The sequence below is a fragment of the Mytilus edulis genome, chromosome 11 (assembly GCF_963676685.1).
Source record: "Mytilus edulis chromosome 11, xbMytEdul2.2, whole genome shotgun sequence".
Lineage (NCBI taxonomy): Eukaryota > Metazoa > Mollusca > Bivalvia > Mytilida > Mytilidae > Mytilus > Mytilus edulis.
The window spans coordinates 38,184,957-38,257,045 of NC_092354.1; the positions used below are offsets into that span (position 1 = coordinate 38,184,957).

Consider the following 72,089-nt stretch of genomic DNA (forward strand, 5'->3'; position numbering starts at 1 on the left):
AGTTGTATTTCTCTATTAAATTATTGACGTTAGACTTTAATTTTAGATAATCTAATTTCGAAATGGTAAAATAATATTAGCAGTACCAATGTTTCTGCACCAGATTCTTATTTCGACTGTGAATGTATCTTCAGGGATGCTCGAGGCCAAACTATCTCGAAATCTAAAGTTTAAAAGGCAAAGATCGAAAATACTATTTACGCGATTTTAAAGTACTAATTTTCTTCCGATGTTTAGTTTCGATTAATATGTATTCATATATCATTTAAATTTGTAAATATAAGTAACTTTGATGATTCATATATTTAAGTTAAGCATCTGTATCGTTTTACCTCATAGGGTGGAGATACATTGTTACCGAGACAAGTCTTCTAATAGGCCAAGTGTCCTTTATTGTATGAGGGATGCAGACGCTTCTATCACAGAACTAAATATTATATTTATTGTTAATTTATTCTCGTCCTAAACTTGTGATATTTTCTAGCTTGTACACCTTTTCTTTCCAAACATCCAATCATCTCTAGTCCATAGATTTATTTTTCTATAACAAATACTCTAATTTTTATACGACCGCAAAAATTGAAAATAATTTGGTAGTATATTGGTATTACGTTGGCGTCGTCGTCGTCCGAAGACTTTTGGTTTTCGTACTATAACTTTAGTTTAAGTAAATATAAATATATGAAATTTAAACACAAAGTTAATGACCACTAAAGGAAGGTTATGATTGCTTTTGGAAGTTTTGGTCCCAACTGTTTAGGAATTAGGGGCCAAAAAGGGCCCAAATAAGCATTTTCTTGGTTTTCGCACTATGACTTTAGTTTAAGTGAATAAAAATCTATGACATTTTGACACAAGGTTTATGATCACAAAAGGAAGGTTGGGATTGATTTTGGGAGTTTTGGTTTCAACATTTAAGGAATAAGGGGCCAAAAAAGGGCCCAAGTAAGCATTTTCTTGGTTTTCGCACACTAATTTAGTACAAGTAATTAGAAATCAATGAAATTTAAACACAAGGTTTATGAACACAAAAGGAAAGTTGGGATTGATTTTGGGAGTTGAGATCCCAACAGTTTAGGTATTAGGGGCCACAAAGGGGCCCACATAAGCATTTTACTTGGTTTTCGCACCATAACTTTAGTATAAGTAAATAGAAATCTATGAAATTTAACCACAAGGTTTATGACCATAAAAGGAAGGTTTGGATTGATTTTGGGAGTTTTGGTCCCAACAGTATAGGAATAAGGGACCCAAAGGGCAAAAATTAAACTTTGTTTGATTTCATCAAAAATTTGAATAATTGGGGTTTTATGATATGCCGAATCTTACTGCGTATGTAGATTCTTAAATTTTGGTCCTGTTTTCAAATTGGTCTACATTAAGGTCCAAAGGGTCCAAAATTAAACTTAGTTTGATTTTAATGATTTTAACAATAATTGAATCCTTGGGGTTCTTTGATATGCTGAATCTAAAAATGTACTTAGGTTTTTGATTATTGGCCCAGTTTTCAAGTTGGTCCAAATCGGGGTCCAAACTTAAACTTTGTTTGATTTCATCAAAAATTAAATAATTGGGGTTCTTTGATACGCCAAATCTAACTGTGTATGTAGATTCTTTATCTTTGGTCCCGTTTTCAAATTGGTCTACATTCAAGTCCATAGGGTCCAAAATTAAACTAAGGTAGATTTTAACAAAAATTGAATTGTTGGGCTTCTTTGATATGCTGAATCTAAACATGTACTTAGATTTTTTATTATGGGCCCAGTTTTCAAGTTGGTCCAAATCAGGATCCAAAATTATTACATTAAGTATTGTGCAATAGCAAGAAATTTTCAATTGCACAGTATTGCGCAAAAGCGAGAAATCTTCAATTGCACAGTATTGTGCAATAGCAAGTATTTTCAATTGCACAGTATTGCGCAATAGCAAGAAATATCTAAGTGAACAATATTGTGCAATAGCAAGAAATTTTCAATTGGAGTTATCTTTCTTTTTCCAAAATAGTAGTTGAATCAACTTAAATCATTGTTTTATACAATATACAATCTTTATTCACTATTACTACCAACTGATAAATTAAAACAATCTTTACCCTTCAGTGATAACAAGCCCTTTTTTTACATTTTGATATTTTATGATGTATTTAAATGAGTAGTTATTGTTGCAAACTCCATTAGAAATTTGAGATCAGTTTTGGAATAAGGGAAAGGGGGATGTGAAAAAAATGGGGGGGAGGGCGGGGGGATTCAATTTTTCTCATTTTAGATTTCATAAATAAAAGGAAAATGTCTTCAAACATTTTTTTGAGAGGATTAATAGTCAACAGCATAGTGAATTGCTCAAAGGCAAAAACACATTTTAAGTTTATTAGACCACATTCATTCTGTGTCAGAAACCTATGCTGTGTCAAATATTTAATCACAATCCAAATTTAGACCTGAATCCAGCTTGAATGTTGTGTCCATACTTGCCCCAACCGTTCAGGGTTCAACCTTTGCGGTCGTATTAAGCTGCGCCCTGCGGAGCATCTGGTTTGAAAAGCCATCCTTGAAAATTGTACATACCATTGGTGAACTTTTGTAATACACATTTTAATGCATAAATGCCTCAGGTGCAGGATGTGTTGATTACCTATATGGACTTTTGCTGTTGTCTGCCTATTGGGTGGGTCATTTTTTTATGACATGATATCATTTATTTCTTTCAGAATTCCACACGGAACATGATGGCTTCAAAAATTACTTTCACACATTTTGCAATTGTTCTTGGTATTTGCCAGAATGTTGTCCTGGCAATCTCGTTACCATGTGATTTCAATGAAAAATGTCGCTGCACCAGTATAACACAAGATGCTAAAATCGGTAGAGGGAACATTCTAAATGTCGATTGTTCAAATAGAAAATTGAAGGATATACCAGATTTACCATCAAATGTGTTTACTTTGAGTTTAAAAAAGAACAATATTAAACGGATAAAAGATTACCAGTTTATTCTTTTAAGAGATCTCTCTGAATTGGATATATCGTATAATAAAATCACACGTCTAAATATATTCTCTTTCAACGGATTGTCGAATCTTCTAATCTTGAATCTGAACAATAATCCCTTAATGTACACTAAAAACGAAATTCCAAATGAAGTTTTTAAATCGTTGATTTCCCTGAAACATATATGTATTAGACATACCTCTCAAATTGGTAGTTCATTACCAGAAGTAGCGCTATCAAACTTGAAATTGCTCGAATCATTAGAAATAGATATTCCGTTATCAATAACGCCACACACAGTGATTTTCGGGAAACGTTTAGACTCTTTAGTCCATCTTGAAACCCTTAAAGTTGGCCAATGTCTATTTTTTGCGATAAAAAACGACACTTTCTTTCATCTGGTTCATCTGAAGAACATATACATTGACATATTGTGTATGTTTTCAATTCTGCCTGGAGCACACTATAGTTTAAAAAAACTGCACAAAATAGAAATGCATTTTTTCCAAAATAATAATAATTTTCCAATTCGTGATGCAATTAAGGAATTAATTCTGACACCTGTCCAGGCAATTGTTTTTAGGAAGACCTGTTCGCATGGAAGAGAAGATCCAGTATACATGTGGACCACACTGGCATTGGGTTTAAACAGTTCGTCAGTAAAATATTTAGAACTTACAGATAACAACCCAGTCTGTCTTTTTCCAGTATCAAAATGGTACCCAGCTCCGCCATCTTTACTAACATTGAAACTGCCAAGTAATAAACTTGACCGGTTCGCATTGGAATTGTCAAATATACAGAAACTAATATTACGAGACAACAACCTTGGGAATTTTCTCCGTTTTAAATCTGTTAACAAACGGACGGAACGCAATTCCAAACTAGAATATGTTGATATATCTCAGAATAATATTTACGCATTGATATCCTCTATATTCCAGGGACAGGCAGAACTAAGATATATCAATTTAAGTCACAATCATTTACAAGAAGTTTCATTTGACGTGTCACAGTCAAATAGTTTAAGTTTATTAGATTTAACCAACAATTCAATCTCAGCTTTTGATCAGAATTCAATGAGAATGTTTGATAATATTTCTCTAACTTCTAACCTTACGATTTATTTATTGAATAACTCATTACAATGCACATGCAAAACATTGATATTTTGGAAATGGATAGTCGGAACTCGTGTAAATGTATTCTTTGATCGTCGATGTTTGTCTGAAGATGGAACTGTCATACAATTCATTTCTACAAAAAAAAGAATTCAGGAGTTGGAAAAAGAGTGCATATCATATGTTATTTTCATCATCATATCATCAATCGTTCTGGTGGCTACTCTGATTTGTATCGCTGTTGCCGTTGTCCATAAATACAGATGGAAACTTCGATATATGTTTTATCTTGCTAAAAGCAAACATCGTAGACACGAGGCAAGCACTGATTCTAAAAATTATGCGTATGATGCTTTTATTTCTTACTGTGAACATGACCATTCGTTTGTCATAAATGATTGCATTCAGAATTTAGAAATGGAAAGAAACTTCAAACTTTGTTTACATCAACGCGACTTTTTACCAGGAGAAGAAATAACGACTAATATAACAAATGCAATACATGAAAGTAGAAAGACTATATGCATTGTATCAAAACAATTTTTCGGATCTTATTATTGTATGTTTGAGTTTAATATGGCCCGAATGGAAAGCATTTATTCAAGGGATAAAAGGAACATTATTTTTCTGATATTTCTAGAGCAAATTCTACCTCACAATATGCCTCTGATGTTGTTGGAACTTGTACAAAAAGACTCGTATATTGAATATCCAAATGACGAACAAGGGAATGTTGTATTCTGGGAGAAAATAGACGAAGCATTGCGTCAATGAACATTCATAGCAAAATACACATGAACAAAGACTTAGCAGTATTAGATACATTTTTTAATCGTTCAAAGTATATTTTTTTAAGCACCTGTCAATTGACTTTTTTGAAAAAGACGTGTCTGTTTAATTCATGTGTAATATGATGATTTATCTGTAATCCTTGAGCATCTGATTAATAGTTACTTTATGATTTCTTATGTCAAAAAAAAACCAGAAGATATTTTACAAAAGTTCAAAAAGATAAGTTTCACACTTACTGAGAGGAAAAGTTACATTACTTTTAATACTGTTTCATAAAGTTCTTTAATATATGTTGACTATTGCAAAGGCTCTGTCAAATTAATATTCTGTATAGCTTCACATTGCCTAAATATTTCTCCTTCATGTATATGATAAAGTGTATGTAAAATGGCTTTTTCAATATCACACATTGTGGCAACCCTCTACTGTCTCAGGTCAAGGAGGATAATTGTGACATTGAAAAGTCCTTAAGAAACTCATTTCACGAAGAACACTTATAATAACGTAACTTGTTTTGTAGAAGGATTTTGCTTATTTACCATTGTCATTTAAAATGATAAAGTTAACATTTAAAAAAAAAATTGTGAAACATATTAGACTATTCGATTTTGTTGTATTAATTCAACAATTCAATCTCAATATAATTCTAATAGTTTTTGTCATGTTATTTTATTGATAATTTGTATTTGTAAATACATATTTTCGCTTAAAACTCAAGTTGTAGTAAATTAAAGAAAAATGTGTCTATTTTTAGAAAAAAAAGTGTTCTTTTATACTACAAGTTTTCGTCGCCATATAACTAGTTTGTACTAATGCGGTGTATATCAATTACACATCAATTGGTGATGTTTTGAAAATGACAGCTTTACGAAAGACAAATAAATATTCCTGTACACTTTGAACATATGATTTCTTATTACTTATTATGTAACAATAGTTTTATTCTATAATTCAGTTTGGTTAGATTTTCTATAACAAAGCTCAGAGCAAGCATAACACTACATGTTTTGTCTTGCAGGTTGACACCTAAGTCCTGTAATATATATTATATCAAGACGTATATTTTGTAAGGAAGATTTTCGTTTATGACTAGACACATTTTACATTGTTTGCATCTATTTATAGATTTTGACATTGCCATCAACATAAACATGAGAAAGTGAACATGCCGATATTTTTAATTCATAATGTTGTTATTGAAATTAATATCATTAAAACTGTCTGTGCTTTAAAAAAGTGTCACCTGGCCATTATTGAATTTTTTTCGTATGATAAACACCAACGTAATGTAAACTAAATTTAAAGACGCTGTGTTATTTACACACGTGTCGAGGTGGGTGCTTCCTAACCTTCCAGACACAAGAAACATTTACGTGGATTTCGTGTTGCTAAGTAAATAACTTCATGATGAAAGATTGTTTTCACGATTATTATATATGTTTGTCAATTTCAAATAGTAAAGTAGTCGATTATACAAGAAAGTGTTGCTGCGAGTCGAGCACGGTGGAGCATGGTGTCCAAAAACCTTTATTCGTGTTTAATACTTTTTAATGAATTACTTGGTCATCTGTAAAATCTATAAAACTTTAATTATTCCTCACATATTGATTAACATGACAAACTGGTGATGCGACGTCATTGGTATGTTGTGGATGTTATGGACTTTAATGTGTTCACAACAACTCTTTGAGGGGTGTTAGTGGCCTGTTGTGAGACAAAATGTATGTCCCTATTTAATATACCCTCATTTGTCAGTGGAAGTTCAATTTGTCCCGACCTTCATCCCGGATGGACACTATTACAAGATCTTCTTTTTCTATTATATTTTAACTTGTTCTCGTCCTGAAAATGCATGCAATATTTGTCTTTTGACGTTAGGTAACCAACTATCAATCAAACAATCTATATAGTGTTTTTATTCGGTGTTGGTATAATTGTATTCTTTCGATTTTTCGGATCTGTTTTAGCAATAGGGTTGCAAAATTCTCTCGACTTATGAGTTTGAAATGTACGCTAGGTATCATATGAATTCTTTTAAAATGTGAATTTTGAAAATTAAATACTCATATAATTAAGATTACTGAAGTGTTACCAGGAAGAACAATATATATTTTCCCGCTTAAAGGAAGTAAATGTACTTTGAAATACTTTGGGAAAGTTAATAATAACGGATTGAATATCTAAAGTCCGTGCATTTAAAACGATAACTAATTGAAGTATTGATATTATTTAAAAAGGTGTTAACTCTGATAAAAAAAGCTGTACAATTCCTTTTGTATATCTTTCACTACAAACTTTTGTATCAGTTTCTGCAATTGTAATCAGGGATTACGTTTATAAGTCAAATAAGTTATTTATAGAACTTTTCTATACAGGCTTAGGTGAACCGATATTTAAATGTTTCGAACATGTAGATTAGGTAGCAACACACAGTGGGAAAAAAATCAGGCGAAATATACCAACAATATGACATAACAAAGACGACTACAGTTTGCAACGCCATGAACAAACAGAAAAATAAAAGCTTACATAATACAATATACAAAATAAAGATTAAGCAACATGAGTCTAACAAAAAACAGTCGGTGGTCTCGGGTATTCTGAAAGGGTAAGCAGATCCAGCTTCATAGGCTGTACCATCAAGTTGGTCATGTTAGTACACATTCATACATGCTACTCGGGGGTGATTCAGTATTTCAAAAATGATATCTAGACGTTTTCTTTATTTTTAAGAACTTCTGGTTACTTAAATGTAGCACTATTAGCTACGAGATATATTAAAACATTTTTTTTGGTTATGAAATAATTTTGGATGTACCACGTCTTCTTATTGACTAAGACACAATTGTGTCACGTAACCATGACGTCACCGACATCTTTTATGATTTAATTGCCTTTAAAAATGAAATAATGTTTCTATGGGTGCCGAGTCATGTTGGAATCCTTGGAAACACAGCTGTAGACCTTGAGGCAAAGAATGCCCTGGGTGATCGTTTATCTAACTGTGATATACAATATACCGATATAAATCTAATATTAGAGAATATGTTTTTAATATATTGAAAAATGAATGGAGTAAAAAATATGATAATTAATAACATGAATTTTAACCTAATTTAGGTAAACCTTTAATAATTTTATGTGCAGAAAAGATCAGTATGTTATTTCTAGATGTCATATTGGTCATACTAGAATAACACAAGAATATCTTTTAAAAAATGAAGTAGAACCACAATGTATACCTTAAAATTCCAAGTATACTATTAAACCTGTTTTAATTAATTGTATTGACTTTGCTGATATTCGTAGGAAGCATTTCAAAGTCAATAATATGTATGATTTATTTAATAATGTTCCATTTTCAAATATTGTTTCATTCTAAAAAGAAGTTGGAATATCGTATAAAATATAAACATGTTATTATAGTTAAAACTATTTTAATTTGTATCACGTTATCTTTCTGTTCATTTTTATTTTTTAATAATCAAATTGCTTTAATCTAGAATTTTAGTTTACTGAAGGACCTTTTGTCTGATTTGAAGAATATGCTTTACATTGTAATACAATATTAGAATTAGCTCTCGCCGCGATATAACCTTGTTGGACTAATGCGGCGTAAAGCAACCAACAATCAATCAATTAAAAAATGAAATAAAGAATCAAATGATAAGAAATGACTGTTCTATGTTTTCTGTCTATTCGAAATAGGATATAAAATGTAATGAACACTTTGAAATGAAACGCTACGTTGGTTATTCAGTGTGAATCACATTTGTAAAGTTATTTCTTCATAACCAGAAAACACTATTACGATTATTCATTAATGAAAGTGTGTAGCAAAATGATAATTTGATTTTAGCCAGTTTTATTCAATTATGTCAAAATAAGATATTTAGAAACATCGCTGATATTTTTTTTTTCATTTGCAAGTAAAAAATGCAACCTCAATGAAACAGTATTCATGTGATCTTCACTGTAACCCTTTAGCTTAATATGGGTCACGCATGAAATAGGCTATTTCAGTTATCAAAAGGAAATGAATGTCAATTTTGAAAGTGAAACAAGATTCTAAAACCGGTTAAAAATGATTTAACATATATTTATAACCTATAATATGAAAACAAGCAGACCTATACTAATTCAATTGCCCACTATCTCTTTATATATATTTATTCAATTCGGCATGATGTTTGGTGTGAGCAAAAGTTCCGTGTTTAAGGCCGTACCTATAAATGTTTACTTTTACAAATTGTCTCTTGAATGGAGAGTTTTTCCTTATGCACTCATACCACATCTTCTAATATCTTTTTATCGGATAAAATCACCGTCAGCAGTGTTCGGGGGTCTCTTTGATGAAAAGTAAGTTGGCGTCTAAACTAAACTAAAATACCAACGAAATAGTGATACGCATTATCGAACCTAAGCATTGTTCGTTGTTTATCTTATACTTTTTTCTAATTTGGATTAACGTTTCAGTATGTTATGAATCAAATGATATAAGTTTAGTGAAATAGTGATCATGAACTGGACAACTAATGCCTATTTAATGTCCTACATCTTCAGCATTGCAACGGTTATATACACAATCCTTGTGAGTTCAATCCAAGTAATGCAGTATTTTCTTTAAATACATTTGTATATATAAGAAGATGTAGTATGAGTGTAAATGAGACAACTCTCCATCCAAACAACAATTTATAAAAGTAAACCATTATAGGTCAATGTACGGCCTTCAAGACGGATCCTTGGCTCACATCGGAAAGCAAGCTATAAAGGGCCCCAAAAATTACTAGTGTAAAAGCTTTCAAACAGGAAAACCAACGGTCATATCTATATAAAAACGAGAAACGAGAAACACGTATGAACTACATAAACAGACGACAACTACTGTTCATCAGATTCTTTTAAAGTATATTGTTAAATCAGTTACGAAATGTGATGAACAACAATCAAAATATTGAAATATGCATCAAAACAATTAAGGTATACTAATAAGATTGTAACTTTACTATACATAGCGAGAGAGACGATGATGGGAAATCGCTTAATGGTTTTCAATATATGTTATATTTTGAAGGCACGTTAACGGCACTAACATTTTGAAAACTCAAGCCTCTTCCTTGATGTTTTATGAAACACTATCTAAACATCCAAACCTATTAAAAGTGTTATACAGACGAACGATGCGTTGCGACTAAATGCTTTAATGTCCTATAGACATGTCACGTTGCTTTCGGAGGTGATTTTTATACAGCAACGGAGATTGGTAAATTCTGAAAGAATATCCAAGGAAACAAACACACCATAAATAAACATGTTGACGTTATATGTTTGCACTATTATGTAATAGGATATATATAGCAAATATTCTCTTATTTTACTATCAATATATAAAAATGCCAGGAATGCAATATGTTACGTCAATCTAGATTAATCATATGTGGAATAATTGGCTTTTAATGTGAGATTTTTTCAGTTAATACTTAAACTGTAATGTATGCGAAATAAACATGCTCATTATCATAAATTTGTTAAATCTTGGATGATAGGATTTTCACATTCATTTTGTAATTATTGTTACATAACTTTTCGAAAAATCAACGAAAATCTATAAGCTGTAGACCATATAAAAGTAATTACGTTTACTAAATTCTAGAAGCAGAACAATATTTGAAGCTGATCATAATGATGTATATTTGGATATATATAACGACAGGTATATACTATCTTCAAGTAAGTTTTATTATTTACATTCAAAAGTCATACCCTTTTGTGTCAATGGTTTTTAGTCTGTTGAACAAGACATACGTATTTTTATGTTTCCGTATTATAGGTAAACTACCAACGAGTACTCGATTAATTCACCAAGGTGATATGCCTAATAAATACAAAGTATAGGTAGGTCACTAAATGTCGGTATAAACGTCATCATTCGGTACGGAAAATTTAATATAAGTTCTTTTAAGAAAAGCTTCCACCATATATTACACTGAACTTTTCGAAAACAGCGATTACCAATTAAAGAAAATTTCAAATGTTGTTCACGACATACTAAAAATATTATTTTGCATCAGCAAAGTGTATTAATATTGTGTTACTTTAAAATGTAATCTGAAATGGAACATTTTTATAAGAAACATACTACTGTGTAAAAAGAACTATTTTATACATTTGTTTCAAAGACATACAAAACCCTCGAATATATATTGGTCACAAGTGAACAAATATGCAGTTCTTAGTTTGTCATTGGTTCGTGTCCGTTGTATATGTTGTTTTTCTTGTTATTTTATACATACATACATGTAACAGGCTTTTTCTCTCGTTTGAATTGATTTACATTTTATCATGATGATAGCAAATATCAGACAAATCAGAAAGTACCTAACAAATTATGTGATTTGATCGTTGGTCATACGGATGAGGCATAATTGCAAAAATGTATTAACTTTTAACGTTGTTGGATTTTTTTTTTCATTTCCACATGTTCGTATTTTATGTATTCAACTATAGTATTATAATTTTTATTAGGATGCAACTGCCCAAGGCATGACCAATTGTAAGTAAAAGAATTAAAACAACATTCACATATACCATATCAAAATGTTTGAACCAAAGATCTAATATATAATAGCTAACGCGCTTTCATTTGTTGCATATTATCAAAAGTTGATACGATAACTGTGCATCTTTAATTTTAACAAATCTTGATCGTCGTTGACTACCGATTATTATTCAACTTGTAACCAAGAAACACTGATATATAACTCATGCGCTACACACATTCGTTCGGTCACTTCTTGGATATTTACTATGTTTTAATCCTTTGATAAGTTATTCTATAGATCTCTTTCCTAGTCCTTCCAAAGCCTGGTGCTTGTCAAGTTCTTCCCCCTGATACCGTCGGAACATGTGCTACAGAATGTGGTGTCGACAGCGATTGTCCAGGAGTAAAAAAGTGTTGTCATAATAATTGTGCACATGTTTGCACCTACCCAAGTAAGTCATACATACGATTACAGAATAATTAGATACACCATGTTTGAGTTATGTACAATTCGTTACTTTTTTAATCAATCGGGGATGAGACACTATAAAAGAGGGACGAAATATACCAGAGTGACAGTCAAACTTATGAATCGAAAATAAACTGACAACGCCATGACTAAAAATGAAAAGAACAAACAGACACACAATAGTACACATGCGACAACATATAAAACGAAAGAATAAGCAACACGAACCCCACTAAAAATAGGGGTGATATCAGGTGCTCCGAAAGGGTAAGCAGATCCTGCTCCACATGTGGCACCTAGATATTAAATAGGAAAATGATATAAAAATTCACAATTAAGAAAATTGATATATTCGAAAACATGTACATGTCAATGAAACAGAATTTACTAGTATCAGCAATATTACGCATTTAAACAGCAACATATTTGTAATGTTTCTATCTTAGATAAATTAATAAATGGTTCATGCCCACTTAGTTCTGGTTTCTCTTTTCTTGATCTGCATGAAATAATGTTGACCTACGCTAAAGAAAAGAAAACCACTAATTCCTATCCCCATTGCTTTCTACTGTGTATTCCTAATTATTTGTTGAACACCTCTTTATGATGAATTCGTAGATACAAGTAAACCAATAAATTAAAGGTTTAACGAAATATACAGATTTCACAACTGCAACGCTTGTGTTACGGTATATCTCCATTCGAGACAGTTACATTTAAATATTTAAAGCGTGAGGCTTGTCAAGCATTTCACACAATTTTAAAATAAACTGTCGAGAGTGAAGAAATATCGTAATACACAAATTATAGTGATGAAACCTGTGTCTCTAATTATATTTATCCCTCCTTTTCAAAGACTTGCAGAAAGCTGTGTACTTTTTATGTGACGTCATTATGCATGGTTGCCTTTTTTCATGACTTCACAGTATGAAATTTCAAAACCAACTAAGAAAATTTAACATCACAATTAAGTTTCGACCAATCATTTGCCGAGAACAGATTTTGCACTAGTGAGGAGCAATATTTTTTTTCACACCGATCAAGAAATGTAAAAAGCACAAAAAATAGAGAAATATTTTTTACAACCTCAGTTTCATCAATTATTTCATCTTGTAGAACCTGAATTATGTCTGACGTGCTGTGGGCCACCTCCTTGTTGTAATACCTGCATAAGTAAGTAGCATATTTAGAAAATTTCAAGGCTTAATTTGAACAGATTAGTTATTTAGTATTTTAATGTTTATTTTAAGTTAAATTTGATTTAAACATAGTAAGATAAAAGTGAGGATTGTTAATCTAACTGTTTTAGTATTTACATTTTGATGTTTCTGTAATGTTTTTAAGAATATTCATTAATTCAAGTTTTCTTCAGTACCTTTTGTGTTAAAGTTCTCATGACTTTAATTGATAAACAGTCGAAATCGACCATGCACAAATTTCGTTGTAGAAGGATCTACATACAGCACAAACAACATTTTCCTATATATATATACATAGATAACCTTTTTAGCTCACCTGACCTGAAAGGTCAAGTGATCTTTTCTCATCACTTGGCGTCCGTCGTCTGTAAACTTTTACAAAAATCTTCTCCTCTGAAACTACTGGAACAAATTTAACCAAACTTGGCCACAATCATCCTTGGGGTATCTAGTTTAAAAAATGTGTCCGATGACCTGGCCATCCAACCAAGATGGCCGCCATGGCTTAAAATAGAACACAGGGGTAAAATGTATATTTTGGCTTATATCTTTGAAACCAAAGCATTTAGAGCAAATCTGACATGGAGTTAATTGTTGATCATATCAAGATTTATCTGCCCTGAAATTTTCAGACGAATCAGACAACCTGTTGTTGGGTTGCTGCCCCTGAATTGGTTATTTTAAGGAAATTTTGCAGTTTTTGGTTATTAACTTGAATACTATTATAGATAAAGATAAACTGTAAACAGCAATAATGTTCAACAAAGTAAGACCTACAAATAAGTCAACATGACCAAAATTGTCAGTCAACCCCTTAAGGAGTTATTGCTCTCTATAATCAATTTTTAACAACTTTTCGTCATTTTTTGTAACTTGTACAAAAATCTTCTTCTCTGAAACTACTTGGCCAAATTTATCCAAACTTGGCCACAATTATCATTGTGGTATATAGTTTAAAAAATGTGTCGGATGACCCCGCCTACCAAACAAAATGACCGACATGGCTAAAATTAGAACATAGTGGTAAAATGCAGTTTTTGCTTTATATCTTTGAAACTAAGACATTTAGGGCAAATCTTTTAAGATTTAAATGTCCACTAGAATAAGATCTATCCCCTCACAAATTTTCAGATGAATCCGACAACCCGTTGTTGGGTTGCTGCCCTAAAATTGGTAATTTTAAGGAAATTTTGCAGTTTTTAGTTGTTATCTTGAATACTATTATAGATAGAGATAAACTGTAAACAGCAATAATGTTCAGCAAAGTAAGATCTACAAATAAGTCAAACATGATCAAAATTGTTAGAGGACCCCTTTATAGTCAATTTTGAATAACTTTTCGTCATTTTTGTAACTTGTACAAAAATCTTCTTTTCTTAAACTATGGGCCAAATTTAATCAAACTTGGCCGCAATCATTACTAGAGTATCTATTTCAAAAAAGTGTCTAATGACCCCGCCTACCAACCAAGATGGCCGACATCAGTAAATACAGTAACAGGTGAGCGACACAGGCTCTTGAGAGCCTCTAGTTGTTATTTTCACAGCTTGTGAATTCGGAGAACCTTTCCCAAATGTATACTGCCGTAGAAGTAGCCAATTAGTTTGTGCTAAGAGTTTTTACTGTAAGAAAGTCTCCCCTTCGGATGACAATGGAGTTTGTTGTAAAGGTAATGTGTATTCGTCCATTTGAACTAATTATGTAATCTATAAGTTAATTGTAGAACATTTTAATTGGCATTAATCATCTCTAACAAAATAATCTACGGATTGACATTCGATTTGAAAGTCACCGCTGATACTTGTGTGAACGAAACGCGTATCTGGTGTACACATATTTTATCATGGATTATGAAGAGTGTGTTGACTGTACCATGTTTTATTCAGATTTCAAAATATTTACTGCAAATTATGTATTGCGAGGTTTGTAATAATGATAATATTACGACTACTTGAGTATTGCAATAAAAAGAATCCATATTATGATATGAAATACTTATATCTTAATGTAGCTTTCCCTTCAATTTCAAATAATAAGTGGACGTACAAATTTCTGTTATTTCAATCCGACAATTGCCTGTCCTTGACCTTTCATCGTGATTTGACCGAAACTGCGCCATACGAATATTTGACGACCGGTAGAACAAATATAGCACAAACGATGTACTTTCGAGAGGTACATGATTTAGCCGTATGTTAGTTGAATGCATTAAAAATGAAATTATATGGTTGATGTCACTCGTTTAATGGCATGATCTGTATACAAACTGGTTGCAACATTGTAACTGAAAGAGCCTGCGTTAGTCCCACTAATCGAATCAATTTCAGCTTCTGGCAGCTTCTGTTTTCAATTGAATTTTGATTATACATTCGTTGTTTTAAGTCGTTCATCCGTTTCACGCTTATGAACTGTAAATAATAATTTGATCTGTTTTATCTTTATTGCCAGTTTATCGGATTCACATACTGTGTTAACCAGTGTATGTTTGTGAATTGTTTTCTAACCTTGAATTAATATATTTTCTTTTTCAGTTCCCCATTGTCCAGTTGATCCAAGTCCTAATTCCAACTGTTATGGACATTACCACAGATACTGTAGCGATGATTCGGCATGTCCTTTAAGGACAAAGTGTTGTAAACAGGGATGCTCATACAAATGTGTCGATGCGGTTTAATTGTTCATTTGTTTTATCTTTTTGAAATTTAGAACATGCATTTAAATGTAAGATTCGTTGACATTAATAATTATTTGTGCAAATTGGTGGAAAAGAAGCAGATGATTAATAATTACATTAAAACGCAGTCTACTTCTGATTACTATGACAGTTATCAAACCAAATAACCCTGGTATAAAAGGAGGTTAACGTACAGTTAAACATTTTCAAATCCCCCTTATGACGACACCAAAAGTGACTCTCTGTTTAATTGATCATTAGTTTACTTAATAATAAAACCATGTTTTGAATATCTGAGTTCAATAAACAAACTCTGATCTTTGTAGTTTTATATTATAAATGTAAACTCGATAAAAACTATAAAACTGCAAAAAGATATAACAATCAAACGGTTCAAAATACATCTTTTTACATGTATATTATACTGATGACAGTCCAAGTTTCTTGTTCTTTGATTTAATTTAATGAGTCGTATTCTGATCCCTTTTGGATATATTGATATTGATTGATTGTGTGTTAGCTTTACCTCTATAGGGTTGACAAAGAAGAAGGAGGGGATATGTATAATGTATTATATAGAAAAAGTTACATGTATTGGATGGAGTCAGAAACTGAACGGAGCACCCAAATAGTTGAATCAAGCTTTGATAGTTCATTTCTCGCATATAACATGTTATTGGCCTCAAAGTCCCTCTTATGACATGATCTTTATGTATATTATTACATTCCGCACTGTCGAACGAATGCCCACAAGAATTGTACTGTGGTCGAAAGATTGATGGCTGTATTTTTAATCTACAGATAATTCGTAGTAAAACATTTATTTTAAACTGGATTTCTTCTACTCAAAAACATTTAAAGAAAAGCTTCACATCAAACAATGAATTGTTTTTTTTTTTTATTTACACGCAGTGAACCAATATTTCATCTTATTGCATAGCTTTGCGTAGAATATATATTGCACTCGCAGGCTCGTGCAATATAACATTCTACTCGGGACAATATTCCTCAATATGTGTGCAATAACCCTATTGACGTAGAACTGATAGTATCAGAGAAATAACAATAACAAGAAACATTTTCTAGTGACGATAATATTAAGTTCCCGTATGACATGTTTATGTCGTAATGTTATATAACTGTTTGTGGTTATGGTGCAGGTTGGCGAATGTTAAACGTTTAGAGCCACTGCATTAGTCTGCACCTATCATAATTTAGGAACCTAATGTTCACGGAATATCGTTTGTTGATAAGTTTTTCTCTTTTTTTTTTTTATAGATTAGAGCAACCGTGTTCATGTTTGAATTGTGTACACTAGTCTTTTGGGGATTTGTTTTACTTGCTATTTGGTGTTAGCAAATTGTCCGTATGGAAGCCACTTACCTTGACCTATAAAGTTTTATTTTTTACACATTGTGACTTGGCTGGAGAGTTGTCTCATTGGTTCTACATTGTTAAACCACATCTTTCGAATTCCATATTTTATACTTCAAACAGTGCGTGGATTTGGTAAACTTCCAAATGACACCACTACACCATTCACCATACACCATTACACCATAGTTTTAAATGTTGTACACCATTCATTCACACCATTTTCAATTGTGAGATATACCATTACACCATTCCCTTTACACAATAGCACCATACGCAATACACCATTACACCATACACGTTTTTTGGGGGGAAGTTAACACCATCCAAGGGCTATATTATCTATTTTGAATCAAATAATTGTATTAAGATCTATTATCACAAACAAAGAGCTGTATATAAAGTGCTAACAACCATGTGAAAGACACTATTTGTTATTTCATGTCACATTTTTCTGACAATTGTGTTATGTAAGACACAATCAAAAAGAAATATCAAAGATTATTTGTTAACTTGAATCAAATTCAACTGATTGTCTGATATTCATACGAAACATAAATGGATAATGTGGAATTCATTGTTCATTTATAAACTAACGTTGAGTCTGCTTACCTTGTTTGGTTATTCTTGCAAAGTACAAACGTTACAGTGAGCTTTAGGTTTCTTTTTGTCTTTAATACATTGATAAAACGTCAGCTGAAGGATAAATCTTTTTTTTTAAATAAAGGTCAATTTTCATGTTTCTAACAAGAAAAACTAGATCCGAAATGTTTAACATGTTAAATTATGCACATAAAATGTAAAAGGGTAATGTTCAAAAGAGCAGAACACATCCGAAATCGGCCGACAGCGAGGAAATAGCGCACCAGGAGTCGTGATTTAGCTAGACCCTAAGTGAAAAGGTGTTTTAGTTCAGTGATAAAGAACATAATACAAAATTTCGAAATATATAAATGAAGTAAAATTAAAAATACAACAAGAATGATAAAGGCCAGCTGCTCCTGACTTGGTACAGTGACAAACAAAGCGGCGGGATTAAATATCTCTTCTCTTTATACATATAGCCAATAAAGATAAAATACACAGAGAGATACTCGTCAAAACTCAGTTCAAAACATGTCTGAGTCAGATGTCAGAAATGGTGACAAAAAGAACTAAACAAAATGACAATGACACATAAATTAACAAAGGAATGCTGGCAGTTACTGACATGCCAGCTCTAGACCATAATTAAAATGATTGAAAGGTAATGTCTTTATCAATGAATATCAAGCATATTCCCTTCCGTTAGGAGTTAAATATCTTACCATCATAAAATATAGCAGACGATCATACCAGATAATATGCCTACAACTTGCTATAAAATGAATATGTTAGTGTCCAATGCAAACACATTTTAAGTTGATTAATATTAAATCCATAATACACCATTTTTAATTACCTGACAACAGTATCGTGACTATGGCCCTTCTTAAAGTCTGTTTAAAGGTTTTTAAGACTTTCAGGTGAATACTGTCATTTTGGGTGCTTTGTAAAGAATATTACTATAAAAGATTGGATGGGGAATAAAATTGAAAAATGGAAATGGGGAATGGGTCAAAGAGACAACAACCCGACCATAGAAAAACCCACAGCAGAAGGTCATCAACATGTCTTCAATGTAGCGAGAAATTCCCGCACCCGGAGGCGTCCTTCAGCTGGCCCCTAAACAAATATATACTAGTTCAGGGATACTACCTGAACGTATAAGATGTCTACATATTGAAATATATTTACGATTGATGTTCTTGAACCGATGATAAAATTCAGTAAATTATTTTCTAACTTGTGATATCGAAAACCCTAGTGATATTTTTTTCAGTAATACATTTATTTCCTACTCTAAAATATAATACGTTGTTACATTCACACGCTAATCCTACAAGATATATAAATACCATAAGGGAACGTCACCATCTAAAAGTAGATAATAATACTAGTAAATCAAAAATATGTTATCATAGATGTTGGTATTAAGCATCCCATTAAGGATATAAATATCAAGATCAAGCAAATGGCAGTGTTCATTGTTTGTATTAGCTTTATTTTAAAAAAGATCCATCCGGATCAATTTCTTTAGTTTACCTACTGAATCGACATTATTGAGAACCAACTCATCCAACTATTCAAAAGTATTATTTAATGTTTGTATCAAATGTTGTTTCGATGGGTCTTTGCCTGTTCTATTCATAAGTTGTAACTCATAACAATACAGAGTCCGGTTAGCAGTAAGTGGTGCTCAGTAAATCCTCATTGGATTCCACTTGACGAAATACGTTTTTTCCAAAGCGAACAAAAAAAGTATCGAAGCAAGTCCGATTAACATAGGTATAATGATTGTTGTTATAAAAAATGACATATAAATTCGCAGTCTGATTTTTAAATGCTCATGTAACTATATGTGTCATTTTTATTCTTAATGAAAGTATGAGGGAAGGGGTATATAGGCTAGAAAAAAAATTTGGACAGATTCAATATCAACAGTATAGTCATACAATTTATCAGGTACTTCTAACGAATTATTGCCACTTCAAAAGTAATTAATTCCACTATCTTCAAAGACCTATTTGAAAAAGTGTAGAATAGATAGGCTTAAAAACGAAATCAATCAATATCTGTGAGGTGTTTTGTTCAGCTTCGAAAGACATTATATAGTAACATTTTAATTGTATTTGGTTATACTTGTAAAGCAGTAGCTTAAAGTTTATGTTTGTTTAAACATATGTCTTTTTTCGAAATGGAGTCAGATGGAATGATGGTGAATTTGTGAATTCCCTTTTCAGAACCACAATGTAAAACAAACCATCAGCATTAATGATAGTATAAGCAGCTTAACTAACCGGTACACAAATAAATTACTCGGCAAGTTCTTTTAGTTAATGTGTGATACGAGAAATAGGGTTATTATAGTTGTTGTTAGGATTAAAATGTACATTTAAAAAAATTGTTGTTTACGTAAATCAACTTTGTTCATTACTGAATTTAAAAAAGAGTTCAAAGATTTTTTGTCATTTTTTTCTTGATTTATCAATTTCAAGCTACAAGTACATAGTGAGAAATGGATAACGTCATATATGTCTTAATATTATATTCATCTATGTGATGTTTATCTGATTTAAAGGATGACGTTTCTCGATTTATTCAAGTCGTACTTTTTGAATTATTTGAGTTTGTTTGAAAAATACACAATCTGTTCATTTTTTTTTAAAGAAAATGCCAGAATTAGAGTAAAGGGAATATAGAATGAACTTCGAATAGATAAATCAAAGTTTATAATTTAAAAACGGAAAGTTATTTATTAAATAAAAAAATCAAACACTTCTAATGAATGTCGCATTTCTGCCTTGATACAAGCATGTTGTTATAATGAACTGGGAGGATTAAACCTGGATTAATATATTGACAATTACTATGCGAAATCACGTTTTTTTTTTACCGAATTCATTTTCAAATTTTGTTGGTTACTTCACTTAATTATTGTTCAGTGTTCATGAATATACCAAGGGTACGTCACTTAACAATTAAGAAACAATTTTACATGTTGTGCGTAGGAAGCACTTTATTTAAACTTCTGCAGATATTTGTAACAACCGGAAGTATAATTGAAGAAACTAGTTATTTCAATGAATAATTTTCGAGTTTTTTTATACCAGTAGCCACATTAAATTTCACGGTTTGCACTCTTGTTTGATATGACATATATATCTAGCATCGATATCCTTATCATTCTTTTCTAATATACATTAATGCTTTAACTGCAATATGTTACGTCAATTTGCTAAGTATCTAGAGTAATTATGTCTATAATAATAGGTTTTAAATGTACAATTGTTTATAAAACTGCATTTTTTTGCGGATTTAACTTGCTGACTATTATAAATATGTGTAATTTACCTTAAATAACTATTATGACGATATGATTTTTATTACATAAATATTCTTAACAATTCAACGATATCTATAGGCGGTAGACTGTAAAAGTAGCTACATATTCTTAGCTTTGAAACCAGAACAATTTTGGAAGCTGATCATGTTGTATATGTGGATATATGTAACGATAGCTATACAAATTATTCAAGTAAGTCTGATTATTTTTAAAAGTCATAAAGTTTGAATAAGAACAATTCATCGAAAGGAGTCTCATTTGGTTTGGTTATGTTTGTAGTTAGGTGTACTGATTCCGCATTATTTGGTTATAATCCCGTATCCCGTTTATCACGGTTAACATAACGCGTGTGATTTCGCGTGTTCACCTCTTTCCAGTTAATACTCAATATAAATTTACTTGCACGTGTAAATTTTATCAGAAATCGGTTAAAATCCAGGATCATGCTTACACCACAATGAGGCACCTTATCGTTATTTGTCAGCCTTTACTGGACATTTTTACCACACCCTAGACAAGAGCTGATGCTTCAAACACAAAGTTATTGTCCCATGACGTCACTATTTGAAGAGTCACATATTCTTTGGTTAAGTGTCGTTAATTCCACAATAACGATACGGTCGCTCGCTCATTGGTATTGGTTTTCTTTGCAACTACTGACCGTGTTAGCAAAAGTACTGAAAACAATTTTGATGATATAAACATCTTATTTCCTTAGGGAAAATATGCATCGTGTGTGCCTATATGTGCTTTTCATTAAAACGTTAAGAATTACAATGATGTTACCGCCGACATCAGAGTTATCGGTTTGAATAATTCTTTATTGCACTGTACGTAAAAAATGGTCTTAATACAATAATGGGACCGATTTACGATAAAATTAAACCGTTCATTATTTCATTTCAAATGGATTTTGTTTCAATAACATTAACAGTATCATTTTTTCCTGCGCCAGAATATGGACAAAACTGTTTTACTTTGAAAATATGAACATGAAATTGATTATGGAAATGAGGGATGTTGCAGAGAAACAACAACCCGACCAAACAGCAGACAATAGCCAAAGGGTCTTCAATGAATGAAACCTTTAAAAAGATACTTTCGTCGTATATGTAAAATAGCATCACTATGAAACATTCTTTTAAAGACAAATAAGTTATTCGAATATATATCATTCATGTCTGAGCAAGTAACTCGGTGTTTACTATTCAAGTTCGCCATCTTTTGGCTTTTGGCTTTTGGCTTTTGTTTGCTGTTTGATACATAATCTAATACTTTTGTTTTTTCCTCGTTTGAAAAGATTATATCTTTTTTTTTATTAATGTGTCTTACATAGCTGACTACACATTACATGTTTTAATCATTGTTAAAGGTCGAACGGTGACCTGTTATTGTTACAATATACTGTTCATTCTGTTGGATATAACAGTAGAAGAGGTGGTATGGTTGCCAATGATACAATTTTCCACAAGAGATCAAAAGTACAAAGAAATTAACAACTATATGTCACCGTACAGACTTTACCAATGAGAAAAGCCGATACTGCATAGTCAGCTATAAAAGTCCCAATAACAACGTTAAACGTTTTAAACGAGAACACTAACGACCAAATTTATGTATGAAAAAAGAACGATAAACTATATGTAACTCATAAACAAACCAGAACCACTGAACTACGGGTTCCTGACTTGGGACAGACATAAACATACACAATGTAACGGTGTTGAACATGTGAGCCGGAACCCAACCCTCTCCATACCATTTGAGAGTATAACAGTACAACATAAGAACAGACAGTATCCAACTAATCTAATCTTTCTTATTTATTATCAGGTTATAACTAGTCAACACAACTACGGTGGTAAGTTGAACTGTCAAATACACATGTACATGTATCATGTATGAAATATATGTCCAACATTTAATGCGCTTTTATTAGATGCATATTATCAAACGTTTATATCATTATTCAGTCATTTCACCAGAAGATCAGATACTTATTTCGTTAATATACATGATATAAATAACTAACTTAATCATTTACGTACAAACATCAGTGAGTTATGCACTTAATTAACTTCAAACAAAAACTGCAATATCGATGAATGCATAGCTGAAACGGATGATATATACTTTTCTTGGTTTATTATTTGTCATTACAGTATCTTATATGTCTATTTTTTAAATACACGAGAAGTATTTATTTATACCGACTTATGAATTTAACATATGACATCCATATTTGTACTGGTATTTATTGTAACAGCTTGATTCCTAATCCTATTACGATTTTAACTATTTGTTGTGATTACTAGTATCCTGTATTACGTGAATTAATCATTATATCTTATTGCTATTTATTCCACGCAGAGTCACTTGCAATGGCATAATCAAATGAATAGAAAAGTATCCAATATCTTAAACACAAATCAAAGTCAAAAATGTTTTGTTTGAAGTATTAATTAAGCTTTTGAATTTTTTAAGAACAGTTTTTTGTTGAAACATTGTCACAAATAGCCGCAACTTATTTAAAAGAAATATGAAAGTGTAGAACTTTGCCGGCAAATAATGAATAGCAATAAGGTTTATACAATTTATGACCCTAAGGCATGCAAGACTTCTACAAATATATATTCCATAACTGCAACTTGTGAGCTACAATATTTCTACACTCGAGACAGTTGGATTTTAATATTTGAAACGCGATGCTTGTCGAGCTTTTTAAATGATTAAAATGTAACTGTTGAGAGAAGAGAAATCTCGTAGAATACTTGTTCCTTTTCAAAGATTTTTTTCAAAGAAAATTATGTACTTTTAATGTGACGTCATCAGTCATAGTTTCCCTTTTTCGTGACATCACACAAGGTATAAAATTCTAAAAGAAAAATAAGAATATTAATATCCGACCAATCATTTGCTGAGAACAGATTTTTCAATAGTAAGGGATATATATTTTTCTCACACCGATCAGGAAGAGGGGAAATAGCGCAAAATTTGAGATATATAAGTCCATACGTTCATTTCTTCATGCGCCTTACTATATAAATGATCTGACATGATTGTGTTTACTTATTTGATGTCGAGACGATAACAAATCTTGGTAGAGAGTATCATACTTTGTGTTTGTTAGAGATATTTTTCTAAGGTCAATGCGAGTTTTATTTATTCTTGTTATCAACCTAAAATAAAAACTTGCTTTATAAAGTATTTTGTAAATAATTCTGTTAACAGGTAAACCATATTTAAATGGTTGTATCTCATCCCCTTTCAAGGGTGACCGTGGAATAGAAGTATTCTAACAATATGATTATGATATTTATCAAAACGATTTACATTTACAGAGTTAAAAAAGGGTCGCCGAAAATGTTTTAAGAAACACCACTACCGGGAAATACGTTTAAATCAAACTACTCCAGGTGATCCGGAAAAAAACACAAAACAACACAATAAAGAAAAAAGGGGCACTTGTAAATACTACCATCTCATCAAACGATAATTTACCTGCAAAAATACTCTTTCTTTAGTTTATTTAAACCACAATGTTTTCATTAATAATTAAACCGCGTTTACAACATATATATTTTGAAGTATCTTAATGCATCAGCAATGCACCTAGTAATGCTTATATCTTAGACAATAAAAAACCTGGACGGTGTCCAGCCGTTCCATCTGATCCCAAAGGTCCATGTGTTGACTTACCAATTTGCAGTGTAGATAGTGATTGTTACGGTGTTCAGAAGTGTTGTCCTAATGGTTGTGGACATGAATGTCTTTTTCCAGGTAAGGTAAACATTTAAATTTTATCAAAAGGCAAATTATAAAAAATGGTGAACTAAGGGACATATAAGAAAACTATATTGTGAACATGTAAATGAATATAAAAAGTAAAATCACAAAAATACTGAACAACGAGTAATACTCAAAACAGAAAGTCTTCAATAAAATGGTAAACTTATAAACTCAAACACATCAAAGGAACGATCACAAACTGTCCTATTCCTGACTTAATTAACCGTGGATGTATAGATAGCTGAACATCTCCATATAAAGTTCATTTTATTTGACACCACTCAAAATTGTATGTAACTTTTCAATATTACTTCGTAAGTGTCACTTATGCATCGGTCAAACTTATTTATAAACGTCTTCATCTTAGTCGATCCAAAACCTGGTATCTGTCCACCTAGTGGTGGCGGTACGTGTGCTGAGCACTGCAGTAAAGACAGCGATTGCCAGGATGTTCAGAAGTGTTGTTCTAACGGTTGCGGACACGATTGCTTCTTCCCAGGTAAGTTATACATATGATAACAAAATAAGTAGATACTAGATACAGGTTTTTCTTTTTTTTTATAATAATTTCTGCCATTTTTCTCCTGATATGGAAGGAAAATGTTTCTGCCATTTTTCTCCTGATATGGAAGGAAAATTTCGTCGTGACTTTTACGAACAGTTCATTTTTTCATTTAGTGTGTACAAAGATCCGAGTAACGCTTATCATGTTTAACGATCAATATATTACACAATGGTTATCAGGATTATAGTTTGAAACGCCAGACGCGAGTTTTGTCTACAAAAGACTTATCAGTGACTCTCAGGTCAAAATAGTTATAAGCCATTCAAGAACAAAGTTGAAGAGCATTGAGGACACAAAATTGGAAAAGTTTCTAAATACGCCTAAGGTGTGTACCAATAAATGATATTTCAATGTTTCTTTCTAAGTCACTGTTAAGCCTGGTACCTGTCCAACACTTCCACCTGATACTGTTGGGACATGTGTTGACCTTTGCACTGTGGACAGCGATTGTTTAGGTGATCAGAAGTGTTGTTCCCATGGTTGTGGACACAGTTGTTCCTCCACAGGTAAGACACGTAATCAGAAGTGTTGTTATCATGGTTGTGGACACAGTTGTTCCTCTCCAGGTAAGACACGTAATTCGAAGTGTTGTTCTCATGGTTGTGGACACAGTTGTTCCTCTCCAGGTAAGACACGTAATCAGAAGTGTTGTTCTCATGGTTGCGGACACAGTTATTCCTCTCCAGGTAAGACACGTAATCAGAAGTGTTGTTCTCATGGTTGTGGACACAGTTTTACCTCTAAGGTAAGACACGTAATCAGAAGTGTTGTTCTCATGGCTGTGGACACAGTTGTTCCTCTCCAGGTAAGACACATACTCAGAAGTGTTGTTCTCATGATTGTTGACACATTTGTTCCTCGCCAGGTAAGACACGTAATCAGAAGTGTTGTTCTCGTGGTTGTGGACACAGTTGTTCCTCTCCAGGTAAGACACGTAATCAGAAGTGTTGTTCTCATGGTTTCGGACACAGTTGTTCCTACACGTATATGAACAAAAGCAGTGACCTAAAGCATTGTCAAAATGGGAAGGTATGCTGATGATACTGTTGTTGAAATTCAACCAGATTGAGGTAATCTAATAAGGTTTCGATCTTTAATATTGTAGACAAATTGTTATTTAAAAAATAATGTAGATTTACATTTTTCCCTTCTTTATACTACTGTCTTATGTTTTAATACAAAGAGAGTGTTTTATTCAGATAAGAATACAGTTTGAAAAACAGGAAAATATGGCGTCTGTGACTAGTCGAGGGTATTGACGCTCCGATGTTTTTGTGCTAGTTTGAAGTTTTACAGTTCTGTATATGATTTTTCTTGGACTTTCGAATCTCAAGTAATAATATGTGAGTCTTTCTGAATAATAATTTTGATGCATTTACCAAAGAAAGATACTTTAATAGCCATTTGAAGTTCGGACAAAAGAAAAAAACAATCTAAATATAGATATTGGTAGTGATTTAATTGAGTAAATAAAACTCACGGTAGAATAGTTCGAAAACTAGATCGTAAATTGTTTGTAAACAAACCGAGTATTATACAATAACTATATATTGTTCATACATTAACATTAAAATATCTCGTAAGCCGAGAATGACGCAACAACAACAAATTACGAGCTTTGTTTCGTCAGCTAATGTTGGCAAACTCTCTGCTACACAGGAAAATGATGACTCTGTATTTAATGACTCAACACCTGCAAAACCAAAATCTGCAAAACGCCCGCATACATGTCTCTCTAGCGATGGCGATCATGGTTTATGCATCGAAACCGAATTAAATGAGATAAGGAATTCAATGAAAAACATATTGAAAAAAGAAGACGTTAAAATGATTGTCACTGAAACAGTTACAAGCTTGCTTGCACAAATGAAAAAAGAGATGAAAAAAAGAACTTAAAAAAGAAATGATGGTTGAAATTCAAACAAATAAAGAAAAGGTAGAACAGCACTTTAAGTCAGAGGTATCTAGACTTAGTAAAAGAATAGACAGTGTAGAATTTGACAATGCTAATATATTAGAAAAAAATGCAAACCTTCACAAAGAAAACAGGCTTTTGAAAGAAGAGATTGAAAATACGGGTAAACGTGTAACCGAAGCAATGGAATTGTCAAACTGGAATGAACAATACTCAAGGAAAAAAAATATTAAAATATTTGACTTTCCAGAAAAAAAGGGGAAAAGATTGCCTCATAGTTTTTTTCATGAGATAAGTAAACTGGGTGTAAAAATTGAACCATCAGAGATTGTAGCAGCACACAGGATACCAGGAAAACACGGCAAACCTAGACCAATTCTTGTGAAATTTATGCGCATGGAATCGAACATCTCTATTTTGCGAAATCGAAAACTTATCAATGAGAAGTTAGAAGTCCGCATCTCTGACGATGTTACAAAACTGAATCAAGGGCTACTAAATAGACTATACCTGCATGAGGATGTCACCAGTGCGTGGTATTTCAACGGTCACATATATGGCACCGACAGCAAGGGGGATCGGCATCGTTTTGACATTTATGACAACATAAGGCAGAAACTGGGCTCATAAGAATAGCTCCCGTATAATGCGGACCGGTTCTAACATTACAAATTTGGTATACCTTTATTCAAAGTTGTTTATTGTTGTTTATTATTTGTTGATATCTTGTAAAAATGTCATTCTTTTTTATATTGTTTTTAACACCAAAGTTGAAAGTTTGAACCTTTGCATTGTAGCCTGTATATTCAGGGAGTGGCATACCTATTTTATTTTTTTTACGGAATTTAGGGTCTATTTCCGTACTAGTCTTTAATTTTACGATCCGTTTCAAAACTTCCGGTAGAGAATTTAACAAAAACTGCACATTTGAAATACACATTTTTTAATATTTTTGGTAAAAAGTAATCGGTTTTCAAGCTAGTCTTCGATTTAAAAACTTCCGGGCCACTTCACTGATATGAAAAAATACACCGAACACCATCTCCTCTTGGAAATAGAAGTAAAATCTTATCTGTTCTCTGCGAGAATAATGAACCGTTAAAAAATGACTCGTAGACCTATACATTACAACTGTGAATTTGTCCTAGTACTACTTCAGAGGAATCTCTGCACATAATCGTGAGATTGATAAACAAACACTTATTAAATGAAACCCTTGTCAATACATTTTATCATACAATAAATGTTTAAGTGTTAGCTTCACTCTGGATAAATACAATATACATGTAACACTGAAATGAGCTGATGAGAGATGCATGTACATGTACAGTTAAGATGGGGTCAGCAATTTTAATTCAATTGTATATAAAGATGGTTGTTTTGTGTATCAGGATTTAAAGGTGCATGTTTATGGCATATGTATGTGTATATTTGTATGTGGTTTCTTTTCTTTTTTTCTTCAATTGTATTATTGCATGTACCTGTGTTGATAAAAATGCTTTGTTGTTATTATGTTTTTTGTTTGTTTCTTTTTTTCGTTACTTTACTTTCTTTTATTTAGCATGGGGATTATAAATTAGCATGTTGACTTTTATTATTATATAGGCTATTCTTTGGTATACATTGTCTGAGAATTTGTCTCTCTTAAAAACGAACAATACACAAATTAAAAATTAAAAGGTGCAAATTGAGGTACAAATGAATTTTCACAGAACTTTTTGATATATCTTTCAGTTTTACTTTAGCACAAAAATATTTGCTCATTTTATTTATACTATGATGCTCTCGACACTTTTTTTGGGGGGGTTGGGGGTAACTCTAAGTAAAAAATTGAAACATTGGGAAAACACTTTTACGTATAGATGCACATGTGTATGGTTTGTTGATACTGTTTGGATATATTGGGGTTATAGATATTTATATTTATTATTATTTAAGCTATTCTTGTTTAACCACTTGATAATATTATGTCGACTATAACTATTGGTAGTGTAAACTGCAGGGGTTTATCAGAAACAGTTAAAAGAATTGATATATTTACAAAATATAAGGACTTATATGATATAATTATATTAGTAGACACCCATAGCACATCTGAAAAAGAAAAACAATGGCTGCATGAATGGGGATATGTGGGGAAATTTAGTTCTTTTTCTAGTAAAAGTAGAGGGGTGGCTGTTCTTTTCAGAAATACTTTTGAATTTAAAATCCATGGAGAAACCATAGACTTGTCTGGTAATTTTGTTATATTAGATATCACCATTCAGGACTATCGTATAACTTTGGCAGCAATATATGGACCGAATAATGATGAACCAGCCTTTTTTGACAACATAAAAAACAAAATATCCCACTTTGGCAACTCGTCAATTGTAGTCGTGGGTGATTGGAATGTTGTTCAAGATTATGAGATGGACACATTATATTATAGAAATGAAAATAACCCCCAGTCAAAGGCTAAGATACATGAGGTTATGCATGACCTTGATTTATTAGATATATGGCGCCTGCAACACCCTTTTGAAAAGAGGTACTCATGGAGGGGTCCAAATCGCAAACGAAGTCGTTTGGACTACTTCATGATTACCTCTGATATAGAAGCATTTGTAATTTCATCAGATATAGGAATTAGTTATAGATCGGATCATTCTCCAGTACTTATTGTTTTAAAATTTTCAAGCCAGATTAGAGGGAAGGGTACATGGAAATTTAATAACAGTCTTTTGAAGGAAACTGAGTTTATTGAAAAAGTTAAAGGGGATATCAAAACTGTCATTGAAGAATATGAGTCTGATCCATCTATTGATATTGAGACAGAGGACAAACAGTTTAATATAAGCTATCAGCTTTATGGGATATGATTAAATTGAAAGTTCGTGGATCTGCAATCTCATTTTCGTCTTTCCGGAAGAAGGAACAAAATAATAAAGAAAAAGAATTATTATACAAGATATCATTATTAGATAAAAAAAAAACTCATAGAGAATAACTTGCCATCAGTACAACAAGAAAGGGAAGGGTTGGAACTAGAATTAAAAGTAATAAGAGAAAAAAATGTTAAAGGGATAATTACAAGAGCAAAGGCAAGATGGCAAGTAGAGGGGGGAAAGGGAAGTAACTATTTTTGTAATTTGGAAAAAAAACATTATACAGAAAAAGTTATTCCCAAACTTATTTTGGAGGACGAATCTGAGATAACGGATCCATGTATTATTAGAAATGAACAAAAACAATTTTATAAAAAATTGTATACTAGTTCTAACTCATTGTTACTTGAGACTCACAGGAGCACATTTCTTCAGCATGACAATCCTTTTATTACAAAACCTATTGAGGAAGAGGTGAAATCATGTGAAGGACCTTTATCAGTACAGGAATGTCTGTCTTCTCTTAAACATATGAAGAACTCTAAATCACCTGGTATAGATGGATTCACTGTTGAGTTTTATAAATTTTTCTGGAATGATATTAAATTTCCACTAGTAAGATGTTTAAATGAGGCTTTAGAGTATGGAAAGTTCTCTATCACTCAAAGACAGGGACTCATTACCTGTATACCAAAGGAAGGTAAGTCAAAGTTTTATCTTAAGAACTGGCGACCTATCACACTGCTGTGTGTAGACTATAAGATAGCTACAGCCAGTCTAGCAAATAGATTTAAAAAGGTCTTGGTAAATATAATTAGTCAAACACAAAAAGGTTTTCTTAAAGGTAGGTATATTGGCGAATGTACTAGATTTATTTATGATCTAATGGAAAAGATGGAATAAGACGACATTCCTGGACTTTTACTTTTAGTCGATTTTGAAAAAGCTTTCGACACAGTCGAATGGTCTTTCATATATGAGGCTTTGCAGTTTTATGGATTTGACCATACATTTATAAATTGGATTAAGGCTTGCTACTGTGATGCTTCTAGTGCTGTGTTGAATAATGGTTATATTTCAGAATTTTTTTCATTAAAAAGGGGGGTCCGTCAAGGGGATCCTCTGTCTCCTTACCTATTTATTTTAGTGCTAGAATTACTTAGTGCAGCTATTAAAAATGACCCTGAGGTTGCAGGTGTAACAATTAATGACTCTGAATTTCTGTTGAGTCAATACACTGATGATTCTTCCGTAGTCCTGGATGGTAACCAAAAATCCCTAAATCAGTGTTTATACTTGTTTGATAAATTTTCAGAATGTGCTGGACTTAGGTGTAATGTTGACAAAACCGAAGCCGTATGGATTGGGTCAAAAAAGGGTTGTATGGAAAAACTTTTGCCAGAAAAAAAATCTTGTTTGGAACCATTCTGGGAGGTTTAAACTACTAGGTATATGGTTTGAACTTGCTAAAATGGATAAAACTCTATGTAATTTTACAGCCAAGATAAACAGTATCAAGTCATTACTCAATACTTGGGCTTATAGAGAACTGACATATATTGGGAGGGTTGTAGTTATTAAGACTTTAGCACGTCCCATTTTGGTCCAAGTTCTGACTGTCCTTCCTAACCCCCCAGAAGGGGTTTTGAGGGAGATTCAGAATATATTTTTTAACTTTTTATGGAAAGGAAAACCTGATAAAGTGAAAAGGGCAGTGATAATGTCCGAACACTGCGATGGTGGTCTTAAGATGCCCAATATTTATTATGTTTGCTATAGTGTAAAATTGTCTTGGCTGTATAAATTATTAGATCCCCAAAACTACTCTCCTTGGAAAGTCTTGCTACTTAGTTATATACAAAAATTTGGGGGGGACAAGATTTTACACTTAAGTCAGGAAGGTTTACTTTATTTAGCAGAAAAAGTTAATCCATTTTGGCATGATATCCTGGTAAATTTTTCCAAGTTAAAAAATAAGCTTAAAGCTGAAAACAATACTGAAATTTTGACCCAGTCCATATGGCTGAATCCAAACATCAAAATAGATGGCAAGATGATTTTGAGGTTCAAATATGTTGAAAATAGTATATTCTTCATTAATGATCTTATGTCAGATAATAATACATTATTCTCATATGATGAATTTAAAAAAAAGTATGATATCAATACTAACTTTGTAGAATTTTATAGTATTTTAAGTGCGATTCCAAAGAGATGGAAAAGTATAATAGAAGGTAGTTCAAAACTGGAAATTATTGAAAATAAATTAATAGATAAAGTTAAAAAGGAACCAAAATCTTGTAAATTTTTCTATACATTATTTTTGGAGGATAATAAAGTGTTATCTTTATCTTCCCGTGAAAAATGGGATAGAGATTTAGATATGCAGATTGAGGATTGGAATGCTATTTATTCCATGCCCTTCTTCATAACCAGAAACTCTTTTTTGCAAAACTTCCAATTTAAGATTGTTCATAGGATTCTACCATGTAATTCTTTTTTATTGAAATGTAAATTAAAAGAAACTGAACTTTGTACGTTTTGTTCAGAAATTAAAGAAAATATTTTTCACATTTTTTGGGAATGTAATGTATCACAAAACTTCTGGCTATCCGTTATAGATTGGATTAAAAATTATGGCATTCTCCTGCCTTTTAGTGCAAAAGAAGTCATTTTAGGTGTGTCTGAGGATTTTGTCAACAGTAAAATAGTTAACAATATTTTGTTGTATTTCAAATATTATATATACAAATGTAGATGTAAGAACATATTCCCCACAACATGTGGTGGGGTAGAATATTTAAAATATTGGATTAATATAGAAAAATACTCTGTATGTTTCTTAACCCCTGTACAAAAAGTAAAAATGGATCAGAAATGGCATTTGTTAGAAGCAGCTTTTATTTAATTTATTTGATTAATTAACAAAATCTTTTTGTAATATTTATATCTATATCTTATTATATCCATATGACTTAATTGATTTATCAAGTATTACTTTATTTTTAAAATGTGTATCGAATACTGTAGTATGTAATTTCACATGTTTCATCATCAAAAATAAAATAATTACAAAAAAAAAAGAATACAGTTTATAAGACAAGTTGAAAGAGTTGGTATTACTTTGCTTCATAAAAAAGAATGGCTAACGTAGATACAAGTATCTTGTCTTAGGGAGGGATAAATCCTACTTTGAAAAGAATCACTCTGATTCAAACAAAAAATTCTCTGAAACCGATATTATCAAGATGCTTGATTTCTTGATTGACAACATATTTGTTACGTTCGATGGACGTATTTTTCAACAGACTGTCGGCATCCCAATGGGAACAAATTGGCCCCTCTACTTGCCAACTTGTTTCTTTATTATTATGAGGCTGACTTCATGCAGAAACTTCTTAGGAAAAAAGATAAGAAGTTAGCAATATCCTTTAACTCTACTTTCCGCTATATAGATGTTGTTCTTTCACTAAACAATTCAAATTTGGTGACTATGTGGAACGCATCCATCCCATCGAATTGGAGATAAAGGATACTACAGATACAGTTAAGTCGGCTTCATATCTTGACTTACATCTAAAAATCCACAATGAGGGTCGGTTGAAAACAAAACTTTACGACAAAAGAGATGATTTCAGCTTTCTAATTGTGAACTTTCCATTTCTAAGTAGCAACATTCCAGCAGCACCTGCATACGGGGTATATATCTCCCAATTTATACGATATTCCCGTGCTTGCATTTCCTATCATGATTTTCTTGATAGAGGGTTCCTGCTCTCAAGGAAACTATTAAACCAAGAGTTTCAAATGGTGAAGTTAAAATCATCCCTTCGTAAATTTTACGGACGCCATCACGAGTTGGTTGACCGTTATGGAATAACCATTTCACAAATGATATCGGATATGTTCCCTACGTCGTAACTACAATCCCCTTCCCTTTCATGAATGTGACCTACCGAATTAGACTATTTACCGGATTTGTAATCACATAAGCAACACGACGTGTGCCACATGTGGAGCAGGATATACTTACCCTTCCAGAGCACCCGACATCACCCCTAGTTTTTGGTGGGGTTCGTGTTGTTTATTCTTTAGTTTTCTATGTTGTGTCATGTGTGCTGTTGTTCTTCTGTTTGTCTTTTTCATTTTTAGCCATGGCGTTGTCAGTTTGTTTTAGATTTATGAATTTGACTGTCCCTTTGGTATGTTTCGTCCCTCTTTTATAAACTTCTGATCATATCATATTTGTATATTTCAATATATATATTTTTTTTAAACATTATGGAAGAGAATATGATGGTGAAATACGTTTGATTATTTAATGTTATGAGTGTGTCACTCCAAAGGGAATGGCAATATTGTCACCAATTATCTTCATCCTTTCTTGAATGGTGTTATTTTATACATATTTTCTTAGCATTGCCATGTAATCGAGAGATTTTACCAGCCATAATAACAGATTCAACCCACATTTTTCTTAAAAATATCCTGTACCAAATCAGAAATATTACAGTTGTTATCAATTATCTCGTTTATATATGCTGGCGTTTGTTTTTGTTGCCCGTTAGTGTTCCTATGTTTTTCTCTTATAATTGATATGTTCCCACGGTCAAAGTGTGTAAACCGGTTTGTTTTCTTTTAATCGACGTATGTCATTTGAACAGCAGTATAATACTGTTGCCTTTATCTATCATATTATGTAATTGGAATCAGCACTTTATTCATGAAACATAACTTGAGAAAATATTTCTTTCATATTCTACTTCTTTCATCACTCGACAAGTGCATACCTCGATTATAAGTTTACTATTAATGAATGTGTTAGGTTATTATAGCAACAATTACTAATCATTTTAGTCAATGTTTGTCCGCCTGAACCAAAATGTCCAGTACCTCCAAATGGTCCTCCAGGAACATGCAAACCGCAGTGTAAATTTGAGTACAATGTTATCAATGAACTCCGATGCAGAGTAAAGTGTGTTATTGGTCCACAAGGGCCACAAGGACCACCTTGTCCGCCAACCGGGGTAACATTTAGTTTACTTTGATTTAAATTATGTATTTCTTCGACCATGTAACCATGGTACATATAGAACGCGACCAGAATTAGATAATTCAGTGGTTCAATTATGTATGGTTCGAATATCTATGGTGGTGTATTGTTCTCATTTTAAAGAAAAGTAGTTCTGAAATCTACAATTATAACTTATCAAAAATTGTCATCGATTTCTCACACAGACATTTAAAACTTATTGTGGTTATACAAACTTGATAATCAAAATGTATGAGCCAGGAAAGAAACTATTCGTTTAGCAAATGCGTTTGCCACTGTTGGCTTCCTTTCGTGGAAAATGATTTTGGACTAGTCTTCAAATAATCCTTAATTGAATTCTTAATTTTTGTGTTTTTGGGATTGATTTAGTTTGTTCATCTGTGTCTTATACAATGACATAATTTCGAAATCATTATTCATTTTAATAATTTCAAATCGAAAAGATCAGAAAGTATCGAACAAGATTCATATATTCTTGCAACACTAGAGTAAAATAAGTCTTTAAAATTAAATATTTAATATATCCACGCAGCAACCTGATAAGTCAAAATAATATATTACTGTTAGAGACAGTGACGTATCGTTAATAGCAGCATATTTATATATTGATTTATTGAAGGTGCTCGTGTTCATTTGGGTGTAGTCCAAGAATAACATAAAGTAAACGCTCGTTTACACTGCGTGTACATATCTGATTTTTCTACTCCAATTTTCGCGTTTACCAGCCAGTAAATGTTCGATTACAAAACTGCGTTAACTTGGTCAAAATGTTTTATTAATACTGTAAAATCATCAAAATATAAGGAATTTTTTTACGGAAGATTTAGCTTAGTAATGTTTCGAGACTTGAAATAAAGCAGAAGACTATATAATAAATATAAAAATCGAAAATAATCGATAAAACATGTTTACGGAGTATACATTATACTTATTTTAAATTATTTGCCACAGTTCATGATTTAATGAAATTAAAAATGATTTAAATGATCGACAAAGTATCATTTAAATTCCATCAAATACTTTAATTGCTGCAGACATACATGTGTAGTTTCAGTTTTATTTAATTGTATATGTACTTGTATACCATCATTTTTAGTGTCCCGGTGCAGGAATACCAGAGCCGCCGGCTCAACAAGGTTTCTCTGGAGCACTATTAGGAGGTACGACTCATTAACCAGTAAAACAATGTATTCAAGGTCGAATTACTTAAACAATGCTGAAAAATGTCATTATGCCAAAATACTATTCGAAAAGCCAATGACGAACCAAGATAAACAATATAATTGGTGTTGTCTTCATATTAGGCAGAGTACAACGTTTTAATGTAAAAGGTTTATGGAGAAAGTTGCAATACTTTTACCCAGAATTTGAACAATCTTCTCAAAACTTTGACTAGAAACTCATTAGTTTCAGAGATTTTATATTACGAGTTTAGAAGTAAACAGCATTGATTCTTCTACTATTTCGTGTGGTTTTTTTTTCCTTTTCACTTACCACTTTGTTTTTCAAAATATTACTTCTGTCAGCTGATATTAATTAATAAACATTCTATGAACGAGAAGTATATAATGGCATAGATGTTTTAAACGACTGAACAGATTTGTCTTTTGTAGACGAAACGCGCGTCTGGCGTATAAACTAAATGTTGTCCTGGTATCTATGATGAGTTTATTTGTTATTAAGGAGAACGTTCGAAGCCGGGCACATGCCCAGTGCTCCAGCCAGGTTCTGGAGGAACTTGTGTTGAAAAATGCCGAACAGATTCAGATTGTCCCTGGAAACTTAAATGCTGTTCTAGTGGTTGTGGACATATTTGCCAATATCCGGGTAAGTTATAGGTTTTAAACGTCTGGCGTATTAAATTATAATCCTGGTACCTTTGATTAGTATTTACACCACTGGGTCGATGCCACTGCAGGTGGAAGTTTTGTCCCTGAGGGTTTCACCAGCAGCACTTCGGTGTTGACAAGAATATCAATTATATTGTTGTTTTTTTAAATTTCCTGTGACACAACTTCTATTTTTTTCGAAAAAAAATAAGGATGTTCTTATCCCAGGAATAGATTACCTTAGCCGAATTTGGCCCAACTTTTTTGCAATTGTGGGTCCTGTATCTGTATATATCTTATAATGTAATTAAATCAAAAACTGTTCCGCGGACTTTATGATATTGGTTTTAGCTCATTGTAGAAGACCATACGATGACTACTAGTTGATAAGATACATGTCATGTAGGGTCAGTTGTGTTATTTGAAACCATTCACAGTCTCATTACTGTATATGCTTATCAGATAGCCATTGTACATGGTACATTAACGCAGTGTTCTTGACAGATTTGCAATGAGTAAACTCATAAATTACAATTTATCTATGAAATTTAATTCATGATATGGACGGTAAAACTAACGATAACTTTGAAATAAGCGAATAAAGGAAACTGAACAATTAAGATTTACGGATATCATGTTGTTCAACTTAAACGAAACATTATTGGAATATATGCTTACACATTGATATGAAATAGTATTGATAACAAACGATTTAAGGGTAGGCCTTGTTAACACAAAATTGTTTCCTCTCGTTTCATTGTACTTCCTAACTAAACTTTATCTTAACTACTGCTAGGTCTGTCCGTCCAGCGTAGTACTGTATCAATATACGAAAAAACTGAATTTCACTAGATGCATACGTATCAACGTCAGAATGAGGACGTTACATCCGAGGCCTCGATTATCGAGAGTTTAATGCTCTCTGCAAGTTAAGAACCCTTGAAATAATTATGCAAGGAGTCCATAGGTGACCTGCTGTCAGTCAGAATTTGTGTCGCTATCAGGTATATCATCCTTTTCCAGTGGCAGTCGGAATTTGTCCGACCTTCATATCGGACGTCCTCAAATACAAGACCTACATATTGTATGCATTAGTATTGCATTTGTCCTGAACATCATTATTGCCACTGGACGTAAAGCATTTAACATTCATTCAAGCAATAACTATGACAACTGTTTACTGTCGCCATTAGTTTTAATAAAAAAGATGAGAAATATCTTCAAATAATATCTTAAAAACAGGTGTGTACAACTTCCACACGTAGGTACAATCTTTTTTTGACGCGTCTGAGATCTGGGTTACGCTATTGGAGTTGATCTACAACAAAAGCAACGGATATTCTCGTTTGTAAACGAGATTCCCAAATGGGAAAAGTACACATAGTAATGGTAATTTGGATTTTCTTTTTAAGGACCGATACCTACTTGTGCGCCTGCTTGTGACAAGTCATGTCCTTTTGGTTTTGTGCTAGATGAAAACAACTGTCCTATTTGTGAATGTAAAACCGGTAACACATTATATATAGTGTTAATTTTAATTTTAACGACAAGTAGATATAGGAAGAAGTGGTATGAGTGCCAATGAGACAACTCTCCATCCAAGTCAAAATTTGAAAAATTACAAACCATTATTGGTCAAATAACGGTCTTTAACATAGCGCATTGGTTCACACCAAACAGCAAATTCCACAAATGAGCAGTGTGAAAACATTCAAACGGGAAAACCAACGGTCTAATTTATAAATAAACAACAACCTCTGAACATCAGATTCCTGACTTAGGATAGATGCAAACAAATGCAACAGATTAAGACGTTTAATAGAAACCAACATTCGTCATTATCGTGCTTAACTGGAACAACAGTGTTACTTCAGAACACAAAAATACACTCTATTAAATATCAAACAAAAACATATTAACACAAAAATTAACATACATTTAAGAAATAACGTTGATCTATTATACAATGTAAATACAGCATCAATAAAATGAGGGATGAACAAATATAGTAAACGTAGTATACCGCTGTAGTTTGTTAATCAAGTTCGAAAAAAAAAATAATAACCTCGAACAAAAAGTGATCATTTGTAGAAATTTGCACAAACAGAGAAGAATACAATATTGAGAAATAAATATGTACTATTTCAAGGTTGTATCGGAAATGCAGAGCCTTTGTTTCCACCAGTTAACTGTGCGGAGGGACCACGCTGTCCATCGAGTTACCAGTGTGTTATTAATCGCGAAGGGACCTTTGGAGAATGTTGTCCAGTTGGTAGGTCTTTTGACATTTTTGTGCTCGCCCGATAAATGCATTAAAAGTTATTAAATATTAAAATTACTAATCAAATACCATATGTAGATTATGGTATACGAACGACGACAAAAGGTATGAGGCATGTTTTGCAGAGTGGATATATAAACCCGCATCTACAGGGGGTTGCGATGTGAAGAGGTGGTATGACACGTGTAATCTTTAATCTACTGGCCTTTTCTCTCATATAATTAGATTTAAAGTCTTTCCTTTTTTGGCTTAAATGTACCACCTGCATAGGCATTGCACCTCACATGACTGAATTTTTTACCAACAGTTTGTCCTACATTCTACTCTACTCCTGAGTCTTATAGAAATTCAATTGGTCCGCTTTCTAACAGTATATACTGGTGAGTTGTGTCTCTATGATATGAATCAGTACTGGAAAGCAGTAAATAGACAACATATGTCTAGCCGTATTCGTAGTCTCCAAAAAATGATGTGCTTATATGTACGAGTGTATGGTGGACTAGGCCATATGTTTTATTTGACACAACGTACTTTTGGATATTTGAAGTTGGACAATTTAAATTGAATGTGGAAAATTTGTTTATTAAAACATTCAACCAAGAGTTAACGATAAACGCAGAAACACGTTTTTTGCGAAAAATATTAAACGTGTTTTTTTATGGTTGGTACTATTTGACTAACTTGGCTTATTTATAAAATCAGACATTTGGTGCCAAGCTGTTAATGTCATAATTACAAACTTCAGATTATCCTTTTGCTGTCCTCTAATTGTTGTCTGTGAACATATATGTAAACCCCTCTCAACCATTTAAAACTTTATCGCAATAAATTTGTAATAGTGTGTTAAAATGTATTAGTGTGGATGTAACTGTTAGAATTGTTATCAATCATTTTTCGTTTTAGAATGCCCTCAATTGCCCTGTCTTATTCCATGCCCACATGGCTTCAAAGTTGACGAAAATGGTTGTCAGACATGTGAATGTTTACCAGGTAAAGTATTGTTTAACGTCATTCCCACATGGATTTAAGTTTGACGACATGGATTGTCAGACATGTGAATATGTATCAGGTAAAGTTTTGTTTTACGTCATTCCCACATGGTTTTAAGTTTAACGACATGGATTGTCAGACATGTGAATATGTATCAGGTAAAGTTTTGTTTTACGTCATTCCCACATGGCTTTAAGTTTAACGACATGGATTGTCAGACATGTGAATATTTATCAGGTAAAGTTTTGTTTTACGTCATTCCCACATGGCTTCAAGTTTAACGACATGGATTGTCAGACATGTGAATATTTATCAGGTTAAGTTTGTTTTACGTCATTCCAACATGGCTTTAATTAAGTTTGACGACAATAATTGCAAGCCATATGAATGCTCACCAGATAAGATAATATTTTATGTCATTCCTAAATGGCTTTAAGTTTAACGACAAGGATTGTCAGACATACAAATGTTTAAACGGTTATATATTGTTTTACGTTATGGCCATATTGCCTGAAGGATTGGAAAACAGGTGAATGTTTACCAGGTAAGACATAGTTTTACGTCATGACTGTCTGGCTCTATGTATGACGACAAGGATTGCAAGACATGTGAATGTGTACCAGGAAAGAAACATTTTTACGCCGTGCCGATATGGATTTAAGTTTAACAACAAGAATGGTCAGACATGTAAATGTTTACAAGGTATGACAATGTTTTACGTCGTGCCGATATGGCTTTAAAGGTGTGATATTGTTTTACGTCGTGCTGATATGGCTTTAAGTTTGACGACGATAATTGTCTGACATGCAAATTGATAATATTAGACAATGAAATAATTTTGAAGAGTATTCGTTTTTTGAAATGTTTTTAAACCAGATTCAAACTACCATATTGTTCTCAACATGACTTTTCTAAGATTTCACTCGTTCAATTGCTGATATAATGTTTGATTTTTTTCAGTTTTTGTTGATTTTCCTGTTTTATGATTTACGCTTAAGTTCGGTACTTTTTTTACTTTTCTTGTTAATAATTTGGGGGAAAAAATATGAAGAATATGATACATTGACATGTGTCCATTGATTTGGTTTTTGTTGTTTTTTAGCATGTCCAAAAGCAATATGCCACAGACCATGTGATCATGGCTTCACATATGATTCAGCGGGTTGTCAGACCTGCGATTGTAGAAAAAGTATGTAAAACATTTGTTTATTGGGGTTTTTTTTCTACGCAACTCATTTTTCAATGTTCACTATATTTTAAAATCAACGTAGGTCACTGTTTTAAGCTGCCTGGTGACTTATAATTTCTATATTAGCTGGTCTCTTAAGAAGAGTTGTCTCATTGGCAATATTACCCATACCACATATGGTTTTTTATATATCATGTTGATTTTATAAATCTGTTGTCATGTGCTATACAGTTTTATAGATTAATGCGTCCATTAACAATGATGACATGCTATATTTATTGTTTTTAACGTTATTTATTGTGTTTAACGCTCTGCCCAAACGTTTATGGCAACTATGATTGATTGATTAATTAACAAATGTTTCTCAGAGAGAAAAAAAAACCGAAAACAATTGTGTGACCCGTAATTTGGAAGAGTTTTAAAAATGTATATAAATAGACTACTTCGGATTACTTTGAATACAACAACACATAAAATAAAATCTGTAAACATCCGTAGTTTTACAATTGTTTTAATGTAAAATTATAGTCATGTTGTTACCGATTTTGATTAACGGATTGCTATCTTTATTTAAATCGAAATAAACCAATGACATTGATTTGTACTAACACTAAAAATAACCTACATTTTGACCTTTACAGATTATTATTTTATGTTCTTTCTGCAAGCCAATAACACCCTTGTGTTTCGTTTATTTCGGTAATAAACACAATTCTAATTTAGACAACTTTTATCATATGAAATAAACCCTCATTTTTGCACGAAAGATGTTAACATAACGAAGGATTTAAGCGACTAATATACTAGTCTGATGTTATACTTATGCTATGATTGAAATGACAAATTTTATTTTTCGTATAGTATCATGTCCTGCAAGATTTTGTCCGTGGTCCTGCCCGAAAGGATATAAACTTGGCAAAGATAGCTGTCAGACCTGTGATTGTAGAAGGGGTATGTAATAAACATGGCATAACTATTTTTCCATAATTTAGTGCAGTGACAAGTTAGAAGTGTCTAGTTGTCGACTTCAATGATAAGTCATTCTTGCATGTTTAAATTGTATTGCTGTAAATAAATTAAAATCAATTAAATCGTATTCAATTTTGTCCGTTCGTAGATTTTTCGTTTTTCAATTTTCATATATACCGAGCCCTGTTTTATCAAATGTAATGATATATTATTTCTGAATATAATCCAATGACAAAAATAAGTCATATTAACGTATGTTTAATGGTATCGCTCTGTTCGATATCTTTATTTTTCTTCTCTTAGGTGAAAAACTTAAATGCACTATTAAAATGTTACACACACTTTCATCATATCTATGATTGCGCTCAAAAGGTATATAAGTCGTACACCATTGTTAATATAAAAATAGGCATTCTGAATATCTAAAACGTTTCCCAGTTATACCGTTTCTCGATTTTCTGTTATCTTTCAACAATGGTTGACCTTACTTTGAAATATGATTAATGCATTGATCGGTTGGTGCGTCCATTACGCACAGAGACAAAAATTGTATGTATATCCAGGACGAGACCAACATTTACAATAATACAATGAAGAAGGACGAACGCGATGAAAGGTTGGAATATACAAAAAATGAGCTGAATTTGTATATTGTTATTTATTTTATTAGATATAAGATTACATTAAACTACTTAATCATCAAGTATCTCTTGTCAACAATGGTTTCTGTGTTTGGTCAAATGTATCTGATTGACAACATTAAAAAAGTGCTATATTTTCTTGGTATTTCAGGCATACCGTGTCCTCAAGAACCTATATGTCCTCTACCAAATTCACCGCATCCGTCCTGTCCTGGACCGTGTATATACCAAAATAGAATTCTAGATGGCATAACGTGTAGAGTCAACTGTTTCCGTGGACTTCCACCACCTCCTGGTAGACCAGGCGATCCGTGTCCACCAACGGGGGTATGTAAATAAGAAGTTAGGGAGCAACTATTTATGTTTTACTTTATTTTTGATGCTGTTTTGATCTTGCATGGTCACAACAATGTTTACAGAATATTTCAATTGGAATAAAACAAGTTTCATTAAGATAAGGAAATATGGCAATTCCTTGGGTTTTTTCCCTATCGAGAGTAAACAGCTTCCATAAATAGGACGTATGTTTTGCTTTGCTGGGTGTGTTTACTCAAAGTCAAGTTTGTTTAGAATGGAAAATTTTAATGATATAACGTGCAGTTATCGTTAAGAAACTTTCCAACAACTGGGTGTTATAAGGTTATATGTTTTTCCAATATTGAAAAAGAACGTTATTCAAGATTTTTACTAACTACTCTAGTCGTTTATATTGTTTGTATGTTATCGTCCTGATCATTCGTACACTATTGTCAATATATGTTTAAATTAAACAAATCTCTTTCAGTCGAAATTCCATACAGCATTCCGAGTTACAATTTATAATATATATGAAAACGCATTTACCATATGTAACTTTCAATTGCAAAATAATATTGTAGTGTCCAGGGAAACCAACTGGAGCAGCAGTTCAACACGATTTTTCCTTAAATCCTCCAGGAACACCACCGGGAAGTAAGTGTATATCCCAGCATTAATTTGGATACACTGTGTATTATTTAAACAAATACCGGGTCAATTTTCGACAGACGCGTGTTTCGTCTACAGAAGAGTCATCAGTGATGCTTGAATTAAAAAAAAGTTACAAAGAAAAAAATTAAAGTACGAAGTTAAAAGGGCATTTTAAAACCATCATCTAGCGGAAACAAAAGTTGTATATATTTCTCAACTAAAAATGTATTAAAAGATTACATTAAAAAAAACATAAATTATACTATGTGTATTTGTCTTGTAAATGTATAATGCAGTAGTTTTCATGCAATGTTAAGATGTATTCATACTATGAAATTCCTTTCTCAATTGTTTTTCATTCCCTTCTCAATTTTATATTTATTTAATATGCCATTTTTATCAACACAACACCGCAATGTTGAAATTCTAACAAATGCAATGAACCGGAATTGTAGAATTTTTTTCAATATTAAATACCGTTCCAGACTGTCCAGTTGGACTTCCATTACCAGGATTTAACTGTGGACTTATACCAAACCCTGACAAATGTCCAGCAGGATCTTTCTGTAACGTCGACCCAATGGACAGATTCGGTGTATGCTGTCTGGGTAAGACACTATATTCTTGAATGCAATTGAAATAATTGAACAAAAATAAGAAATTATTGCGTGCATTTATTATTGCTATTTTGTCATTTTACACTAAAAATTTATTTTATTTTTTTTTATATTTAGAAACATCCTGTAAGATTCATATAAAACAAACGAAAAATGAATTCTATGTTTTGTTATTATTACTCTGTTGTCTGTATTCGCAATAACAAAAACGTCACAATAAATTCTGAATTTTAAGTATTATTCGAATTTACATATACATATCAAATAACTCCTCAATAGAAAAACAAAATATATCCCCAAAGCAAGGAATCTATCGTGTTTTTTTTACAAAAAAAATATTGTGCTAGTATATTATGAATAAAGGTGATAGATTTATTTATGAATTAGGGGCTTACCATTCTGAATTTTTCTCGGTGTTGAGTATTTTGTTTTGTTACTGTTTACCTATATTGTTTAGAGAATGTTTCTTACGAGAAAATGTTCAGTTAAATCCAATTAATTCATATCTGTATATGAATGAACATTTTGTTTACACAGTGTGTTGAATAGCTGTACGTTCCTTTCTCTGTTTCTTTTAAAAGTGTTTTAAATCCTTAACATGAATAGTATTCTCTTTCTTACTTGCAAATGTATAATGACATACGTAATTACTAATGTATAAATGTTATCCTGTGTCTCATCCTATGTGTGCCTTAGTTGTAATAAATGGTCTTGTCTTTTCTTTTTCAGATCGCCGTTGTCCAGTTGATCAAGGTCCTAATTCTCACTGTTACGGACATTACCACAGATACTGTAAAGATGATTTATCGTGTCCTAAAGGGAAAGAGTGTTGTAAGCAGGGTTGCTCCTACAAATGTGTCGATGCTGTTTAACATTCATTGATTATATTTTTTTTCAAATTAAACAATACACTTTGAAATTTTTAATAAAGAATCAAACAACAGTTAATCAAATTTATAATAGAACTTGAAGTTGGAGGTTCAGCTAGCTATACAACCAGGTCTTCTCCACCATTTTTTAGATAAGCAAATGCCTGTTCAAAGTGTGAAAATGATAGTTATAATTCATTCGATTGATGTGATTTGGCTTTGGATTTTGCTATTTGATTACGAACTTTCCGTTTTGAGTTTTGCTCGGGTTTCAGTATTTTTGTGATTTTACGTTATTTATTGATTTAATATGTTGATCACATTTACGGGTAAGTCAAACATGCTTACGTTGAAAATCACTCAGAAACTTTATAAACGGCTGTCATTTTGATTAATCATTTTCAAAATCAGCTGTCCGTTTGATAATAAATGGCTTTCTCCTAGATAGTCATGGACGCATGGAAGCAATTAAAAGCCAATACTATATATATGGGTGTCAGTTTAATTCATCAATTCTGATTTTTGTAGATTAATTGACGGATCTAAGGGTTCAAGCAATGGTAAATTCATTTTGGTCTTGTATATGATTTGACTATTACAGTTTCTGTCTTAAAATCAATAGTTTATAACCAGAAACGATTTAAAAATCAGAGTTAATCGTTTGACAAGGAATACATGTTTTCAGGGGGAAAAATCATTTTCGTTTTTGTGTAAGATGATGGAAGTAAACAGTAGCTTCGTTCTCACTATCATGTATTCCAATTCACACAAGTCAGAGGTTTAGCACTATAAAACTAGGTTTAATCCACCATGTTCTACATTTAAAAATTCAAATACCAAATCAGGAATATGACAGTTGTTGTCCTTTCGTTTGATGTGTTTTATCATTTGAGCTTGCCATTTGATTTGGTTTGTTATGTTCTGAAATTTCCTTGGAGTCCAGTAATTTTTTGTGATTTATAATTATTAGCCAGCTTTTAATTAATAAAATGTTCAGCGGTTATATAAGTTTCGTAGTTTCTTGTTTTATTCCATCTAGTGTGATTAGAGTACACTCCTTTACTTTTTTTTAATTATTTAGTTTAAGAAATTAGGAAAATTCTGAGACCAGATCAAGATCAATTTAGATCAGGCTTGTGTGTTTGCTATCAGATTAATTCGGTAAGGTTAAAAATAAGTCAAATATATAACATTTTTTTCTTTATTTTCAAGAGAACACACTTTTCAATCCAGAATGTTTTTAAGGTGTAGTGACTTCAAACCTGTAAAAGAATAAGTTAGTCTAACATATTTCTAATGCAAAATATATAAAACAAAACTCCTCCTAATAAGTTTTAATTATCAACAAGTCATTATATAAATTATATGTGTGTGTGTATTATGAGTTTCAGTTAGATTTACTTATTATCGTTTTCTATTCAGATAATAAATTTTGAAATTATTGAAATTTGTCTGAAAAATAAATCTAAGGTATTTGAACAAACAAGTAACATGATACATATTATTAGAAGAAATCAAAGTTCATACTCTCTGAAAGAATGTTGTAATGCAGAATATGGGTTTATCGACTTTAAAAATCATATCTTAAATATGTGTCTGTCTAAACCATAACGACAGTCGAATGATGTATACTAAAGGTCAAGTAGATACTCAACTTATTTAAATTTGTAAAAGTACTATCCCCGACCATCATCCCAGATGGCCTGTATTGTCACAACTTACCTATTGTATTTATTGTAAACTTGTTCTCGTCCTGAATATGCATGAAATATTTGCTACTGGACGTTAATCAACTAACAATCAATCATGTTATAGTACTTAGTAATATAGGGAGAAGGTTTGGATCCATTAAAACGTTTAATCCCGCTGCAAATGTTTGCACCTGTCCTAAGTCAGGAATCTGATGTACAGTAGTTGTCGTTTGTTTATGTAATATATACGTGTTTCTCGTTTCTCGTTTTGTTTATATAGATTACACCGTTGGTTTTCCCGTTTGAATGGTTTTACACTAGTAATTTTGGGGCCCTTTATAGCTTGTTTTTCGGTGTGAGCCAAGGCTCCGTGTTGAAGGCCGTACTTTAATCTATAATGGTTTACTTTTTAAATTGTTATTTGGATGGAGAGTTGTCTCATTGGCACTCACACAATATCTTCCTATATCTATTATAATGTAAATGATAGTTTTCTATGTGTGTGTATTCGCTATTGCTACACAAAAACAGTTGTTTCAAGAACAGTTAATTGTTGATGTCTCGTTTTGCTTGGTTTTTGTTTGTCTTAACTTCTTTCGTTGATCTTTATTTTTACTCAACTTGTTTTTGACTAATAGGTTAGTTTTATCACAATCTACTGGGTGTAATTTTTGGTTCACAGAAAACTCGGTCAAAAACTTATTGTAATTCAGTAGAAATAACCGTGTTTAAAGAGCACAATGAGCCGTTGCACAGTCCAATGTAATATGGGTAGTTGTATTGTTCGTACCCTTAATGAAACTAACGTTGATCGTAAATGACGTTTTTGACCAATCACGACACTTTTGTGCACACTTTTGAAAATATTACCCATCATGCATATTATATTATTTTTGAATTATTGTGATTACCTGCAACGGCGCCTTGAAATCCAGCATTATAATCAACAGCCACTTCGTTTCGGACATAATCCGAACGTACGTCATCGTATTCGTCATTTGGTCCCGGACCTCCAACTATTGCCCCGTACAAAACGTGTGGATTCGGATACTTCATTTCATAAAAATCATGTGAACATGAGGCTGGAATTAGCGGACATGAGCTAAAAAAATATAAATTTCGTTATAAGCTGTTACAAAATTAGTACTTCATGATATTAGTGTAAACAAATTGCTTTAATTGAGTTACACGCATATTTTCAGGGATATTCATTTTTGACGTGCGGTTTTACACATATTTGTTGCACTTGATACATGTAAACATTTTTATTGGAACAGAAGTGAACACTGTTCTTTTTTTTTATTTTTTGTCTTGGGGTTAACTAAACAATTTGTCAGTATTTGGGAAAACATGAGACAATAAACTGGCTAATTTCTCGTTGTCCTTTTTTTTTTTTTTGTTAACTTGTGAGTTTGAATGTCCGTCTGATATCGTTCGCCTCTGTTTTACTAAACGAACACATTAAACGACCTGACTTATTAATTCAAACAGTGAATCAGTAATAATCCAATATAAACTCACGCTGCCCTATGATGTTCATGTGATGGAGGGTTAACACCAAATCCTACAACATAACTTCTTCCGGTATCACCTAGGATATAACCTATTTGACCTTTAGCCCAGTTTCGATATTTTGTAGGATTTATTCCAGATTCAGCAGCAAGAAGTGCCATAAAAGCATTATTTGCTAAGAAAAAAATAGAAAATAGTTTATTTGTTTTAGAATAAAAATATTCGACTTTTTAAATTTAAAAACAAACAAAATGTACTTCGGTAAAACATTTTTTTCTAAGTATGTCACCTGGAGTATATAAATAACTCTTCATTTAAAATTTTTAATACTTACGCTATTCCACATTTAATAAAAAAAAAAACACACGTTTTTAATCAACATTTTTCAAACATCTTTGTTTGTTTACTTTTATCAGACACTCTTAAAATACGAAACCAAAATATGTACGAGAACTAAAAAACAAGGAATGTATACTAACAGTTTACTTTAAGTTATCCGTGTGAATGTATTTATAATGTCTATATTAAGGCTTTTCTACCTCAGGCATATATTACCTTAGATTTTGGTATAACTTTTAGGAATTTTGGTCCTCAATGGTCTTTAACTTCAAACTTTATTTAGCAGTTCTAATGTTTTTTTATGGATTCGAGTATCACTGATGAGTCTTTTGTAGACGTAACGCGCGTCTGGCGTATATATAAAATTTAGTCCTGGTATCTTTGATGAGTTAATATAAGCCTATAAATTAACATTTAAGATATATTTTAGCAAAAACGAAATGTCTTATTTAACATTACCCGCATGTCTGAGAGAACCCCATTTAGTTCGGAATGCCAGGCCTTTTGGTGTATAGGGAACTGCATTCGGGCCTTTCGCCCCAGGTAACCAATTAGTGAATGTAGTTTCGATGTCTTGTTTGTAAACATCTTTCTTTGTTATCTGATATAGCAAAATCTGAAACAGTAAAATTGTAATGTTAACTTTGTGAAGACTTCTCTTTACTTTTACCTGTTGACAACAAATAATTAATTTCAAGGAATTTGAACCCCAATTTTCAGAAAAATGTCAATGGTAGAGATGTGACGAATAGCAAAAAATTTAGTAAAATCTAGACATCTTGTCATTACCTGCAAGGTCAACTTGAAAATCACACAACAGCAGGACACATTTCATTATACATACAGATGTTTGAAATTACCAGTTTAAATCATCGAAAAGCTTGATTAATCAACAACTTCAAGTGACGCTCAGATCAAAAAAGGTATAAAGCTAAACAAGGTAAAAAGTTGAAGAGTATTGAAGACCCAAAATTCCAAAAAGTTGTGACAAATACGGCTTAGTTAATATATTCCTGGGATAAGATGATTCTTAGTTTTTCTAATAATTCTATACATACCATAGATGCAGTAAACTTGCTTCCCCACGATTGTCCCCACTGATTTCCGTGTTGATGAAAAGATTCAGCATCTGTCAAGTATTGGGTGTTATTTGTTGCTAAGTATAACATGGCTGCTCCAACTGCCATTTCATCTTTATATTCATCTGATCTGTAAACCACATTAAATTTTACAATCACATCTTTTACAAACAATGATTATGTCTATTCAATTTTGATTGGTTGTCAATATACGTAAACGCCGTCACGAATCAGTGTCAATGTACTCACGGGTACATGTTGTCATCGTATAATATGATACGACACCACCAATTCACATAATTCAACAGAGAATATGTAGCTCCTTGCATTTTTGTTTAATATGAGCAAACGCCGTCACAAATTGGCGTCTATGTACTCATTATGACTCGTTTCGTTGTATAATATAAAATACGACATCACCGTTTCAGTTCACAGTCCAATTTTCAGCTTACAGTACAGTCGCAGATCCAATTGCAAGTAGAACATCTTGTTTTACATTTTGTGTTGATAAAACATAGCGTACATTATCATTCAAATTGACTCCAGTGGCGAAAACCCAAAGAATTTTCACCAATAAAATCATTAGAACATATGTATCTGAGGAAGAACTATTTAGAAACTAAACCTTCATCAGACTTGAAAATGTATTGCAATGATTGCCAGACTTGTGTTTCGTCTACAAAGAACGCATTGCTGCCGCTCGGACCCAAACATAAGCATAAAAGTAGGCAATCATTTTAGTTTATATATAGAAATTTGAAGAAGGATATGTGGATGAGGTCAGGGAACTTTGTGTGACACTTTATATGGTTAAAAAAGGATTTGAGGTTCATATTTTGAGGAAACCGAATGCAAACAGAAGTAGAGCTTAATAAGTAGAAAACACAAACTCATTGGAATAAGAATATATTGATACGTTTGTTTTAATTTTCTACATCTCACAAATTTGGAAAAAAAACGCGTACGAAAGATCTCAAACAAACCTACAAGACTTTAGTCAATTGCATAAATATTCTTAAGATATTAATTTATTTAATATAATACCCGTAGAAGGGGCCGGCTTCCTTAACACTTTGACTGTATATTCCTGGATAAGTCTTTCCAAATGTATAGATCTGCTTTGAATGATTCAAAAGTTTGGCAGAAAATGCAGGATCTAAAAACATAAACATATAATTTATGCATGTCTAATTTGTCTGCCATATTACAATTTAATATATATATATATGTAAAACCTTTCACTTTTACACTAGTTTTACCTATACGGTTTCTTTTGGTAGAAAACAAGTTTCGTTGTTTAATGGTATAATGAGTAAATTGAATTGTACGGGCAAAGATGACAATATTTTACAATGGTCCATGTAAGCTAAAGTAGGATATGATAATAAAAGATGAAGATGAACAATCAAATATATTGCGTATACTTCAATGCGAATGGTTTTTTTTTGGTTGTGTATTCCTTTCTCAAGATTCAGTCTACTTTCAAATGCCTATGTGTATATAGTAACATGACTAATTATCTTTACATCTTTGCAGGTTCATCAAATATCCTCTTGAATAGAAAAAATAAAAACAGATATACAAAACACATTAAGTGGGTGGGGGATATGTCCACTTTCCAATTTGCCTTTGTCATACTGACGTTCATACATGTATAAACTTTACAGTCTTCAATGTATTATCATGTTAATAAACTAACGATTGCAATCAATGCGTTTTAATATAACTAGTCTCAACTATAGATTTGTAAGCTTCTTATAAAGATCTTTTTGGAATATCCTTTGCAAATTTCATCGTTGTCCCTAGATCAACAAGATCTTAGCTTTTGTGAAATGTTAAAAGTTTTTATAGGATATATATTTGTTAGGCATTTTGTAATATATCACTGAATTTCAACAAGGTTAACATTTGGAATCTTAAGTATTAACAACCTTTATCTTTAAACACCATCGTTGCAACAGCCATTGCGGCTGCGTACTCCCCCGCTATGTCACTTCCTGGTTTATCAGATGTCACTTTAAATGATGGTCTCGCCATTGTCATGTCCTCTGGTCTTCCCCAGAAATTGTGATCTAGATTTCCATCTCCTACCTTAATATAGAATTATATTTATTTTTACAAGACCGTTAATAAGATCAGCTCACTATTTCATTTGTTTATATTTCATTTGAAACAATGGTTATGTAAAATGCGGAACTGGAGTACTACCGCCATATAGAATGATTTCAATTATCAAATGGGCTGACCATTTCATACCTTTTTTTTTCAATCAACCTGCAATAATTTTATTTTGGATGTAACGCGTCTCCTGATTGGCTGACGTTATTTTGTTATGAGCCCATATACCTAATTCAGTCATGTGAGCGTGACGTCATCAACGTTTTTTCATGATTTTCTACGGTTTAAAATGGAATTTAGAATTAAATTATAAGAAATGACTGTAATATTTTTACTGTCTATTCGAAATAACATAAAAAATGTGGTGCACACTGTTAATTAACCCGCAATGCGCGTTATTCAGTGTGCACCAAATTTTTTATGTTATTTCGAATTCTTCTTAGACAGAAAAAAATATTACAGTCATTCCTTAATTAAATATCTTAAACTAAGAAACATGTTTATTTGCTTCTCTAACCTTCATGAGGAAGGTGAGTTTATTTTTCCAATCTTCAAGCATGTATTTTTAACAAACGATAACTTTTTATTTCTTCTATTATTTAAGATGAGAATTGATCACTAATAATAATTTTTTCATTTATTTTAATATCAATGATGAAATAAAGCTTTACCTGAAAATACAATTCATTTTGTCCTGTATGACATTTGAGTAACCATTCTAGAGGCCAACGAATACAGTCATACATGTCATCCAATTGTCCACTAGCCTGATAGGCATCTTTGTATTGAAGGAGACTCCATGTTAGTAAAGTCACAGCACTGGCTTGTGGAAATCCAAATTTTACATGATCACCAGCTACAAAGACAAGAAAACATATCACATTAATGATAACGATCCAACTAAAATATAATTCATCTTTCATGAAATGTGTTTCTGTTTTTCTGTAGTTGAAAGTACTATTTCATGTCTTATAAGTTGTTTTTCTGATGATATTGACAGGCTATAAAGCCCTCGCGCAGTTGATAATGCATGAGGTCACATAGTTCAGAAACAAAATGATAATACCTAAATAGATTCGACCAACGATTCAAAGACAATTATCGTACATCTAAAATGTTGATTCGTTTATTTTCGTGGTTCCAACTCTCGTTGACTTAGGATAACTTGCATTCTAGTCGAAAGGAGTAGGTCTGATATGTGCCTCAAAGTTAAGGTTCATCTGATGAAAGATTTTGCACACTTTTTAAACACTAAAGTGTCTACTTCAGTCTAATCATATAGTGAATGTGAAAGGTTGGAACTGATTCAGTCATAAAAGACGCCTCAATTCAAGCTTGAATATGACAAATCTATCAAATATGCCACAATTCGTCACTTTTCAGATGTTTTTTGACAAAAATGAAAGTGGCCGCATCCGTGTACATTCTCAATCTTTATATATGTTATGTATAATCATCAAATACAATCAACATTTAAACATTAAGAATGAACACAAATACGGCCACTTCGATTTCAGATGTAAATCGTCTAAAAATTAACCAAAATCCTTCGCTTTCAGTAATTTAGGATGCTAGTACACGATAAATGTGCATTGTATTGTCAAAAAGGCCCATACATATATATAACAGACGTTGTCTACTTTCCAATGAATAGCTAAAAGTTTACAAGTCTGGTTCTGAAAATTGCTATTTAATTTACAAGTTATCCCAGCCTTAGTAAAAATGTAACATGAACCAAAGGTAATATGGATATGTTGCATTTTATTGTAGTTTTGTCTAACAAAAACGAATTGAGCTTATCTACGGACGCAAAAATTGAAAAAACAACTATGTGTTACATCTTAAAAAAAAAAGTCGTTGCTTTTTGATAGAAAGTATCTGTTTTAAAACATACGCATGTAGTTATGCATATCTTGCAAGATAACGGTTTGATTCACAAAAATGAATTCGTCTTCCGCTAACTTTGCTATCGAAATTTTCAACGGGTTGTTTCGAGCGTTGAAACAAAGAAGTCGAAAACGCGTCTCGCGCACCAAATTACAAACTAAGAAAACTCACACATAGGAGTAAAACAGATAATAGTAAATCCATATACTAACCCTATTTTTGTCTTAATGATTTATTTTCACAAATAGTTCAATAAAAAGGATTCCGGAAATAAACCTACCATCATACCATCCGCCTGTTAAATCCTCTCCATTTTGTCCCCGGTCGTTGAGTGCCGAGTCTTTCCTCCACGGTATGTTATTATTAGCAGGAAGTTTGCCCGACATTTGAGCGCGATAGAACATAATAGATTTCATTAAAACTTCATCATAATTGTATTTTGTTCCATCATCTGCAAATACAATTTAAAAGTAAATAATGATAGAGGTTTTCTTTCTTTGTGCAGGAGTACTACATAAAACGTTGAAAACATATTTAATATACAAAACCACAGACAGAGCACTCTCTGCATATTCAGGACAATTGCGGTTTATAATTCAGATATATGCGAACATTATTTTTTTATAAAACTTATGAATTTGAAAGTGAATCGTTTAATCGTTTTGAAATGTTTATGTGTATTGAAATATCTGACATCAAAATAAAATTTCTGTTATGCAAATAGGCAAATAAATCGATAATCTAAAGTATAATCTATTAAGGAGGAATTAAGATAGGATATATGATAGACAACTTAAAGGCATTAAAAAAGGATCATAACGTCATATGAAATGACTTAACATAAAAGTTCTATAACTTTCTAATAGTTTATATATGTTCGTCGTAGTATATTATGTATATTGTATGCTTATTGGTGTCAATTATTTAATACACTAGGTTCCATATTATTGAGAAACTGGTAACTGGTTTACATTTGCCGAAAATTCAAACTTCATCTATTCGCTATGTTACTTGTTCACATCCATTCATTATGCTTATCAAAACCCTGAATTTTTTCTTAATATTCACAATATGGTATCATTCATCTTTGATAATAACGTACTATTTGGTGGTGTTGGTACATTGTAAGTGTCGTGCCCCATGTTTTGCAAAATCGCCTGCGCAGATGGAACACTTCCGTCCTTTGTTTTTCCTTCTACCATAATATCAAACTGGTGTTTACTTGTTTGAATGCCAGTGTGATCTTTGTTAACAAGATAATGAACTGTTTCATTGCTTGAATCTTTTACATATTCCAGGCCGACTGGAGACTGAAATAGACAAAATACAACAAATTTGATAAATATTTGTTTCATTAGAAATACTGAATTGTCTACAAATACTACTGAACAGAACTGAATTGACTGCGAGAGAACTGTCTCAACATTACAAAAAAATCCAAATTGAAAATTAACTAAAAAAATCAACATAACTGAATTTATTAATCAGACTTTTCAGACCCTAACATTAATCTCATTTACCAGTGAAAGATTAACAAAAACGTCCATTATACAACAACTTATGAACAACAAGAAACATCTAGATGTTAACTCACCGTGAGTCCCGTGACTGCTTTGGAAAAGTCTATCTGCATTTTCCAACCGACTAAATATTCAGTAAGGTTGAATATGAAGTGACCCTTGAATACTCCGTTGCCTTTATCTATCACTTGAACCATAGGAGTTGCATCAAGTACACCAATCATGACAGACAGAACACAAAACCAGCGAATCAGCATCTTATTTTTTTCTAAAATTAGAAAATTCCTAAAACATACAGCATACTAAGTACCCTAAATGGAGAACAATTTTCGATTCACTCAATATATATTTTGTTACTCATATTAATGATTAATAACTATTGTATTTTATTTTGTTACAGTACCAATTCATTCAGTGAACCATTGTATACTACTTTTACTCTTTGTATAAATATATTATATTTGAGTTTCAGAAGTTATATAAAAGAAAATTTTCAGAGCTACATGTCTTTATAAACTAGCTAGTCTTAAATATTTTTTCGAAGTATCGAAGGACTAACAGTTATTTTTTTCGTATAAATCTAGCGTCAAATTTAACTGAATGATTAGTCATACATAATCAATTTAATTTGTCCTATTTGTTTATGTGTTGATATCTATATACATGCCGTACTGTAATGCTACAAAATAGAAGAGATTATCAATAAGACAACTGCACATACCTTCCAGTCTTTTTGCAGTTGTTGCATGGGACATTACTTATAAATAAGAAGCATTATTGTAGCCAAAAAAATAAATACAAAGGAGTAGGTCCGGTAAGGGCCGATTTTGGCCGTAAATTATAGGTTCATCTAACGAAAGATTCTGGACACTTTTTAAACACTTAGGTGTCTATTTCATTTGATTCAATTAGTTTATGTGAAAGATTTAGTCAGTGTTATCATCAAATACAACTTGCATTTCAATATTATGAATGAACACGAATGCGGCCACTTTCATTTAACTAAAATGCTACAATTGTGAAGATTTCAGTAATTTAGCATGACTTAACGATGCAAGTTCTCGATATATGTGCTTTGTATTGTCAAAAACAGCCCATAATTAGGTAGCTGAAGCATTCTACTTTCCAGTTAATAGCTAAGATATTACATTTTCACAATTTTGTAAAACTGCTCTATTTTGGGGCCAAAAAGGGGTCTTACTGAACCTACTCCTTTCAAATACAACGATCGTACGCAAATGTATAGGACACTTAACGGTCGTCGACAGTCTGGAAAACCCAAACCTGATAGTTGTCTACAAAAAGCACTTGCATCGAAACGTGAACCGTGTCTAACAAGAAAGTTAACAGCGTTATGTCTTACGATATAACGAACGATAAACCGGAATGACCGACCAGATGCTCCGACAGAACATGATGATTTGACACAACATTTGAACAAACTGAAAAGCCAGTTGCAATAGTTTAACTTCAATGGTTGGTACGAATTGTCATTCAGGGAAATAATACTTTTGTGAGAAAATATGTTCACTAAATAAATAAAATTTATTTTTCGAGAGGAAATTAATTATTTTCCCTCTTTTTGACTAAATGTTTTTAACCGCTTCATACTTGAAGTTCCTAGATGTTTGGAATAGTAAAATCATCGGCGCCTTAACGTTGAACAAAGATCTTACCTGTCATAGGATATATATATTACAGACACTAACTAAGATAGCATGAACACCAATACCTTATCAATGATCTATATTTTGAACTTAGATAATGACCAATATTCCGTCCAATGTCAATAGTATCAGAGGATAAACCCGAGGACACATGTCTTTCCTGTACCAAGTCAGGAAAATGGCCATTATTACATTATAGTTCGTTTCTGTGTGTGTTACATTTCGGTGTTGTGTCTCTGCTGTGTCGTAGTTCTCTTTTATTTGATACGTTTCCCTCAGTTTTAGTTTGTAACCCGGATTTGTTTTTCTCTATCGATTTATGAATTTTGAACAGCGGTATACTACTTTTGCCTTTATTTATTGATAGATTTTAGTGAACAATTTCATGTTTTAATGAATAATAATATGAATGAAGACACTAAGGGGAAATTAAAAAAAATGTCAACATGAAAAGCCTGGTATACGATACATTAGTGATTCAAATATGATTCTAAAAGGCTAATGGACTCCGAAGTAAATGAAGTTTTCTGTTTTATTGGGTGTATATATATGAAGCTATGTCCCGTTTGCATGGGGACGTGAAATGTAATCCTAATTTCAACTGTGATATCTAAATAAGTTTAGATATTCGGTAAGCAATTTAGATAGCATGTTGAAAATCATAATCGGTAAAGTGCATATTCATCTATCAATGCTACATGTAGGTCAAAACACATTGAACGTAAAGTGTTATATTTTACAACGAAGATTGTCGTGCATAGTGCATAATGTGAATGGTTGTGTGAGCAAAAGGTGGCTGTTTTAATGATTGTTATACATTAATCATGTTGTTGATAACATGTGCATGATCACATACTGATGAATCAAATTGCTATCTTCAGTATTTTTATCTCGTATAAGACAATAATCACAGTTGAATATAATTGATTTCAGTAAAACATAATACTATCACATCGTTGATTTATCCTATTGAAATGTTTCACATGATCAGTTGTAACATGGATTAAATGTGGGAGTTGACATACACATACATCGTGATCTCCAAGACGGGAATATCAACTAGTACACACCCAACGAATCTAGTGGAAAGACGCCACGAACAGTCCGAGAACCGCATGACCGTTGCTTATAAGAAATGTATCAGTGAAAAAAATTAGCCTGAATAAAACATAAACACTTTCTAAAGTTTGATCCTGCCGATGTATTTATCTATTATATTTGATTAACCCTAACCTCAGCGCTAACGCCGCTTATTGGGAAATTATAAACTATATCCCTTTATAATCGAAAAAAAACTCTTTGAAGTTACAATAACACATGATGTGGGTAGAAAAAGCCGAAAATGATAAATGATTAAGCCATACACGATTACACCGTAAAATGACCAAACAGAAAGACGATAAGTCAATATAGATATGGAGGGTCAGCGAGATACATTCTTTAATTACAAATTATGCTCATTATACAATTTACTTTCTGAAGAAGAAAATTATTTTCCTGTTATGCAAAACATTATTTTCTACCACTTCATACGCTAGTATCGTAGAGGTATTTAAAGGTCATCTACGGAGCATAAACTTTGAACAAAGATCGTACCTGTCATAGGATATGCCACACACTGAATAAGATAGCATACTATACCAATACCTTATCAATGATTCTTATTTTTGAACGGAGATCAAAATCAATATATTCTGGCTAATGTTAATAGTCTCAAAGAAAATAACCGAGAACAATTGTCTTTATTTATAGATATTAGTTAACAATTTCACAAGGATTGTACGCTTTCATGAATTGTATCATGACTGACGACATTAGGAGGGCTTTCACAAACCAAATGTTTAAGTACTAAGTCTGATATACGACGGAAGTGATTCAGTTATGATAATCAAAAGCTGTTAAACTCCTATGTAAATGCGTTTTTCAGTTTAATTTGGTGTAAACATGTCCAGTGAGGATGGGCTTGTGAAATGCAATGCTTTTTTAGCTGTTATATCTAAATAATTAAAGCATTTCAGTAAGCTCAACGTAATTCATGAGAAAACATTGAAAATTATGATTAGTATATGGATTTTGTTAGATCAAAAACATTGTTTTGGGGATTCGAGCGTCACTAATGAGCTTTTGTAGACGAAACGCGGTTCTAGCGTAAATACAGAATGTAATCCTGGTATCTATGATGAGTTTATTCACAACCTCTAGGTCGATGCCACTCCTGGTGAAGTTTTAATTCACCGAGGGTACCACCAGTCCAGAGGTCAGTACTCCTGTGCTGACATGAACTATCATGTATATGGTCAAATAGATAAATTAACTATTTACAAAACTTTTGAATTTTTGAAATACTAAGGCTTTTCTACCACAGGAATAGACAACTTAAGCTGTATTTGGCAAACTTTTAGGAATTTTGGTCCTCAATGCTCTTCAACTTCGTACTTTATTTTGCCCTTTAATATTTTTTGGATTCGACCGTCACTGATGAGTCTTTTGAAGACCAAACTCGCGCCTAGTATCTATGATGAGTTTATTAACATTTAGTATAAAAGTTTTCTATTTAATAATACAGATTGTCGTGTAAAGTGTAAGATGTAAATGTTTGTAGGAGCGAAAGGATATTGTGTTCATGATTGTTGAAGTGTGGTATGATCACACAATGATAACTAACATTGTCATCTGCAGATATTTGTATTTGGCATAGAAAATAATAACAGTAATATAATAGATTTTTTTGTAAAATTACATACTATCATAACGTTGGCTTAAATGTTTTACATGATCAGTTGTAACAATCGTTGATTTTTTTTGGAGAGGAAATTAATTGATTTTCCTTTTTTGCAATTAAGTTTTTTTCAACCACTTCATACTTTAAGCCCTAGTGATGCTGACCAGTAAAGTTTCTGCGTCTAAACTTAGAACCACGAACTTACCTGTCACATGATATACCACACAATGTGTCATATGTCATAACATAACAATGCTTATCAATGATCCATATTTTGAACGCAGTCATGACCAATATTCCGTCCAATGTCAATCGTCTGAAGGCATATAACATAGGACATTTGTCTTTCTTCAAAGACCTTAATGGTTCATTTCACTAGGATTATAAGCCATGACACAATTGGCGTATTTACACTTTTATCAGTAAAAAATTACCAAAGTTACTAAGGGGATAAGGCTTGAAAGAGATGTATATGAAAGTAGAAAGAATAATATATTATACAAAAGTTATTTACCTATTCTCAACTGCTCTTGAACTCATAAGTAGATGAGGTTTCCGTTTTATTCGGTGTGTATATATGCAGTTTTGTCCTTTTGAACTCAATTGCTACTTGTTATATATGAATAATGGATACGATTCGAAAAATGCACGTTTAAATGTTGTTTGGTCAATACACATTTGATATAAAGTATTTATTGAATAGTGAATATTGTCGTGAAGAGTGCGTGATGTGAATGTGTGTTTAAGCGAAAGTGTGGTTGTTTACTTGTTGTTATAAATAATTCACGTCAATGGTATTTGATGATCGCATTATGAGTAAAGCCAAATCGACTTCAAAGTCTTGATCACTTTCGTTGTTCTTATTCACCTTATATAATGATCACATTAAAACAGTTGTTTGATTGTAGTATTCTTATTCCTATTTTAATGTAAACATACGATGTGTAATTCAAATTTTGAATGTTGAAATCAAATATTGAATTTGAACAATAAAGGCAAGAAAAAAAATTGAATGTTGAAATCGAATGTTAAATGTTCAAAATTAATGCAAAAAAATTTTTAAAAAATAATTTTAAATGTTGAATGTAGACTACCATAGAGAACTTAATCCCGATGAATTGTTTGAAAATAGATAATATACGTAAGACTTCAATTTATTCACATGAAAACATCACAACCTAACCTATCTGGTATCTTTCTGTCCAGACAATAGACGAAAATAAAAAAACGGTTATTTCAATACATTCACCAATATGTCCTTGACAAAGATAATTAAACAGAATTGTAACTTCCTTGATGGCAATTACCTTTTAGGTGGTTGATCTATTTTAATTGATTATCAATAGTACATGTATACATTGTCTTCCAAGATGTGGAAAATTTGTGACATGTGTTGCTTAAACATTTTTATTTACACATTGTTTTGCCAGATTTATTGATTCGTATAAAATCAAACTGATCATCATATTCAATGTTTCCTTCTTCCTTCTTTTTTTGTATGCGAGGAGGACCTTTGTGTATAGCAATTAAAAAGTGAAACATGTGATACATGTAGAGTGAAACATACGATACATGTACAGTGAAACATGCGATACATGTACAGTGAAACATGTGATACATAGAGAGTGAAACATGCGATACATAGAGAGTGAAACATGCGATACATGTAGAGTGAAACATGCGATACATGTAGAGTGAAACATGCGATACATAGAGAGTGAAACATGCGATACATGTAGAGTGAAACATGCGATACATGTAGAGTGAAACATGCGATACATAGAGAGTGAAACATGCGATACATGTAGAGTGAAACATGCGATACATAGAGAGTGAAACATGCGATACATAGAGAGTGAAACATGCAATACATGTAGAGTGAAACATGCGATACATGTAGAGTGAAACATGCGATACATGTAGAGTGAAACATGCGATACATGTAGAGTGAAACATGCGATACATAGAGAGTGAAACATGCGATACATGTAGAGTGAAACATGCGATACATAGAGAGTGACACATGCGATACATAGAGAGTGAAACATGCGATACATGTAGAGTGAAACATGCGATACATGTAGAGTGAAACATGCGATACATAGAGAGTGAAACATGCGATACATAGAGAGTGAAACATGCGATACATGTAGAGTGAAACATGCGATACATAGAGAATGAAACATGCGATACATGTAGAGTGAAACATGCGATACATGTAGAGTGAAACATGCGATACATAGAGAGTGAAACATGCGATACATAGAGAGTGAAACATGCGATACAGGTACATTATAATGTAACATGCAATACATGAAGAGTGAAACATGTGATACATGTAGAGTGAAACATGCGATACAGATACATTATAATGTAACTTGCAATACATGAAGAGTGCAATATGTGATACAAGAATAGTGAAAACATGCGATACATGAAGTGTGAAACATGTGATACAGGTACAGTATAACATGCAAAACATGAAGAGTGCAATATGTGATACATGAAAAGTGAAACATGCGATACATGAAGAGTTAAAAATTCGATACATGTAGAGTGAACCATGCGATACAGGTACAGTAAAACATGCGATACACGAAAGGTGAAACATGTGATACAGGTACAGAATGCGATACATGTAGAGTGAAACATGTGATACATGTAGAGTGAACCATGCGATACAGGTACAGTTAAACATGCAATACATGAAGAGTGTAATATGTGATACATGAAGAGTGAAAAATGCGATACATGAAGAGTGAAACATGTGATACAGGTACAGTATAACATGCAATACATTAAGAGTGCAATATGTGATACATGAATAGTGAAACATGCAATATACGAAGAGTGAAACATGCGATACAGGTACAGTAAACATGTGATACATGAGGAGTGAAACATGCGATAAATGTAGAGTGAAACATGCAATACATGTAGATTGAAATCTTTGATACAGTTAAAGTTAAACATGTGATACATGCAGAGCGAGAAATATGAAGAGTGAAACATGCGATACATGAAGAGTGAAACATGCAATACATGTAGAGTGAAACATGTGATACATGTAGAGTGAAACATGCGATACATGAAGAGTGAAACATGTGATACATAGAGAGTGAAACATGCGATACATGTAGAGTGAAACATGCGATACATGTAGAGTGAAACATGCGATACATGTAGAGTGAAACATGCGATACATGTAGAGTGAAACATGCGATACATGTAGAGTGAAACATGCGATACAGGTAGAGTGAAACATGCGATACATAGAGAGTGAAACATGCGATACATAGAGAGTGAAACATGCGATACATGTAGAGTGAAACATGCAATACATAGAGAGTGAAACATGCGATACATAGAGAGTGAAACATGCGATACATGTAGAGTGAAACATGCGATACATGTAGAGTGAAACATGCGATACATATAGAGTGAAACATGCGATACATAGAGAGTGAAACATGCGATACATAGAGAGTGAAACATGCGATACATAGAGAGTGAAACATGCGATACATGTAGAGTGAAACATGCGATACATAGAGAGTGAAACATGCGATACATAGAGAGTGAAACATGCGATACAGGTACATTATAATGTAACATGCAATACATGAAGAGTGAAACATGTGATACATGTAGAGTGAAACATGCGATACAGATACATTATAATGTAACTTGCAATACATGAAGAGTGCAATATGTGATACAAGAATAGTGAAAACATGCGATACATAAAGTGTGAAACATGTGATACAGGTACAGTATAACATGCAAAACATGAAGAGTGCAATATGTGATACATGAAAAGTGAAACATGCGATACATGAAGAGTTAAAAATTCGATACATGTAGAGAGAACCATGTGATACAGGTACAGTAAAACATGCGATACACGAAGGGTGAAACATATGATACAGGTACAGAATGCGATACATGTAGAGTGAAACATGTGATACATGTAGAGTGAACCATGCGATACAGGTACAGTTAAACATGCAATACATGAAGAGTGTAATATGTGATACATGAAGAGTGAAAAATGCGATACATGAAGAGTGAAACATGTGATACAGGTACAGTATAGCATGCAATACATTAAGAGTGCAATATGTGATACATGAATATTGAAACATGCCATATACGAAGAGTGAAACATGCGATCAAGTAGAGTGAAACATGCGATACAGGTACAGTAAACATGTGATACATGAGGAGTGAAACATGCGATAAATGTAGAGTGAAACATGCAATACATGTAGATTGAAATCTTTGATACAGTTAAAGTTAAACATGTGATACATGCAGAGCGAAAAATATGAAGAGTGAAACATGCGATACATGAAGAGTGAAACATGCAATACATGTAGAGTGAAACATGCGATACATGAAGAGTGAAACATGTGATACAGGTACAGTATAACATGCAATACATGAAAAGTGAAATATCTGATACATGTAGAGTGAAATATGCGATACATGTAGAGTGAAACATGTGATACATGTAGAATGAAACATGCAATACATGTAGATTGAAATATGCTTTACATATATATTGAAACATGCGATCCATGTAGAGTGAAATATGCGATACAGGTACAGTAAACATGCGATACATTATGAATGAAACATGCGATACATGTAGAGTAAAATAAGCGATCCATGTATATTGAAACATGCGATACATGTAGATTAAAACATGCGATACATGTAGATTAAAACATGCGATACATGTAGATTAAAACATGCGATACATGTAGATTAAAACATGCGATACATGTAGATTAAAACATGCGATGCATGTAGATAGTTTACCTCTTACCTGTAAATCGTATCGTGCTGACACTTATTTTATGCAATAGTTGATTAAACCTACATGTTAAGAAATATCACAGCGCACCTTTTGAAACTATCAAATCGTTAAATATTGAAGATAAACACAAACTTTTAGACCTATGACCTCAATTATTGTTCTTGATACTTTTGATAATGATATAGAAACAATAATGTTGTTTTGGTTTACATCGGATTTTTAAACATACATATCAGAAAAAAAATAGCTGTTTCCAATCAGAGTCGATGCATGTTTGTGTATGGACTATTCACATAAGACGTTGTGAAATACACGAACCGCTACGAACACTTTGTAAGATCTCATGTGCTCCGGATGGCTATGCAAATCCTGGTCTACATGCGGGTTTCTCAAAATAAAATAGTAGCATCAAAAAAGGTGTTATGCTCTAACGCGATCCCTATATAGATTTAAAAAGCTTTGTTTGAAGTCGGGTGTAGTTAAATGCTTTTATGTTCCAATTCAGAAATTCAGAGGAACATAAATTATTTACCAAATTAACTCTCAACACCTTTGATGTGGATCACCGTACCAGACAATGTGCAGTAAAAATTTAAAAAAGAAAAAGTAACGGCATCATCACTGTCTGTCTAGGCCAATCTACAAGAAAAAGAAACAATTGTTATTTTGTACGTTAATATAAATTCTGAATTAATTTATAAATTCAATTTATAAAAATCATTAACCAAATGACAAACGTACAACATAAAACAATAACATATTGTTAGACTGAACAACATCAATGACTAACATTTAAATACAATATCATTTAAGCATACAACTGCCTAAAAAGTAGCAAACCATATTTATAAGGAACTTATTCTAATATCATAATCAGTTTCATCCCCTACCATTTAAAACCCTAACCTTTTATATACACTCAACACCCTGTTTTGATAATAAACAAGTCAATCCGGCGTTTTTCAATTAAAAAAAATCACTAGATAAAAAAAATGTTGTTTGACATGAATTCAAATTTCTAAGGAACTAACAATAAGATTGGTTGATCCTTTTTTAGTTGCTGAATATCATGTCGCAAATCTTTCGTGAATGTTCTTGTTGAACATTAAGGTGGTAACCTACACTTTGCCAAAAAGTCATCTTGCTCTATTAGTTTTTATAAAAAAAATGTTGACAAAAAACATACTTTGACTCTTTGAAAAAAAAAAAAAAAATTCTAAAAACTTGAATCAATTACTTTCTCGGAAAAAATGGTTGGATATCTAGCAGTTTGACAATTCCTAATTCTGATAATTGAAAAGTTTGATATTTCCTTAACAATACAACGTGATTAAAACGTATAGCTGATTCCACAGAGTTATCTCCCTGTAGGTAGTGATATGTACCACCTTAAATAGAAGGCGTCCATCAGAGACTTTTGGAGTGCTACTGAAAATGAAAAATGTTCCCTTACATTTTCAAAATACTCTATGTTATTTACATGCAATACAAATATTTGTATCTTAAACATGGACCTACACTGAAATAGTTATGTCTCTGCTGGTGTACTATCAGTCCACGAGGGTATAACCAGCTCAGTAGTCAGTGCTTTGGTACTGACATGATTTAACAAACTTTACTAAAATTGTCCGTTAGTAAATTTTGTAATTATTATGAAACTAAGGTTTCAACACCTTCAGGCAAAGTTGGCTTTAGATGAAATTTGGCTGTTTTTACTTTTGGTATTTTTGACATGTTGCTCTTCAACGATTTTCGGGACTTATCGATCTTCGGATTTCAAATGTTTGGCTTTCAGCGTTCTTGATGAAGGGAAATCCAGAAAAGCTCTTCGGACGCAAGAAATTATTGAACGTGTTGTTTGTAATTTTTTATGTCAATGGAGTAATTGTTAAAAGCTTGTGCAATACTATTGTTGAATACAAAAACAATTATTTCTTAATAAACTGTACATTTGGCAAAGTGAACTGTACTACGGGCTGTTTCAACTACAGTACTGTATTATTTTATCGCGGATAGTTGACTCATTAATAATCCTTTCATATATCCTTATTTTTCTAGCACATAAAATCTAAAAATAAAATTTGTTCGGAGAATTGTTATACATCATGCGAAACCTGACTAAATTATCGCTTCCATCTAGACCTCACTTGCAATCATGGTCACCTCTATTCAGCAATCGACTACCTATCACGGTGACTTGCCGACCCTCCTAAACGTTTCCGGGATATCGTTCAACTTTTTTCAGCGTTCACAATCTAGAGATAGACAAAAGACATGTGTTTCAGTCTGTGTGAATAACGATATGTAGATATGTATGTTAGCTAAGGCTTCAAACACAGATATAGAAACATTAATCGATTACGTAATGTTTGAAACTTTTTTTAAAACGGACATTACGGTCCGATTTTTTTTGTCGGTTCTTCACACTTCCCACACCAACCGTGCACGGGTTGTATAGCCAGTCAAATTCGTTAAAACTTCCATTTGTCGTCCACTCAAAGTGTGCTAGTTATTTTAAATTGTTCTACAAAAGAGATCTTAATCTCGATGAACTGTTTGAAAATAGATAATATACGTAGACTTCAATGTATTTACATGAAAACAACGCACCATACCTTTTGGTATTATTCTGTCCAGACAATAGTCGAAAAAAACGGTTATTTCAATTCTTAATACACAATAAAAAGGGCATCCGATTGAAAACACATTGGTTAGATTGTTAAGAAATGAAAGATAAAAAACATTTTATCATATTTTACTAAATTATAATCCTGGTACTTTTGATAACTATTTAAACCACTAGGTCGATGCCACTGCTGGTGGAAGTTTCGTCCCCGAGGGTATCACCAGCCCAGTAGTCAACATTTCGGTGTTGCCATGAATATAAATCGTGTGGTCATTGTAAATTTCCTGTTTACAAAACTAAGGATTTTCCTATTCCAGGCATAGATTACCTTAGCCGAATTGGCAACTTTTTGTAATTTTGGATCCTCAATGCTCTTCAATTTTGTAATTGTTTGGCTTTTTAAATATTTCTATTTGAGCGTCACTGATGAGTCTAAACTAAATTATAATCCTGGTACTTTTGGGTCGATGCCACTGCTGGTGGACATTTCGTCCTTGAGGGTATCACCAGCCCAGTAGTCAACATTTGGGTGTTGACATGAATATAAATCATGGGGTCATTTTTATAAACTTCCTGTTAACAAGACTTTGAATTTTTTGAAAAACTAAGGATTATCTTATTCCAGGCATAGATTACCTTAGCCGTATTTGGCACAACATTTTGGAATGTTGGATCATCAATGCTCTTCAACTTTGTAATTTTTTGGCTTTATAAATATTTCGATTTGAGCGTCACTGATGAGTCTAAACTAAATTATAATCCTGGTACTTTGAATAACTATTTAAACCACTGGGTCGATGCTACTGCTGGTGGACGTTTCGTCCCCGACGGTATCACCAGCCCAGTAGTAAACATTTCGGTGTTGACATGAATATACATCATGTGGTCATTTTTATAAATTTCCTGTTTACAAAACTTTGAATTTTTTGAAAAACAAAGGATTTCCTTATTCCAGGCATAGAATACCTTAGCCGTATGGCACGACTTTTTGGAATTTTGGATCCTCAATGCTCTTCAACTTTGTACTTGTTTGGCTTTATGAATATTTTGATTTGAGCTTCACTGATGAGTCTAATGTAGACGAAACGCGTGTCTGGCGTACTAAATTATTACCAAATGTTAAACTTTCTATTCTTAGTGACAAATTTAGATTTAAACTGCAGTCAAATTCAAATATATCCAATCAAATCTAAATATGTATTTAGATTGTACACTTACAATAACAAAAGTTAACACATGATGATCATATCTCGGAAAACCATAGTATTTCACACTGCGTCAAACCTGGTCAGGATAAATCCACAAAAGTGCTTATAGCGCAAAACATTTATAACGTGCTTTTCTCTTATTTTTCAAGGACAAGTATAGAACAGTTTGTACTATGGCGAATATAGGGATACTTATTGCAATCGTCAGTTGTTTACCAGAAACATATGCTCAAAGTTGTACTGTACAAGCACTGTCGCAGTGTAAATGTTTTGCCGGATTGGTAGATTGTGAAGGAATCGGTTTAACAGAAATACCAAGAAGTATTCCTAACACTACTACATTTGTAAGTAATTTTGTATTGTAATAATATGCATAGTACCAATTTGTTTGCACTGGCACCGGATTCGCATTTCGACATGTCTCTTCAGTGATTATCGAGGCCAAAATATTTGAAAATCCTAAACTAATTAAAAAAGAGCGATAAACAAAAAAGGACCAAAAGTTCAGCCATAGCTAGGCATGGAATCAGAGCTTTGTATGAGGGAGATACATTTCATGATTTTATATGTTTTCCAAAACTTTACGTGCTTTGGTTAGCTATCTTAAAATCATGTACCAGGCTTATGCCTTGATTCGCTAGACGCGCGTTTCGTATACATACGACACGTTGCTGACGCTTAGATCTTTATATGTAAAAAGCCAAACACGTATAACGTTGAAGAGACGTTGATAGACAAACAACTACTTGTTAACTTAAACTGCATATGCATATATTTGTCATTGTGAAGAAATGGGGAATTAACGTACCTTCTAAATTTTTCCATTTTCAATATAGGATTAGATGAATATCAATTATTCAAGCATCAATGATGAGTCTTTTTTAGACGAAACGCGCGTCGGGCGTATATACTAAATTTAGTCCTGGTATCTATGGTGAGTTTATTTATATGGTCATTTTTATAAATTTCCTGTCATAAAATTTAGAATTTTCGAAAAACTAAGGATTGTCTTATCCAAGGCAGAGATTACCTTAGCCGTATTTGAAAAAAACATTTTGAATTTTGGGTCCTCAACGCTCTTCAACTTTGCACTTGTTTGGCTTTATAGCTATTTTGATATGAGCGTCACTGATGAGTCTTATGTAGACGAAACGCGCGTCTGGCGTAAAAAATTATAATCTTTGTACATTTGACATTTGATAAAGTTTACATTAGTGTAGCTCTATCTAGTCATTCATGGCTTTTCAGACTTTATTCACTGTGTAATTTTGTTGTTGTTGTTGTCCCCATTTGTTTGTTATATTGTTTTAACAAGCTATTTAGGGTACAGACGTTTGAAATCCTCCTCCGTAAAAAATACGTATTGATTGATGTGAAAGTCTTTACTCATTCGTATATTTCACAGGAAAGTTATACACCATTAACATTTACATTCCGGCTGTTTAATTCTGTGTATGTGTTCTAGCCGATATACAGTCGGAAATTACATGTGATAAACACATTGCAGGTGAAGCTTACTCTGCCAATATACCGTTTATAGCTTCATTGAGCATTAAATGATTCTTCAGTTATTTTCTCTAGATATGTATACAAAATTAATGTGTAAATATAGTAATGGCGTTTAACTTTTAGTTGACTTTTATTTGATGATGATACATAATGTATGCAAAGGTTCAGACTGAACTCGGATGAGCCTACTTTCCTTTATTGAAAAAAAAACATCTGAAAATTTGCATAGTATGGCATATTTGATTGATGTGTATTATTAACGCTTGAATTTAAGCGTTTTAAATGATTTATTCAGTAAAACAATTTTCACATAAACTTATAATAATGATAATGTGTTGGTTAAGAGATAAATATAAACTGACTGATAGGCTTTAGTCAAATGTCAGCCAATATCTTTACTCGCGTATGCTTCTTTACTACTAAAATAAAAATAATGAGTCGAAAAAACATGGATGCCTTACTCATAGATTATTTTCTATATATTTAGTAGACCGTAAATTGGGTTCAAAAATCTGATTTGGAATTACAATTAGAAGTATCATACCATAGGTAACATGTATACTATGTCTGAATATTACTTCAGCTTTATCCAAAATTACCCAGACAAAAAACTTCAACCTGAAGTGAGATAGATTTACGAACAAACGGACAAACGGACACACAGATCAGAAAAGATAATGCCCCTCTTCTATTGTAGTTGGCATAACAGATGTAGTGGTCAAGAGATATTTTGTTTTTCAATCTACCACTTGGTTTTGAATGTTGTCATTGGCAGTGATATCTGTATAAATAAGAGACACATGGGTAGAGCATTTAATTAAGCTGCAATGACGTAATTAATAATATTACATATCAATGACTTTATCTTCCTACTATATCAACCTATTTGAAATATATATATACCCTAAAGTTACTGAAAAACTTACTGAATATTTAATTCGCCTTTTCAGAATCTAATGCATTCTGGGTAATCATTTCAAAAACGTACACCAAAACGTTGTGATTGGTTTAAATAAACTCATCACAGATACCAGGGTTACAATTTTATAATTACGTCAGACGCGCAGTTCGTCTCAAAAAGACTCATCGGTGACGCTCGAATCAAAAATGTTTAAAGGGCCGAATAAAGTACGAGGTTGAAGAGCATTGAGGACCAAAAACTCCTAAACGTTTTGTCAAATTCAGCTTAGTAATCTATTTCTGAGGTAGAAAAGCCTTAGTTTTTCAAAAAATCAAAGTTTTATTAATAGTTAATTTATAATTATGCACATATTAAAACGTTCTAAACAATGGAAATTAAACCAATGACGTAACGTTATTTTCATTTTGGTGTACGAACAATGAGATGACCCATAGTCCTTTAGATTCTGAAAAGGCGAACTGAAAAGTGTTATATATATGTGTTACAAGTATTTATGAAGCATTTATAAACCTGTCTTTACGATCTTTATACATTCATAAAACTGAACTTTATCTGACCAGATCACTTATTGGAAATGCGATAACAATAATTGATTCAGCTTCGTTATTCGGATTGACATCCCTCGAAACATTGTAAGTAGCTTTATGAATACAGATTTCAAATCATTATTTGTTCAACAATTTTTTTAAACATTAAATACTATTTTTTTTATACAACTTTTGAAGATTTGATGCCCAATCATAACATTTCACTTGACTATTGCACCATAATAATAATATTTATTTAAATATGCATGACTGTCATATCTTTAATTACCGAAAAAATAATCTAATTCTATTTACTACCATTTATTTTATGAA

The 72,089-nt window shown here is 32.3% G+C and overlaps 4 protein-coding genes and 1 long non-coding RNA gene across 5 annotated transcripts; 4 read left to right on the top strand and 1 right to left on the bottom strand.

The window, feature by feature from the left end:
• The first annotated feature begins 10,498 nt into the window (after positions 1-10,498).
• Positions 10,499-16,019, top strand: LOC139494827 (WAP four-disulfide core domain protein 2-like). The gene is made up of 6 exons (XM_071282994.1): positions 10,499-10,633; positions 11,429-11,456; positions 11,756-11,896; positions 13,030-13,086; positions 14,659-14,781; positions 15,644-16,019. Exons 1-6 carry the CDS (start codon positions 10,586-10,588, stop codon positions 15,784-15,786), a joined length of 540 nt encoding a protein of 179 aa, XP_071139095.1. The 5' UTR covers positions 10,499-10,585; the 3' UTR covers positions 15,787-16,019.
• A 3,917-nt stretch (positions 16,020-19,936) lies between these two features.
• LOC139494237 (WAP four-disulfide core domain protein 3-like) lies at positions 19,937-38,688 on the top strand. Its single transcript, XM_071282406.1, has 9 exons — positions 19,937-19,957; positions 22,919-22,946; positions 24,719-24,865; positions 25,242-25,373; positions 25,805-25,945; positions 35,079-35,248; positions 36,371-36,434; positions 36,958-37,101; positions 38,516-38,688. The coding sequence occupies exons 1-9, from the start codon at positions 19,937-19,939 to the stop codon at positions 38,686-38,688; spliced, it is 1,020 nt and encodes a 339-aa protein (XP_071138507.1).
• A 568-nt stretch (positions 38,689-39,256) lies between these two features.
• LOC139494828 (uncharacterized) lies at positions 39,257-43,494 on the top strand. The gene is made up of 5 exons (XM_071282995.1): positions 39,257-39,375; positions 40,288-40,374; positions 41,477-41,563; positions 42,425-42,514; positions 43,325-43,494. The coding sequence occupies exons 1-5, from the start codon at positions 39,265-39,267 to the stop codon at positions 43,415-43,417; spliced, it is 468 nt and encodes a 155-aa protein (XP_071139096.1). The 5' UTR covers positions 39,257-39,264; the 3' UTR covers positions 43,418-43,494.
• Positions 43,495-44,050: 556 nt separating this feature from the next.
• LOC139494829 (uncharacterized) lies at positions 44,051-45,625 on the top strand. The gene is made up of 3 exons (XR_011657174.1): positions 44,051-44,124; positions 44,607-44,729; positions 45,468-45,625. It is a non-coding gene; the product is annotated as an uncharacterized lncRNA (long non-coding RNA).
• Positions 45,626-46,760: 1,135 nt separating this feature from the next.
• On the bottom strand, positions 46,761-55,538 carry LOC139495532 (endoglucanase F-like). Its single transcript, XM_071283785.1, has 10 exons — positions 55,336-55,538; positions 54,514-54,684; positions 53,018-53,202; positions 52,160-52,319; positions 51,273-51,384; positions 50,208-50,358; positions 49,609-49,765; positions 48,820-48,985; positions 48,210-48,400; positions 46,761-46,869 (listed from the first exon to the last, which is right to left on the bottom strand). Exons 1-10 carry the CDS (start codon positions 55,433-55,435, stop codon positions 46,832-46,834), a joined length of 1,431 nt encoding a protein of 476 aa, XP_071139886.1. The 5' UTR covers positions 55,436-55,538; the 3' UTR covers positions 46,761-46,831.
• Between the last annotated feature and the right edge of the window lie 16,551 nt (positions 55,539-72,089).

What these genes read in the sequence shown, in the direction of transcription:
- LOC139494828 (XM_071282995.1), top strand. Translation starts at nt 39,265, where the DNA reads ATGCAGAGCCTTTGTTTCCACCAGTTAACTGTGCGGAGGGACCACGCT. An exon ending in GACATGTGAATGTTTACCAG is followed by an intron (nt 40,375 to 41,476) that starts GTAAAGTATTGT and finishes GTTGTTTTTTAG; the next exon opens with CATGTCCAAAAGCAATATGC. An exon ending in GACCTGTGATTGTAGAAGGG is followed by an intron (nt 42,515 to 43,324) that starts GTATGTAATAAA and finishes TTGGTATTTCAG; the next exon opens with GCATACCGTGTCCTCAAGAA.
- LOC139494237 (XM_071282406.1), top strand. Translation starts at nt 19,937, where the DNA reads ATGGAGTCAGATGGAATGATG. An exon ending in CACCTTGTCCGCCAACCGGG is followed by an intron (nt 35,249 to 36,370) that starts GTAACATTTAGT and finishes CATCATTTTTAG; the next exon opens with TGTCCCGGTGCAGGAATACC. An exon ending in ACATATTTGCCAATATCCGG is followed by an intron (nt 37,102 to 38,515) that starts GTAAGTTATAGG and finishes TTTCTTTTTAAG; the next exon opens with GACCGATACCTACTTGTGCG.
- LOC139494827 (XM_071282994.1), top strand. Translation starts at nt 10,586, where the DNA reads ATGATGTATATTTGGATATATATAACGACAGGTATATACTATCTTCAA. An exon ending in TGCCCAAGGCATGACCAATT is followed by an intron (nt 11,457 to 11,755) that starts GTAAGTAAAAGA and finishes TCTCTTTCCTAG; the next exon opens with TCCTTCCAAAGCCTGGTGCT. An exon ending in CAATGGAGTTTGTTGTAAAG is followed by an intron (nt 14,782 to 15,643) that starts GTAATGTGTATT and finishes TTTCTTTTTCAG; the next exon opens with TTCCCCATTGTCCAGTTGAT.
- LOC139495532 (XM_071283785.1), bottom strand. Translation starts at nt 55,435, where the DNA reads ATGGTAGAAGGAAAAACAAAGGACGGAAGTGTTCCATCTGCGCAGGCG. An exon ending in GATGGTGTTTAAAGATAAAG is followed by an intron (nt 51,385 to 52,159) that starts GTTGTTAATACT and finishes TTATGTTTTTAG; the next exon opens with ATCCTGCATTTTCTGCCAAA. An exon ending in GGGTTCTCTCAGACATGCGG is followed by an intron (nt 48,986 to 49,608) that starts GTAATGTTAAAT and finishes TTTTTTTCTTAG; the next exon opens with CAAATAATGCTTTTATGGCA.